Raw genomic sequence first — 72,089 nt, forward strand, 5'->3', positions numbered from 1 at the left:
AAAATGTGTAATTCGTCAGTGCGCTTATAATAGAATCTCGCCCGGGAACTGATCACTCTTGGGTTCTTGTTTTTAAAATAGAGATTTTGCTAGAATCGCACTCGATCGAATTTGACTGTTATTTAGACCCCAAACTTGGCAGTCGATTTTCGGGAGTTTCGGGACGAAATAAATTGGACGGTGTCGATATTATTGTGGCCAGCGTCGAGATTATCAGGAATAGTGAAAAAAGTGAAATTTTGACCGGGTGCGAATTTGGACTAGTAGACCTCCCTCGTAGTGTGTTTCGAGTTATTTTATTTTGGCCCTTTGTCCTATATTATTATTTGGGATTTTTCGTGCATTGTTAGATCTTTTTCCGAATTTGAATCGTGACCGTTAAATCGATTTTTAGTTTAAATCGTGTCCGTTGGATCGCGCTCGAAGATAAAATTAGCTTTTTCTTTCTCTCTCTCTCTCTCCTCTCTCCTCTGCGCCGCGCCACCCACTCCCGTGCAACGTCCCCTCGCGAACGTCTCTCTCTCTCTCTCTCTCTTTCTTTTCCTTTCTCTTTCCCCTATGGCCGCGCACGTCTTCCCCCCCTGCAGACGTCCCCTCAGCCACGCCCATGCAGACCTACCCTGACACACTCTCTCTCTTCCTTTCTCCTTTTCTTCTCTTTCTTCTTCTTCCTTTCTCTTCTTCTTCTTCTTTACCGCGTCTGTTCCAGCCTCTGCGTCCGCTTTTGTTCCTTTTCCCTGCTGCCTGACGCCGATTGCCTGAGCTAGCCCGACCTTCCCGCCAGCCGCCCAGCTCCGCCTAGCCACCTGGGTCACCGCCGTGCCGCCCCTTCGCGCCGCCGTGCCGTTCAGCCACCGCCCCGTCACCTAGTCACTCTCCCCTTCCCCGACTCCCGTCCATCGCAGTTCCTCCCCGCCTCCGCAGTCGCCGCTCGACCGCCTCCGCCCGACGCCGCTCCATCAACCGCCGACGCCGCCGTCTTCCTCGCACCTTCGCCGCGCCGCCACGTCGCTCGGCAGCTCCACCCGGCGCTGCTTTTCCCCCTCCCCAGCACGCGAGCTCGGCTCGCCGCCGCGTACGGCAAGTCCCAGATGTCATCCAGTCGTCCGGCCAGCTCCCCAGCGCCGCCCCGACGCCTGAATGTCGCTATCGTCACCGCTGAGCGCCCCCCAGCCGCACCAAACGCCTCAGCCAACCTCTTCTTCTCCCCGTTGGCTTTCCGACGTTCATCGCCGCCACTCACCGTCACTCCAGCCGGCCAGCCTGACGCCACCCGACCCCGCCAACAGCCGCGCCGTGCCGCTCCGTCGCCGCCGGTTCGCTCCTCCGCCTCAGCCCGATCTCTCTCTCTCTCTCTCTCCCTCACCCTCATCCCGGCTGACCTCTCCCTCTTCAGCTTGCCGCCGCCGCGCCACAGTCGCTGCCGCGTCGCCGCCGCTACGGGTCGCCGCGCGGCTAGCCGGCTCCGGCCCAGCCAACCCGAGGCCGTGGCCGGCTCGTCGCCCACGCGACCAAGCCGCACGCCGCGCTCGTGCCCGTGCTCGTGCCCGTTGCCCGCGCTCGCGCCCCTCTCCCGTTGCCCGTGCCCGCGCCCGTGCCTGCGCCCGTCGCCGCGCCTACGCGTGTGCCTAGTCTGCACTGTTCACCCGGGCCAAACTTTGGTAAGTGACTTCCTAAACCCTACCTAGTATTTTGGGTACTTTATTGACTTGTCTCGGGTTTAGAACGGCTAGGGCGTGTTTTAATTTAATTATATTATGTTACAATTACGCTATTTGAATTGGATTAAATGATGTGCTTGATTTGGGTAATTGTGCGTGGCCGACTTGAATGTCGGGTTTGTGGATTGAGGTGGCGAATTGTGAATTGGACTGAGTGGTGATTATGGGTTGTTTGATGCAATTGGCGTGAAATTGATTTAATTGAATGGCGTGTGCTTGCTTGTCGATTCTAAGCCCGGATTGATCGGAGGGCTACGGACTTGGGACGTGTTGATGGCGATCCGTGTGAAGGCATGAATGGCCGATGTGCCAAATGGATGCGGGCTTGAGACGTGTTGACGGTGGCCCGTTGAAGGCGTGTTGGACCGGGACGTGTTTACGTCGGTCATTGGAATTTGAGCCCGGATTGATCGGAGGGCTACGGACTTGGGACATGTTGACGGCGGTCCGTGAAAGGAAAGTGTGGCTTGGGACGTGTTGACGGCGGCCACTGGAATTGATTGAATGGTATGGCTTGGGACGTGTTGACGGCGGCCATTGAAATTGATCGAATTGTGTGGCTTGTGTGCCTATGAGACCGGACTTGAGACGTATTGACAGTGGTCCGTGAGAGGAAAGTTGGTTGGACACGTGTGTGCGATGTGATTGATTGGATTGGTTAAATATACGTGTGGTTGCTTGGTTGGATTGGTTGAATGCGAGTGGGAATGTGTGTGCCGGGTGATTGTGATATGGTGGTGAACTATTCTTGCATTGTCATGTTTGGACTAATATGCAGGGTTGGCTCGTGATTAGAGGACAAGGTAAATATAATGATGTGAACTCTATATGTTATGGGGTAGGTTGCATGTACGACTTGTCTGGGTACACATTGGCCTACGTGGGGTATAGGGGGTTGCTTATTGAGACTCGTTCTCACTGTTATTATATAACCATTTCAGATCCGCGACCATGAGTGACTGGAGACGCTGCAAGGGTATCTCGGAGATCGAGGACGGGTCAAGTACTCGGTATTTTGAGTCCTCCCCTTTGTAGAGGAGATAAACTTGTCAACCACCGCCCCCTTTTGAAAATTGTGGTTCTAAATTGGTAGCCCGAGTTATCGTTTTGTATAGTGACTACTTTATGATGGTATGCAATTATTGTTTCGTGCTATCCCTTTGTCATTATTTATTGTCTGGGTTAATTAATTTCGCTTCCGCTTGCCTTTATTGTTGGGTGTTTCGTTTGGGTCGGCGACGCGTCCTGGGACATCGCGTTCAATGATCGACCATCGAGGGATGACCGCGCTCGTAGGGTGCGGGGCGTGACATCCCCTTTGATTTGGTATCAGAGTAAGGTCAGCTCGAACCAAGATGGTCGAAGCTTGGAGTGATAAGGAGCGATGACTTTGGGGTAGCCAGTTAGGGAGACTTGTTGGTCATGCGTTACCCAGACTGCTTGGTTGTGATTGCTGAGTGATATTATGCACTAATACGTGAAATGTAGGTGTGTCAGGACTTGAGGTTAGTGCACGATCCCTGTTCTTTGTGATTGAGTGCTGTTGTGATTGTTTGCCTGCTTAGTGAATTGTTGTGATTTACTACCTAGGGCCTTAGACTGGTATAGTTGGCCTAGGTCTTTAATTCTCGATGGGAATTATAGCAGGTAAGTAGGTGGTGTGAACCCGGTGAGTATGAGTAGCCGAGGAAGAGGTCGAGGTCGAGGTCGAGGTCGTGTAGGTTCGCAAGTCGGAGTGGTGGGGGATCCCAGATGGGATGAGATTTTGAGGGCACTCAAGGAAGTTGGAATTTTAATGGGAAGGCAAACTGAGGAGCGAAATGCGACTGATGCTACTAATGCTGAGGCCGCTATTGTCGCCACCAATGGAAGTAACGGGAATCATACGTATAATGGAAATGTTGAGAATCAAGGTCAAGGGTAAGTTAATACAGTCAGACAGATGCATCAGTTGGTTGGAAAATTTTTGAAACTTAAACTTGCAAGGTTCGATGGGAAGATGTGACCCGGAGGCTACATTACTTTGGATAGAGAGGACTTAGAAAAATAGGCTTTGAGGTATTCGGGTGCATTGATGAGGAGAAAGTGACCCTGGCTGTATATCAACTCCAAGGAAATGCAAGTGATTGGTAAGAAGACCCCTAAAGTAGGATATTTCGAAGGGCATAATTCCAAGCTAGGGTGTCACTGTCGGGGCCTTCGATGAGAAGTACGTTTAGAGAGTGCGCGAGGACAGAAAATGACATAGTTTCTTTGGCTTCACTAAAATCGAATGTCAGTCAATCAATACGAGATCAAGTTGGTAAGGTTGCCTAAATACGCACCAAGGACGGTCAAAGACCATGTGGATGGGACAAGGAGGTTTCGGGATGGATTGGAACAGGAATTCCGCAATCAGTTAGTACTTTTGGGTCTTAAGGAATTACAACGAGTTGTATGAGAGAGCTCGATGGTTGACGCGGATATGAGTGAAAGGACTGCCGCTTTTGGATCGCGGCACGCGCCGGCTAGGGACAATAGGAACTTTGAAAAGAAGCCTATGATAGAGAATCGGAGATTTGTCTCTTTAGTAAGAAAGAACTTTGGAAAGTCGAACTACTACTCCAACGCCGCATGTCGGTCTTATGGAAAGAGGCATAGGAATGACTATTGCCAAGGTAGAAGTGGAGCATGTTGTGGATGTGGACAGTAAGGTCACCAAGTGAGAAATTGTTGAACCGACAGGTTAGGTTACTAATGCAATCGCGTGCCGACCGCAGTAGGACATTAAGCGAGAGCTGCCGCGGATTAATCGAATCGGCTAAGGACGTAAGGAAAAGTGTATGTTGTGGCTGAGAAGGAAGTGAAGGATGTGCCTTGAAAGTCTAGATGCGTTATGAGATGGTATTGGGTACAATAGGAGATGATTTTGAAGTTATTACTTGAATGATCATGTATGACGTATTATCACTTATGGTGAATAGGCGTAATCGATTTATGGATTTCTGATTTACTAATGACATTCTTGGACGAGTTTGGAAGGATGAGTTATGCTTGGAAATTTCGAATTTTGTAAAGAACCAGGGTGATTGGTTTTGAGAGACTGTTGGATTGAAATTGGATGGATTGAGCTTGTCTTTGAGGTGTATAAAGATAATTATTTTGTGGTTGACTAGTTGGTTGAGGAACCAAGGCTAAAGGACATAGCCGAGGTGTGTAATCTTCCCGATGTCTTTCCTCAGGAATTGCCGGAATTGCCACCTGATAGAGAAGTGGAGTTTATGGTTGAATTAACCCTAAGGATAAAACCAATATTGAAAGTGCCCTATAGGATGTCACTGTCGGGATTGAAGGAATTGAAAGTCCAAATGCAAGAGTTATTGGATAAAGGCTTTTTTTCGCCCAAGTGCGTCTCCATGGGAAGCGCCAGTATTATTCGTGAGGAAAAAGAATGGATCATTGAGGTTGTGCATTGACTACAGATAACTGAACCAGGTGACCATTAAGAATAAGTACCCGTTGTCAAGGATTGATGACCTTTTTGATCAGTTACAAGGGGCATCAGTGTTTTCTAAGATCAATTTGAGACTGGCTATCACCAATTGAGGATCAATAAGGAGGACGTGTCGAAGTCAGCAGTTAGGACGAGGTATGAACACTATGAGTTCACGGTGATGCCTTTTGAACTGACGAACGTCCCTGCAGCCTTTATGGATTTAATGAATCGGATGTTCAAGGAGTTTCTGGATCAGTTTGTAATTGTGTTTATAGATGATATCCTGGTATACTCGAAGAGTCCCGCTAAGCATGAGTTACATTGGAAAAGGGTTATACGGGCTTTAAAAAGGAACATGCACTCTACGCCAAGTTCAATAAGTGCGAATTCTGATTTTACCGAGTAGCGTTCTTAGGACATGTGGTATCTGGTGAAGGGATCGCAGTGGATCCGACAAAGATTGAAGTCGTCATAAATTGACCAAGACCGATAACGGTAATCGAGGTTCGGAGGTTCTTGGATCTGGCAGGTTATTATAGACGTTTCGTGGAAAGGGTTTTAGCGTTAGCGACACCGTGGACGCGTTTGCTAAGAAGGAAACGAAGTTTGAATGGACGGATAAGTACAAAAGGAGTTTTCAGGATTAAAACAGAGTTTGATGACTAAGGCAACATGGAAGGGTGGTAGTATACGCATCGCGACAGTTGAGATCGCATGAGATGAATTACCCGACGCATGACTTAGAATTGGTCGCGATTATTTTCGCTCTTAAGATTTGGAGACACTACCTGTGTGGGGAGAAATTTCAAATTTATACGGACCATCAAAGTCTAAGGTACTTGTTTTCTCAAAAGGAATTAAACATGAGACAGCGCCGTTGGATGGAACTCCTTAAGGACTACGACTGCGATATTTTATATCACCCCGGAAAGGCTAATAAGGTAGCGGATGCATTGAGTTGGAAATCGAGCATCGCGCATATGATGGTCAAAGAATGGACCTTGTTGGAGGGAGTCCGGGATTTAGAGTTTAAGTTTGAAGTGAGCCATGTTTTCAAGTCTACTTGCCGCATTGAGGATTGAACCAGAAATTCAGACTAAAATTAAGGCTTTACAATCTACGGACCCAGAGATTCAGAAGATTTTGATGTATGGATGCCACAAAAAGGAAATCGGATTTTCAGGTATCCGAGGATGGGATTCTAAAGTTCCGTGGATGGTTATGTGTGCCAAGTGATACAGAATTGAAGGAAGAGATTTTGTTTGAAGCACACCGTAGTACGTATAGTATTCACCCGGGGAGTACAAAAATGTATTAGAATTTACAGTATTATTATTGGTGGAACGGCGTGAAAGTGAACGTGGCCAAGCATGTGGCTAAGTGTTTCACATGCCAATAAGTGAAGGCGCAACATCGCAAGCCAGGTGGAATGTTGCAGCCATTGGAAATCCTCGAGTGGAAATGGGAACATATCACGATGAACTTCGTCATAGGATTACCGAGGAGCCAGAGGGGCCATGATTCGATTTGGGTGATAGTGGATTGGTTGACAAAGTCAGCACATTTCCTACTAGTGCGAAAGGATTTTGCCTCGGAAAGGTATGCCAATTTGTATGTGCGATACATAATCCGTCTCCATGGAGTACTAGTAACGATCACCTCGGACCGTGATCCTAAGTTTACCGCCGCTTTTTGGAAAAGTCTTCATATGGCATTAGGAACGAGATTACAGTTTAGCACAGCCTATCATTCGCAGACGGATGGCGAGTCTGAGAGGACGATTCAGACTTTGGAAGATATGGTGCGAGCATGTGTATTGGATTTTAGGGAAAGTTAGAAAGAATAATTGCCCTTGGTTGAGCTTGCCTATAACAATAGCTATCAGCAGAGTATTAGAATGGTACCGTTTGGGGCATTGTATGGTAGGTTTTGCAGAACACCGGTTTGTTGGGATGAAGTGGGTGAGAGGAGCATCACGGGTCCCTAGTTGGTTCAGCGGTCAATCGAAACAGTTCAGGTGATTCGGGACAGGCTTAAGACCGCTCAGAGCCGTCAAAAGAATTATGCGGACCGGAGACGTAGGCCTTTGGAGTTTTGAGTAGGGGACCACGTATTCCTCAAGGTGTCGCCGATGAGAGGAATGTCACGGTTTGGTAAGAAAGGAAAATTGAGCCCGAGGTACGTGGGCCCATTCGAGGTCTTAGAGACAATCGGCACCTTGGCTTATCGTCTCGCGCTATCGCCAAATTTATCTCATGTTCATAATGTGTTCCACGTGTATATGTTGAGGAAGTACGAACCGGACCCGACCCACGTGCTGAACTATGAAGAAATAGGCGTGGACGACAGGGTGTCGTACGTGGAAAAGCCAGTTCGGATCGAGGACATAATAGAAAGAGTGTTGCGGAACAAGAAAATTCCGATGGTCAAAGTAATTTGGGAACACCATGGAACAGAAGGTGCAACGTGGGAAAGTGAAGAGTTGATGTGATACCAGTACCCCCATTTGTTTGAATAGTTGGGTTGGATTGTAAATTTCGAGGACGAAATTTTTGTAAGGGGGAAGAGTTGTGACATTCCGAATTTTGGCCCGATTTGGGATTTATAAAACGTGTAATTCATCAGTGTGCTTATAATAGAATCTCGCCCGGGAACTGATCACTCTCGGGTTCTTGTTTTTAAAATAGAGATTTTGCTAGAATCGCACTCGATCAAATTTGGCCGTTATTTAGATCCCAAACTTGGCAGTCGATTTTCGGGAGTTTCGGGACGAAATAAATTGGACTGTGTCGATATTATTGTGGCCAGCATCGAGATTATCAGGAATAGTGAAAAAAGTGAAATTTTGACCGGGTGCGAATTTGGACTAGTAGACCTCCCTCGTAGTGTGTTTCGAGTTATTTTATTTTGGCCATTTGTCCTATATTATTATTTGGGATTTTTCGTGGACTGTTAGATCTTTTTCCGAATTTGAATCGTGACCGTTAAATCGATTTTTAGTTTAAATCGTGTCCGTTGGATCGCGCTCAAAGATAAAATTAGCTTTTTCTTTCTCTCTCTCTCCTCTCTCCTCTGCGCCGCGCCGCCCACTCCCATGCAACGTCCCCTCGCGCACGTCTCTCTCTCTCTCTCTCCCTCTCTCTTTCTTTTCCTTTCTCTTTCCCCTCTGGCCGCGCACGTCTTCCCCCCTGCAGACGTCCCCTCAGCCACGCCCATGCAGACCTACCCTGACACACTCTCTCTCTTCCTTTCTCCTTTTCTTCTCTTTCTTCTTCTTCCTTTCTCTTCTTCTTCTTCTTTGCCGCGTCTGTTCCAGCCTCTGCGTTCGCTTTTGTTCCTTTTCCCTGCTGCCCGACGCCGATTGCCTGAGCTCGCCCGACCTTCCCGCCAGCCGCCCAGCTCCGCCTGGCCACCTGGGTCACCGCCGTGCCGCCCCTTCGCGCCGCCGTGCCGTTCAGCCACCGCCCCGTCACCTAGTCACTCTCCCCACCCCCGACTCCCGTCCACCGTAGCTCCTCCCCGCCTCCGCAGTCGCCGCTCGACCGCCTCCGCCCGACGCCGCTCCACCAGCCGCCGACGCCGCCGTCTTTCTCGCGCCTTCGCCGCGCCACCGCGTCGCTCGGCAGCTCCGCCCGGCTCTGCCTTTCCCCCTCCCGAGCGCGCGAGCTCGGCTCGCCGCCGCTCGCTGCCCCGTACGGCGAGTCCCAGCCGTCGTCCAGTCGTCCGGCCAGCTCCCCAGCGCAGCCCCGACGCCTGAGTGTCGCTGTCGTCACCGCCAAGCGCCCCCCAGCCGCACCAAATGCCTCAGCCAACCTCTTCTTCTCCCCGTTGGCTTTCCGACGTTCGTCGCCGCCGCTCGCCGTCGCTCCAGCCGGCCAGCCTGACGCCACCCGACCCCGCCAGCAGCCGCGCCGTGCCGCTCCGTCGCCACCGGTTCGCCCCTCCGCCTCAGCCCGATCTCTCTCTCTCTCTCTCTCCCCCTCACCCTCATCCCGGCTGACCTCTCCCTCTTCAGCTCGCCGCCGCCACGCCACCGTGCGTCGCCGCGTCGCCGCCAGCAGTCGCGGGCGCCAGCCACCACCACTGGCCGGCCCAACCCAGCCGTGGCCGGCTCGTCGCCCATGCGACCAAACCGCGCGCCCGCGCCCATGCCCGTTGCCCGTTGCCGCGCCTCGCGTGCTGCGTTGCCCGCGCCGTGTCCGCGCCCGTGCCCCTTGCCCGTGCCTGCGCCCGTCGCCGGGCCCGCGCGTGTGCCTAGTCTGCACTGTTCACCCGAGCCATTTTAGGCCCGAGCCGACTTTTTCCGGGCCAAACTTAGATAAGTGACTTCCTAAACCCTACCTAGTATTTTGGGTACTTTATTGACTTGTCTCGAGTTTAGAACGGCTAGGGCGTGTTTTAATTCAATGATATTATGTTACAATTATGCTATTTGAATTGGATTAAATGATGTGCTTGATTTGAGTAATTGTACGTGGCCGACTTGAATGTCGGGTTTGTGGATTGAGGTGGTGAATTGTGAATTGGACTGAGTGGTGATTATGGGTTGTTTGATGCAATTGGCGTGAAATTGATTTAATTGAATGGCGTGTGCTTGCTTGTCGATTCTAAGCCCGGATTGATCGGAGGGCTACGGACTTGGGACGTGTTGACGGCGGTCCGTGTGAAGGCATGAATGGCCGATGTGCCAAATGGATGCGGGCTTGAGACGTGTTGATGGTGGCCCGTTGAAGGCGTGTTGGACCGGGACGTGTTTACGTCGGTCATTGGAATTTGAGCCCGGATTGATCGGAGGGCTACGGACTTGGGACGTGTTGACGGCGGTCCGTGAAAGGAAAGTGTGGCTTGGGACGTGTTGACGGCGGCCACTGGAATTGATTGAATGGTATGGCTTGGGACGTGTTGACGGCGGCCATTGAAATTGATCGAATTGTGTGGCTTATGTGCCTATGAGACCGGACTTGAGACGTGTTGACAGTGGTCCGTGAGAGGAAAGTTGGTTGAACACGTGTGTGCGATGTGATTGATTGGATTGGTTAAATGTACGTGTGGTTGCTTGGTTGGATTGGTTGAATGCGAGTGGGAATGTGTGTGCCGGGTGATTGTGATATGGTGGTGAACTATTCTTGCATTGTCATGTTTGGACTAATATGCAGGGTTGGCTCGTGATTCGAGGGCAAGGTAAGTATAATGATGTGAACTCTATATGTTATGGGGTAGGTTGCATGTACGACTTGTCTGGGTACGCATTGGCCTACGTGGGGTATAGGGGGTTGCTATTGAGACTCGTTCTCACAGTTATTATATAACCATTTTAGATCCGCGACCATGAGTGACTGGAGACGCTGCAAGGGTATCTCGGAGATCGAGGACGGGTCAAGTACTCGGTATTTTGAGTCCCCCCCTTTTTAGAGGAGATAAGCTTGTCAATCACCACCCCCTTTTGAAAATTGTGGTTCTAAATTGGTAGCCCGAGTTATCGTTTTGTATAGTGACTACTTTATGATGGTATGCAATTATTGTTTCGTGCTATCCCTTTGTCATTATTTATTGTCTGGGTTAATTAATTTCGCTTCCGCTTGCCTTTATTGTTGGGTGTTTCGTTTGGGTTGGCGACGCGTCCTGGGACGTCGCGTTCAATGATCGACCATCGAGGGATGACCGCGCGCTCATAGGGTGCGGGGCGTGACAAGTTGTAAACTTTGTCAAGAGTCTGTAAAATCGTGGAAACATTCTTCCTCCTATCCATGACGAAGAAAATCTCCCCATTGGAGCTCACGTTGGCGTGGCTATTTAGGAGTGTCTCGAACCACCCACTTCCCGATCTCTGTGTCGACACAATAACGAAATATCGCACTGGATTATCTGCACATTCAGCCCTGGTAATAATTAAAACCGAAATCAGGCGAAACCCAGTGAATCATCATCCCATCAAAAACAAAATTCTAGTTTTGTTTTGTCATCTATTACCTGCTAAAAGTTTTGGGTTTTGGATAATGGATTGAAGGTTTATCAGATTGTTTTATGCCATGAAGCTCGCAAGGTTCCTCGGTGATTTGGATGTTCAAAAGATTTGGCTTGGCGCGGCGGCTTATTTGCTTCAGACAGATTGAGCATATATACACCCCACAGAACATTGAAAATGCCAAAACTATCATCCTATATACTAGAGGTGATTTCTTCCGAGGTTTAACCATTAAAGTGTCCTGTCAAGCATAAAAAAACAGAGTAAATGCCATCAGACAAAGAAAAAAATTGATCATTCATCGGACAGAAACGTGATAATCTCCTCACAATCTGGTGTTAGCAATAACAATCACAAAACTATGCAGGGACAATAACTAGAGGAAATCAATGCAAGTTGAGGTAAATACAATTAATTAGGCAGTGAAGGGCAAGAATTAAAGGAGGGTTTTAAGTTCTGACCCAGAAGTAATTCAGTGAACTACCCAAAAATCGTAAGAGTGCAGCAAATTGATTAGCACAACAAGATCGCTATAATTCGAGAATAGACATGTCCGATCTCAAGTTGAGTTCTCGTTCTCGTCCCCGCTCACGAAGACACGAAAGTAAGAACAATGGATCAGCTTCTTCCACAAACCAATACCACTTCATACGCCCAAAAAAAGCAACAATTTTTGCACAAAGTACAGTGAAAAACTGACTTTTCAAGAACACCCATCTCCCTCCGGCCAAGAAAGATAACACCCGTCTCTCCTTCGGGCCAAAAAACACAGAATCCAATCACATTCAACAGAGCTAATCAATTTACAAGAAAAAAGAAACAGAGAGAGAGGAAAAGATCGCACCTTGTTTAAGAAATATATGACCTCCGCCATTGCTAGGAACCTGGAACACACGACGAGAAGACAGAAGGGTTATGCATCGCAAAGATGGAAAATTTTCCCTAGTAAAGCACAGATTTTTCTTCTGCTTCTTCTCCGTATACAGCGAGTTCTGAGGACACAGAGTCAAGAGACTCGGAGAGAGAGAGAGACAGGGGGGGCGGCTCAGTCAGCAGCAGCAAGCCAGCAGCAGCAGTGCGTTTTTCATATGTTGGTGCCTCGTGGAAATCAAAGCCATCGGTACCATCACCTTTCTTTTTTGTCCTGTTCCTGAATATTTTTAATTATCTGGAGAATACTGGCCGAAAAGATTAATAGCAATGATGATTTTTTTTCAAATTGTTGCGTGATTTGACTGTAACAGCCCGAATTTCGATGTAATTCCGGGATCAATAAAATTGACAATATTTCGCATTTCATTTTGGTAAGTCTCGCCCGGAGCTGATCACTCTTGGGATACTAACCAATGGGGTATGGCTAACTAGGAAACGGTACGTGGACCAGGGACTCGATAGTGAACGGGACACCGATCTCGAGATATGATGAGGGAATATTTTGGGCCAACGTGGGCCGATCTTAGGAAAGGTGATGGATTTGGTTTGGCCATGGCCAACGATGTACAATCGGATCGCAGGTGATTCTGCAAGACCGAAAGTGCACGTGACCAACCAGCCCTGAACCTGAACCGAAAGATCGCGACCTCTGGAACTAGTGATGATTTCTCATTCTCTCAATGATCGGAACCGTTGTAAGTCGAATAACCCTAGGTCGATACGCGTAGATCCTAAACAGCCGCCCGTTAGTGAGAGACCCTGAAATTGAAAGTTTAGCGAGTTTTGTTCATGGAAATGGGCCCGGATTTCGATGCCGATTTTCGAAAGCTTAAGAGACTATTTTTGGGAATCTGACGTCGTATTACGCTGGCGACACACGTTTGGAGTTAGTACGAGTAAAAAGTGGAATTTCGGTCCGGGGGTGAAAAATTACGGTTTTGCCCCTGTGGGCACCGAGGTTGGATTCTGAGGCCGTTTGAGGTTATTTTTCGCGGCCAAGATCATTTTGGGGTGGCCACACACATTTAGAGTGGTTTTGGCCAAAAATTGGAATTTCGACAAAAATTGGAAAAATAATATTATTTTATTCCCGAAACTTCGCAGTTGATTTTCGGGGGCTTAGAAAGTGAATTTCGTGAATCCGACGCCATATTATGTTGGCCACGCACATATGGAACACGTATGTGCGAAAATTGGAATTTCGCCCCGGGACCGGAAAAATGACAGTTTTGCCCCTGGGCTATTTTCGGGTCCGAATTTTTGGGAAATTTTCGGGATAAGCAACTGTGGTTATCAGCTGCATTATTGGCACCAAAGACCCAATTGCCCCTCAATTATTTAAGCCTATCTCTTTAGAACCGTTAGATTAGGGGCGTTTTGGTCATTTTTCACGGATTGGCGACACGTGGCGCCCCTTGGCTGCCATGTTTGACCAGATAAGACTCTCTCTCTCTCCTCTCACCCTCACTCATGGCAGAACCACCCCCAGCAGCCCCCACCAGCTCTTTCTCTCCCATTTTCTCTCTTTTCCCTCATGGTTTTGTCTTACCGGAGCTCGCCACCGGCCACCGGAGCGCCGCCGCCGGCTGCCGTGCCTCGCCGTCGACCACCTCAGCCCCCAGCCTGAGCCTCGCCTCCGTCTGACCCCTTTCCCTCTCTCTTTCCCTCTCTTTTCCTCTCTTTTCCTCTCCCGGTTTAGCACCGCCACCGCGTCGGAGCCTCGCTGGAGCTTCACCGGAGCTCGGATCGCCGTTCCGTCGCCACCCAGCCGTCCAGCCTCACCGTACGACGCCGACCGTCACCGTCCCCGTACGGTGTCCGTACGGTCGGTACTGTAGCGTCCGTACGCCGCCGTCCGTACGGCCCGCCGTGCCGTCGCCGCCACTTTGCCGGCCACCGTTTCCGCCGTCCGTACAAGTCCGTACCGCGTGAACAGTACTCCGTGAACAGTGCGCGTGAACAGTACGCGCCGCCGGGAATTCCGCCGCCGGTTTCACTGTTCATCAGTGATCGGCCGCCGTTCCTCGTCGTCGTGATCTTGGATTAAGTGAGTAAAATTTCTAAACTCGGATTAGGACTGTTAGTGCGTTTTTCTGGACTGGGTTAGGTATTATCGGTACAATTTAGACTGGCTTAGATGGTATCAGTGTGTATTTCAGACTGGGTTGAGGACGGATTGGTAGAAATTATCATTTGGAAATTTAGTGGACTAATGAGAATTATTTGGGGAGATTAATTGGATTAAATGACCAATTTAGGAGCCCGTTGGAAAATTACCGGGTATGTCCGGGTTGACTGATTGTACGTCAATTGTGCTTAATTGTGATTGATTTCGTACTGCTATGTCGTATGTGGTGTGGCTGATTTTATGGAGTGCGATTGGCCATTGTTTGGTTTACAATGATTTACTGATTTGTGAATCGCACGTTAGGCCACGGGGTATTAATTGGGCCAATTAAGCACGTGTTGTGACATTGGGTGTCTGAATTATATTGGTGCTCGTGGTGCATTGCATTACATAACATGGACACGCATTGCGTATGCCAAGAGTGAGGCATGTGATGAACTTGCGCGAGAATGCGTGTCTGCCATGAGCATGTGATCACCTAAAATACCCTGAAGCGTTATACGCTGGGTTCAGATAATAATAAGTTGTGTGATCACCTAAGGACCTTTGGGTCATGACCTTCGGGCCGATACCGTCCTCATGCACTTTGAAGCAGGACGATGCCCGGTACGTCCGGAAGGCGACCATCCTCATGCACTTTGAAGCAGGCTCTGGTTCGCAAGGAGAACAGTGTTGCGCCTCATGCACTTTGAAGCAGGCTAGAGACACTGGGCCAGATCGGTTGCTGCGCCTCATGCACTTTGAAGCAGGCTAGACGCACCGGGCTATGAAAAATTGATGACTCAAGTCGTAATAAATAATAAATTGGGCGATTGCCAGTGTGCCAGTGTGGGCCAGTGGGCCGGGGAAATACCCGTGACATGTCGACGACATTTGCATGCATCAACATGCATGGACTGGCATGCGAGTGTGTGAGCCTCGATGCATGAGCATGTGATTGGCGTACGTGTGATAATATGTGCCACGTACGTTCCGTGATTATTATATATTGAACTGCCTAACCTGCAGGGTCGGAGGATTAATTGATTATTGTTGCACTATGGTTTCACTTATTTATTTTCCGGTCAGGAGATTGCATGCTAGCCTAGCCTAGGTTTAGGGGTTGAACTCATTGAGATTCGTCTCACGGTTGTGTAAACCGAAACATTTCAGACCCCCCAGCCGTAGAATGTCGAGGGCATCACCTCTTTTTGGGATACCGCACAATATTCAGTGGTCGTCAAGCGTGCACCCCTGTGGTGATGGAGCAGCCTATGTGAGATATTATGCTGTTTTGTTTGTAAATGTGGGAGAGGCGCACTACCACACCCAAGAATATGTGGCTTGGTGCTATCGAGGAGCCGACGGAGCAATCGGACCCCCGCTCAGGACCTTTGATGTCCCGGTAGACGTGAATAATGTCATGATCCCACAGATGGTAAGTGGTGAGATTTCCGATCCTCCAACTACGCCTGATTGGAGCAGCCAAGGCAAAACCGTGGACGGACCTGCTGCTATGGTCGAGGAGGCTGAGGAACCTAAAGTGTTGTATGCTGATCCGGAACCCTTGGACCACCAGAATGAAGAAGAGCCGGTAGCCATGGAAGTAGATCACGAACAGGATGGAGAGGTTGAGGAACTGGGATCCGATCAAGAAATAGGAGCCGAGGACGAGCTGGGATTATACTTAGACCCTGAGTTAGAACCGGATTCGGTGGACGAGAGTGATGCAACAGAGGACATGGATTCCGAGGAGTCCGAGTCCCAAGAGAGCTCGATAGAGGAGTCCTCAGGGTCCGACCCGGACTGGGGCCCCTAGGTTAGCAATACTCCTAAGTAAAGCAAGTACACCTTTTTGACTGAAGCCTGTCTTAGTCCCATCCAGTACCCCTAGCCACCGACCCTTTTGACCTAGAGGCTGCTATTATGAGTGTTGATTGCTTGTTGTTGTATAAACGAATATTGTAAAAAGGTTTTTATAGCAATGTAAGTATGTACCTATTTTCTACTGCGATCGTGTTTATTGCTTGGCTATCCTTGGCTCGTATTTTATAATTGTCAGGGTTGTTTATTTAATCGCTTCCGCTTGTGCTTGTTCTCTGTTGGGCGTTGGGTCGGCGACGCTTCCTGGGATGTCGCACTGCAATCGACCAAGGTAGGGATGTTAGCGCTTCGTAGGGTACGGGGCGTGACATTGACTCTTTAATCTCAGCTGTTAGAACTGCGATATGAGCTATTTGGTTTGGTTTGATTTGGTTTGGATTGTCACTGTACTGTCGTATACGCCGTAATTGAAGCTTTATTTCATTTGCCAAATTGTGTTAATATTATAAAAAATCTAAAACTGATACATTTGTGATGAATTTACCCTAAACTAATTTTTTACTGCTAAAATCCCTAAACTGGTACACATGTGATAAATTTACCCTCTGTTAATTTCCGTTAAATTTTACTGTTAAATTGCTGAGTTAGATAATACATAGTAATTGACACATGTTTAGGGTTTTACACAAGTTTACCAATTTTTTATTTTTCGTGGTATTAATCTAATTTAACGGAGGGTAAATTTGTCACAAGTGTACCAATTTGGAGTTTTTTGTGGTCAAATAATTAGTTTTTTGTAAATTTATCATATGTGCACAAGTTTGTGATTTTTGGTAGTCAAAACATTAGTTCGGGGTAAATTTATCACGAATGTACCAGTTTAGGGTTTTTCATGGTATTAATTTCACCAAATTCAAATATGAATATGAATAGTAAAAGAAAAGGAACTAATTGGATATTTTAATTTAGGTTCCGTTCATTTCACGGAAAATAACTTCCGGGAAAACGTTTTTCGGGTTTTCCGGTGTTCGTTTCACGGAAAAAAAACTAACCACGGAAAATGTTTTCCGTGGATGGACAAAACACCTTCACTTTTAAGGAAAATGTTTTCCTCTTTTTAAAAAGAGTAAAACATTTTCCCCCTCCTTCTTTCACCATTCATTTTAATTATTTTAATTTTCTTTTTTTAAAATTCTAATTTTAATTATCTATTTTTTTTCTTTTTATTATTTTTTTTGCCGGCCTGTAGCGAGGCTGACAAGCTCGAGTCTTGCCAGATCCAGTGAGCTGCGCTAGGCTCGAGCCTCATCGAAGGTCGCCAGAGCCTCGCCGACGTTTGGCGACCTCGGGCGAGGCTCGAGCCTCGCTACATGCCGGCAAGGCCTGACTTTGACTTTGTTTGTGGTTGTGGTTGGGACCAGCCGTGTGTTTAACTTTGCACCAGGACTTTGACTTTGGTTGGGGTCCCCATGAGAAGGAATATGGAAAACATTATATATACATATATATTTAAAGGGTGATTCTTTTGTCCTGAAGGTATGTGCTCATAGCTTGAAATGCGATAGATCTCGTCCATTAGATTTCAGCTGTTCATCGTGTCTTAATCATAACGATTATATTTTTTTTTTTCAATCAAACTATGTGTTCGCTCGTTTCACGACGAGGAATACCTTTCACCGAAACTTTGATTTTCGATTTTTATTAAGATAGGTTCTGTGGCTTGATTTCTAGGAGAGTTGTGGTGAAAAACAGAGTATAGCACATGATTATATGGAACGGATAGAAATCGAATGGATTGAAAATGGATCTAAGATCAACAAAATTCCAAACTACGTTACAATACTCCTATGAAAGCTGTAAAGGACTTGAAAGTTAACTAAAGTTGCACGAAGTTGTAAATGTAGGAAGTAAAGGTATAGAGGAAACTAAAGTGCAGATAAGCTTGAGTGTTTTTGCATTGTTGTTGATCCTCTTTCCTCCTTCTTTCTTCTGAGTATTTGTATCTCCTCATATCCTGTAACTGCTTGTCGGTTACTTCTTTGTTTTCAAACTTTGAATCTTGGCGCTTCCAATAACTGCCTTATCTAACCACGTTTTCCAATTTCATTGTCCGTCAAAACTTGATCTCAGCCGTTGGGACGACTTCAAATTTGGACAAGTAACTCCCCACGATCTGCTCGTGCTCACTATCTCCGCTTTTTGCTCATAACTTCCTACTATTATGATTCACGTGGCTGGGCCGTGATTCATCTTTACCAATTTTCTGTAATTTCGATATATTCCCGAAGTATAGACTTCCCGAATTTCGGGAAAGAGTCAACGTCCCGAGGCATAATGGCTCCAACGCTCCTTTTTTTACAAACTCCCGAACTATGACTTTCCATGTTTCGGTAAATATCTCGATCTTCACCAATTACCGAATTCGGGATATGATGCCATTCACGCTTGCTTCCCAGCATGTTTTCGAATTTTATCCAAACGTATTTCGGAAGATGGCTGATTTCCATTATACACCAAATACGACATTAAAGCCGACTCAGAATTTATGCCGATTCTTATTTTGGTGTCAACACTATGAAAAAACCCAAAAATCATGGGATCTCTTTTGGAGACGATAGGCTCGCTAAATAAAACATGAAAAATAATCGCTATTGGATATATAAAACAGGAAAAACCCACAATGTTTGCTAATATTTAAAATTGAATAGAATAGAACGTAATTGGATATAATATTGTTTGTTTTTACTATTCCTTACATGGAAACAATGAATATAATATGGGTGTAGATAACAGGCATATTGTTCTCTAATATGAACAGCCGAAATTTGACGAACGATTGAGATCTATCGCGTTTCAATCTAACATTTAAAATCTTGTACGAGCACAGTCATTGGAGTCGTTAGATGCGGTTGCACTACACTTATCCAGGCTTATTCCTATATACATTCCAAGTGAGAGAGATTTGGACCGCGACACCATCCGTAGGCTCATCCTATGCGTTCAAAGTGTGCGCCTAAACGGCTAAACAACAAACATAATACATGTGATCCTATCTAATTTTGTATATGAATTTCAAACGCAACCTAAATAAGGTTATCAAGAAAATAAACTCTTCGTATATTTTTGGGAAATAAAAGAACTAACCCTAGTCTTTCAGATGAAAATAGGCCAAGCTGCCGACTAGGGTTTTATGAAGGGATAGTGACACAAATGGTTTCAGAACTTTGATTCAACGTGCAATATGGTCCCTAAACTTTTAATTTATTCAATATAGTCCCCGAGATATATGAAAATATTCAATATAGTCCCTGAACTTGAATGAATAGAAGAACTTCATCGAACATTTTCATATAGTTTAGGGATGACATTGAAAAATTAAAAATTTAGAGATCACATTGCATATTGGGTTATAGTTCAGGGACTATATTGAATAAATTAAAAGTTCAAGGACCATATTGCATATTGAGCCAAAGTTCAAAGACTGTTTGTGTTATTTTTCATTTTATGAATTAATTAATTTTATATATTTCCATGTGAGGTCTTAATTATAAGCGACAAGGATCTAGGGACTCTAGCTCACTGATTGAGTGGGTTATGGCTTGTCAAATTACATTAATAATTTCACCATTGTGACGTTTACTCAACGAATGGATACCTAGTGCTTTGTGAAGGAGGGCTAAAAAAAATTAATTGCATGCCAAGCAGCCACTCGCGACACGTGAGTTGCAATTGCTTTATCCCTTCGCTACATCAATTGCCTAGTGCGTCGAGATTAAGAAACAAGATGTGCCATCTCTTTGTTAAGAACACTTGCATGAATCCTAACTAATTTGGAGAAGATTGTTTAATTAATCATAAATCTATTGTATGGATCTCAATTCAATCATAAACTTTTCAATATTCCCAATTTAATCCTAAACCTTTGCACAAAATTCCAACGTAGTCTTTGTGGCCAATTATCGTCGAAAATTGCCGACGTGGCGGTATGCCACATGAGACGGCCAGTGATGACTAGACTACCATACCGGCGATTTCTGGCAAAAATTTGCCTTAAGGACTACATTATAATTGCGCATAAAGATTTATAATTAAATTGGCAAAATGAAAAAAGTTATAACTGAATTGACATCCGCACAATAAGTGTAAGGCTAATTAGGTAATTTTCTCAACTAATTTGAGCCCCACAAACATTTGGGAAATTAAATTAAAGCGACCCTTACATGAAATATGCATGATCTAATGATTCGTATATTTCAATTTCACCGAAAATTCCAAAAATTTGATCCACATGTAGGGTTAGTTTCAGTTTTGAGACCTGCGTAGAAGAATGATTTGCTTTTCGCAGCCTTTCAAATGGGTGCTTGTATGATTTTTCTAGAGACCAATGTTTTAATAATAATCAAGGCGTAATTACATGCATTTTATCGTATATCTCATACAAAGTGATTCACAATAAACCAGCGATCGAGATACCGGTACTATATTGAATAAATTAAAAGTTCAAGGACTATATTGCGCGATCCGCAGTAATCAACCCCCCATCGAGTGACCGTTCCTCGACACTTTGAACTTGCACCCTTCTCGATTCAACTGGTGGTTGAACTTGTTGCAAAGAGGAAAGGAGAATCTTACCGGTTCTTAACGAATGCTTGTGAATGTCGCATCAGCATCGTCCAATTTTGGCTCCCGCTGCCTTGGCTAGGCTTTTAGAAATGGTCGAAAAGGCCATGAATGTGCAGGTGACAACAACAAAAGAACTGTCTCGAATTAGCACCGCAACGATGCAAATTTGACAACGAAAGCCGTCCGAAAACTATTAGTTTCATGGTCTTTTAAACGGACTAAAAAAGGCCCACTTTTAGAGAGAGAGAGAGATTGCGTACAAGGCCATAGTCTTCGGATTGAAGCAATGATGACCTTGATTGAACGATGAGCGACTTTATTTTGAATTATAAAGTCGATTTTCAGCGTAAATAAGCTCAACGTGGAACAATCCTCCACAGGCAAACTCCAATATACCTTATCTTTTAGAACACTGCAAGTAGCACGAAACTAAAATATACCTTATCATTGGAAACTGGACACATAGAGCTTTTCAACCATGTGTTGTGAGACCACATTGTGGCACGAAATCCTCGTCAGAATGCCCAAGAAAATGACTCCTCAAATTCTGCCAATTAGGGAAAACGTTCAAAACCCCTTCATCTCCAAATTTTTTTTTCATCTTTTGAAGCTCTCCTGTTAAAGCTGAGAGCCTATTTTGCCATTGATTTTCTTTTTTTGGCTTTGATTGTGTTTTTTTTTTCTCTCCCACTCTGTTTTGGGAGATTGTGTGTGTAAATAAATTTCTGCGGCTGATCTTGGGTGAACGTAGAATCCAATTCTGCCATTTGTCTAATTGACAGCCATTGAGGAAGATGTCCGTGACGTGGCTCCACAACCTCTCTGAAACTAAGCCGTTCTTCTCTCCCGATTTAGATTTAAGTCTAGATCTAGAGGTTTTATTCTCTTGATTTAGATTTAGGTTTAGCTTTGAGAGTTCCTTACAAGCATTTGATCTGTGTTCTTTCAACATATTGATGTTGGTGTCTCTACACGGCAATAGTGATGAGGACGTTGAACCTAGAAGCGTATCACAAGCCATTGCAAAAATAGTGGGAGATTTCGGTGTATGCTCATTACTGAATCTGGTGATCGGCTGTTGAACGTTTACCATGGCAGATCTGTTCTTGAGGCATGAGAGTATGCTTTTAGCTGCAGACTGTACTTTGTACTTTGTTATCTGCGTTCTAGCATTTGCTAGGCTTATATGCTGTCACGCCCCGAATCCCCATCGAGCTCGCTACATCCCTCCTTGGTCGAATTAATGCGACGTCCCAGGAACATCGCCGACCCAACCGAAACATCAGAGACACATGCGGAAACGTAAATAGAAACCCCTGACTATAAAGATGACGACGGGGTAGATCATCAGAACAGTCAAAGAACAACAACATTAACTTTTATACAATGCCATCGTACCGAGCACACAACCCATATCACATACAGACCTAGCAAACGAGCATCCAAAACCACCGACATAACAAAAGGATCGGGTGGTTCGGTTAACATAGCTTCACTATAGGTCGACCTATCTATCAAAATGTGACTGGTCAGACCTACTCTACGCAACCCCTAAAATACCCTAGGGAAACCTAAGGGTCACCCTCCTCCATTTCTTCTGCTAAATCCTCTGGCTCGTACTCCGGAAGATCACGTGGACCATGCTACGGGGAAACGCCTGCAATGGTTGTGCAGTCTTTGGCTCCACTGGGGCACCATGGGCAGCTCCTCATATCCCAAAACGAGGAGGCGGGCCTCCTGGGTTCATGGCTGAGGTTCTGAAATTTTGGTTATACAACTATGATCTGAAATTTTGGTTATACAACTATGATCTGAAATTTTGGTTATACAACTATGAGACGAATTTCAATAAGTGCACAACCCCAAACCCCACATAGGCTCTCACGTACTGCCAGACGAAATATGCATGACACAACCACCAATCACACTAACAATCACATGCGATCCTACCTGGGATCCATCATGCACATCCCTGCATATCAGATAATAATACAGCCAATCCATTCGTGTCCACACTCATACAACACCATATCATGCGAAGCAAACCACACTCGCACACTAACTCACGCCATGCATCAACTTTCACAAGTTTCATACGTCAAGTCAAGTCCAGCTCATTCCCAACTTTCCATCATTACCGCGCCCGCGTAAAACGCATCAGGCTAACGGTCTTCTGACCTCGTCAAGCATCGTCACCCCATCAGGGACGGGCATCGTCACCTCGTCAGGGACGGCATCGTCCCGCGTAAACGAACACGCCTTAGGACGGAACCTACCCCGCGTAAACGAACACGCCTCAGGGTATCACTTTTCCAGCCAATCCAACCATCTCATACCATCGTACCACACGTACCACACGGCCACACATAACATACGGCCATACCCAATTTCACGCCACACATACACTTCACAAATGCACATCCTCGTCGCACGAGCACACCACACGACCACACACACTTGGCACGCGATCACATTGCGCGATCACACCATCACACCTCACGGCCACACACACACGGCACGCAATCACGCCACATTCAGTCCAACATTCGCTCAGAAATCAGCCAATAACCACAAGCCACACAAACATTCTCATAAGCTCATACAAGCCGTAAAATCACCAATCAACGTACAATTCAGTCCAAGCCATGCCGTATCACCACAGCCTTATCCGAGCCTTTTAAACCGCACACATTCAGTCATCAAATCAGTCCATAACAGCCTAATATCCAGCCTCTCTTCACATGCCTCAAACAGCCCCTAAACTACCCGAACCGAGTCCTAAACATGTTCAGCAATACCCGAAGTCCTAGGTAACATTTGGGGGAGTCACTTACCTTGAAAGGGGTGACAAACGAGCTGGACAGGTGGCTGGAACGACCAGCCCAGAAGCAGCAACCAAGCAGCGTCACCGGCGGTCAGGCGGGCAAGCAGCTGAGGCGCCGTGGACGGGCAGCTGGCGAGCGGCAAACGGCCTGCTGGGGGTGGCGAAGGGGACGTATGGGCTAGGGGAGGATAGCTAGGGGTGGCTCGGCGGCAGCTGGGCTGAACAGAACAGGCGAGACAGAGAGAGAGACAGGCGGACGGTGGGTGAGGCGCGGCCGGGAAGGAAGAAGCGGCAGCGCGGACGGCGGGAGGGCGGCGACCAGGCGGCTGGCGGGCTGGTGGCCGGCCAAGCTGGCTCACGCACGGGGAAGGAGGGAAAGAGAGATTCCGATCGGTGGGGGTGAGGAGAGAGAGAGAGAGAGAGAGAGAGAGAGAGAGAGAGAGAGAGAGAGAGAAATAGATATTTATATGGTACCCCCAATAATTGGTCTCTAATACCTCACCTAAAATTACCAAATTACCCTTCTAACTACCCCACAAATCCAAGGGTCAAGATTTGATCTTATTCAAATCCAACGGCCCACATTCAACCTTATCCAATAATTCAAGGGGCAAAAGAGTAATTACTCATGGGAGGAGAGGGGCATCCTTGTCTCTCTAATTTCGGCCAAACAGGATTAATATCAGTCCCCCAACTCAATCCAGTCCTCAAAATTCGTTCGCGGTCCTAGGGGTAAAACGGTCATTTTTCCGGTCCGAACCGAAATCCATTTTTTACAAAAACGGGTGGCCCCAAGGTTGGCCACACCAAAAACGCCATCGGCCGCTAAAAATTGTCACTTTCAAAATTCTCGATTCCCGAGCCCGGATTCCAAAAAATGATTGAAATCGACAATCACGACTTTAGCTTATCTCTTACTAACGGGTGGCTTATTTGGATTATGCGCTCTCGACCCGTGACCGACACTAAGTCAAGTCACGTTTAAGTTTGCTCAAACCAAGGCGACCTCGATTGTCATGTAATTGTGAGGGCCTGTCACTAGTTCCCTTCGGACACGATCGATCGAATAGATCGGTCTCTGTTGGCCCAAAACATTCTCTCGTCAATCCTTATGGTCGAAGGTCGAACCAAGGTCGAGTTCTTTGGTTGGGCGAACTAAATCCCGTGATGGCCTTACCCCTAAGGTTAGCATCCCGAGAATGCGCGGTTCCGGCGAGATCTCACTATAAGTGCATTGGCCAAAATATTTATTTCATAAATCCTGGGAAAAAGATCGAAAATTCAGAATGTTACAACTCTTCCCCCCTAATAAAAATTTCGTCCTCGAAATTTACAACTATACCTAGCTATCCAAATAAATGCGGGTGATGACGTTTCATTACTTCTTCGTTTTTCCCAAGTGGCACCTTCTGTCCCGTGATGCTCCCAAACAACTTTGACCAACGGGACCGTCTTATTCCTCAAAACTTGCTCCTTCCTGTCCTCAATTCGCACCGATCTCTCCACATACGACACTCTGTCGTCCATGTCTATCACTTCATGATTTAGCACGTGGGTCGGATCCGGTTCGTACTTTCTTAACATTGACACGTGGAAGACATTATGAACTTGCGACAAATTTGGCAGCAAGGCGAGGCGATAGGCCAACGTTCCAATCCTCTCTAAAATCTCGAACGGGCCTATATACCTTGGACTCAGTTTTCCTTTCTTACCAAACCGAGACAGTCCTCTCATTGGTGAAATCTTAAGGAAAACATGGTCACCAACTTGAAATTCCAACGGTCTACGCCTTCGATCCGCATAACTCTTCTGACGGCTCTGTGCTGTTTTTAGCCTTTCCCGGATAATCCTTACTGTTTCCACCGACTGTTGAACTAACTCTGGACCCGTTACACTTCTTTCTCCCACTTCATCCCCATACAACGGCATTCTACACGTTCTGCCATAAAGCGCTTCAAACGGTGCCATACCAATGCTTTGCTGAAAGCTGTTATTATAGGCAAATTCAACCAAATGCAATTGTTCTTCCCACTTGCCCTGAAAATCTATTACACATGCTCTCAGCATATCTTCTAAAGTCTGAATGGTCTTCTCAGACTGACCATCCGTTTGTGGATGATAGGCCGTACTGAATTGCAACTTTGTTCCCATGGCCGCTTGCAGACTCTTCCAAAAATTAGCAGTGAACCGGGGATCACTATCCGAAGTGATCGATACTGGCACTCCATGAAGACGCACTATCTGTCTTACATACAACTCCGCATACCTTTCCAGCTCAAAGTCATTTTGCACTGCCAGGAAGTGTGCCGACTTAGTCAGCCTGTCCACTATCACCCAAATAGAGTCGTGCCCCTTCTGGCTTCTGGGCAATCCCGTTACAAAATCCATCGTAATGTGTTCCCATTTTCATTCTGGGATTTCTGACGGCTGTAGCATCCCACCAGGTTTACAATGTTGCGCCTTCACCTGCTGGCACGTCAAACACTTGGCCACATGCTTGGCCACATCCACCTTCATTCCATTTCACCAATAATGTTGTTGAAGGTTTTGGTACATTTTTGTGCTGCCCGGGTGAATGCTATAATTGCTCCTGTGAGCCTCCGATAAAATCTCTTCCTTAAGTTCCAAATCGTCGGGCACGCACAAACGTCCTCGAAATTTCAGAATTCCATCCTCGGACATTTGGAAGTCCGGTTTCCTCTTAGTACTATCCATTTCTAGAATCTTCTGAATCTCGGGGTCCGTAGACTGTAATGCCTTAATTTTGATTTGCATCTCCGGTTCAATCCTTAATGTCGCCACCAAACTAGAGAGATGTCCTACCTCAAACTTAAAGTCTGAGTCTCGCGCTCCTTCCAATAGGATCCATTCTTTGACTATTAACTGTGCGATACTCGACTTTCGACTTAAGGCATCCGCTACCCGGTTGGTCTTTCCGGAATGATACAAAATGTCATAGTCATAGTCCTTCAACAACTCCATTCAACGACGTTGTCTCATATTTAGTTCTTTCGGAGAAAACAAATACCTGAGACTCTGGTGGTCCGTATAGATCTGGAACCTTTCTCCACATAAATAGTGCCTCCAAATCTTAAGTGCGAAAATGATTGCTGCCAGTTCCAAGTCATGAGTTGGATAATTCATCTCATGAGGCCTTAACTGACGCGATGCATAAGCAACCACCCTTCCATGTTGCATTAGCACGCATCCCAATCCCTTAAGCGAAGCATCGCTATAAATTTCATATCCTCCCGGTCCTGAAGGGATTGTTAGTACTGGCGCGGTTGTCAATCTCTGTTTCAATTCCTGAAAACTCTCTTCGAACTTTTCCGTCTACTCAAACTTCATCTCCTTCTTAAGTAATCTGGTCAGCGGAGTGGCTATCGCTGAGAATCCTTCCACGAATCGGCGATAGTAACCTGCCAGACCTAAAAAGCTCCGAACCTCAGTAATTGTCGTCGGTCTTAGCCAATCCATTACTGCCTCAATTTTCGCCGGATCTACGGAGATTCCTTCTCCGGAGATCACGTGTCCAAGGAACGCCACTCGATTAAGCTAAAACTCGCACTTGCTAAACTTAGCATACAGTGCATGCTCTCTTAACGTTCGTAGAACCTTTTCCAAATGTACTTCATGTTCCTCGGGACTCTTTGAATACACCAGAATATCATCTATAAAGACAATGACGAACTGATCCAAAAATTCTTTGACTACTCTATTCATTAAGTCCATGAAAGCGGCAGGGGCATTAGTCAGCCCAAACGGCATTACCGTGAACTCGTAGTGTCCATACCTCGTCCTGAATGTCGTCTTCAAGATATCCTCCTTTTGGATTCTTAATTGATGATACCCCGTCCTCAGGTCGATCTTAGAAAATACCGAGGCTCCTTGTAACTGATCAAACAGATCGTCAATCCTTGGAAGAGGGTACTTATTCTTAATTGTCACTTGATTCAGCTGGCGGTAATCAATACACAGCCTCAGAGACCCATCTTTCTTCCTTAAGAACAAAACTGGCACTCTCCATGGAGACACACTCAGTCGAATAAAACCCTTATCCAACAGTTCCTGCATCTGAACCTTTAATTCTTTCAATTCCGACAACGACATCCTATAAGGCGGCTTCGAGATTGGCTCAGTCCCAAGGGCCAACTCGATAACAAACTCTACTTCTCTTTCTGGTGGCAATCCCGGTAATTCCTTAAGGAAAACATCGAGAAAGTTGCACACAACTGCTATTTCCTCTAGCCGTACTTCTTCTGCCGTTAAATCCACTACACTTGCTAGGTAACCTTGACACCCCTTATCTAACAATTTGGTTACTTCTACTGACGAAACCCAAGGGATCGAGGTTCCTCCTCGACTCCCTACAAACTCAAATCTAGGGTGTCCAACCGGACTAAACTGAATCACCCTGCTGCTGCAATCCATTACAGCATTCTATTTGACTAACTAATCCATGCCCACAATCACATCAAAATCATACATAGTCAAAACAGCCAAATCTATCCTGCTTTCTACACCATCAATTACTATTTTACAGTCTGGGCATCCTAACGATATGCATATCTTATCCATCAACGGTGTAGTCACACACAATTGCACTTCTAATAAAACGGGTTTCAATCCAGCCAATTCAACAAACTGAGCAGACACAAACGAGTGCGACGCCCCCGGATCAAATAAAGCATATGCAATATAATTACACAGGGAAACCATACCTGTGATTACGCCTGGCGCATTCTCAGCTTCCTTTCGTGCCATGGCGTACACACGTCCTTGTGCCGGCGGCCTGTTCTGATTAGCCGGCGGGGCTACATTAGTCGGATTTCCAATCCGAGGTGTCTGCGATGATGGGGGTGGTCGAACCTGCTGATTCGGGCAATTCCTTATGTGATGTCCCATTCCACCACACCCAAAGCATGCCCCAGTTACACTTGGGCAGGGACCACTCTCATGATGTCTCCCACAACGTTTACAGGCCGAATTAGCTTGATGTGACGATTTCCCAATATTCCTCCTTGCCGGAGGAACGAAACGTCGGTTTCCCATCATTGGCCTTTTTCCTTGCTGACGATTGTCCCTGGCTAAGGTATACCGTGATCTAGACACGACAGCTCTATCCGTCATATCCTGCTCGATAGCTTGAGCCCTCTTATATAATTCCTCGTAAGTTCTCAAATTCACCGGTATCAATTGGCTGCGGATATCGGCCCTCAATCCATCCCGAAACCTTCGCGCCTTGTCCTCAGGATGGTCTACCATTCTCGGTGCAAATTTAGACAGCCTGGCAAATTCTGCCTCATATTGATCTATAGTCATTTGGTTCTGTTGCAGTCTAAGGAAAATCGTCATCTTCCTTTCTCGAGCACTTACCGAGAAATACTTCTCATTAAAAGCCTGAACGAAGGCCGTCCAATTCTGATCCACGCCCGTAGGAAACACTCGGCCCTGCGTGGCCTTCCACCAATCATTCGCAGCACCCTGAAGCTGGTACACTGCCAGCGTCACTTTCTCTGCTTCAGTACACCCCAATAAAGCAAAAGCTTTTTCTAACTCCTCAACCCATTTAGAAGCAGCCTCTGGATCCCCTACTCCTTCAAACTTTGATGATTTCAGCTTCAGAAATTATTCTACTAACTGATGCATCTGTCGATTCCCATTTCCGTTACCCGCATTTTCATTAACTAAAGCAGCTGCGGCCTCAACAGCTTGGGTAGTCGCGTTAGCTCGCTCTTGAGCTTGCCTATCCATCATATTCCCAATTCCTTCTAACACCCTGAGAACTCCTTCCATACGCTGATCTTCTGCGATCGGATTCTGAGAGCTCGACGAGCCTCCCGCTCCTGCACCTCTCCTACTCATTCTCACGGGCTCATGCTACCCTCCTACCTGCTATAATTCCATATAGGAATTAGAGACCTAGGCCTACTATACTAGTCCAAGCCCTAGGCACAAAACTCGACAAACAACACTCAACAGCCAACAACCAACCAATCCTCAAATCAATCAAACAACATCAAACCAACATCACTAAGCAACCATCAGGGTTCTTGTACTCACCTCAAGTCCTGACGCACATTCGTCTCAATCAATATTACAACCATAATAAACCACTCAGCAACCATAGGCGCGTACTCGCAGGACATGCACCATCCACATACACATGCATTCTACGAAGGGCTCCCTAACTGATGAAGTCGTCGCTCCTTATCACTCCAGGTCTCGACCCTACCGGTATCGAGCTAGCCTTGCTCTGATACCAATTCGCACGGGGATGTCACGGCCCGAATCCCCATCGAGCTCGCGACATCCCTCCTTGGTCGAATTAATGCGACGTCCTAGGAACATCGCCGACCCAACCGAAACATCAGAGACACATGCGGAAACGAAAATAGAAACCCCTGACTATAAAGATGGCGACGGGGTAGATCATCAGAACAGTCAAAGAACAACAACATTAACTTTTATACAATGCCATCGTACCGAGCACACAACCCATATCACATACAGACCTAGCAAACGAGCATCCAAAACCACCGACATAACAAAAGGATCGGGTGGTTGGGTTAACTTAGCTTCACCATAGGTTGATCTATCTATCACAAGGTGACTAGTCAGACCTACTCTACGCAACCCCTAAAAAACCCTAGGGAAACCGAAGGGTCACCCTCCTCAATTTCTTCCGCTAAATCCTCTGGCTCGTACTTCGGAAGATCACGTGGACCATGATACGGGGAAACGCCTGCAATGGTTGCGCAATCTGCGGCTCCACTGGGGCATCATGGGCGGCTCCTCATATCCCAAAACGAGGAGGCGGGCCTCCTGGGTTCATGGCTGGGGTTCTGAAATTTTGGTTATACAACTATGAGACGAATTTCAATAAGTGCACAACCCCAAACCCCACATAGGCTCTCACGTATCGCCAGACGAAACATGCATGACACAACCACCAATCACACTAACAATCACATGCGATCCTACCTGGGATCCATCATGCACATCCCTGCATGTCAGATAATAATACAGCCAATCCATTCGTGTCCACACTCATTCAGCACCATATCACGCGAGGCAAACCACACTCGCACACTAACTCACGCCATGCGCCAACTTTCACAAGTTTCACACGTCAAGTCAAGTCGAGCTCATTCCCAACTTTCCATCACTACCGCGCCCGCGTAAAACACATCAGGCTAATGGTCTTCTGACCTCGTCAGGCATTGTCACCCCGTCGGGCCGGGCATCGTCACCTCGTCAGGGACGGCATCGTCCCACGTAAACGAACACGCCTCAGGATGGAACCTACCCCGCGTAAACGAACACGCCTTAGGATATCACTTTTCTAGCCAATCCAACCATCTCATACCATCGTATCACACGTACCACACGTACCACACGGCCACACATAACACACGGCTACACCCAATCTCACGCCACACATACACTTCGCAAATGCACATCCTCGTCGCACGAGCACACCACACGACTACACACACTTGGCACGCGACCTCATTGCGCGATCACACCATCACACCTCACGGCCACACACACACGGCACGCAACCACGCCACATTCAGTCCAACATTCGCTTAGAAATCAGCCAACAACCACAAGCCACACAAACATTCTCATAAGCTCATACAAGCCGTAAAATCACCAATCAACGTACAATTCAGTCCAAGCCATGCCGTATCACCACAGCCCTATCCGAGCCTTTTAAATCGCACACATTCAGTCATCAAATCAGTCCATAATAGCTTAATATCTAGCCCCTCTTCACATACCTCAAACAGCCCCTAAACTACCCAAACCGAGTCCTAAACATGTTCAGCAATACCTGAGATCCTAGGTAACATTTGGGGGAGTCACTTACCTTGAAAAGGGTGACAAACGGGCTGGACAGTGGCTGGAACGACCGGCCCAAAGCCAGACCAAGCGGCGTCGCCGGCGGTCCGGGCGGGCGGCGGGCCGAGGCGCCGTGGACGGGCGGCTGGCGGGCAGCGAACGGCCTGCTGGGGGTGGCGGGGGACGTATGGGCCAAGGGAGGACGGCCAAGGGTGGCTCGGCGGCAGCTGGACCGAACAGAACAGGTGAGACAGAGAGAGAGACAGGCGGACGGTGGGTGAGGCGCAGCCAGGAAGGAAGAAGCGGCGACGCGGACGGCGGGAGGGCGGCGACCAGGCGGCTGACGGGCTGGTGGCCGGCCAAGCTGGCTCACGCACGGGGAAGGAGGGAGAGAGAGATTCCGATCGGTGGGGGTGAGGAGAGAGAGAGAGGGTGGATTATGAGAGAGAGAGAGAGAGAGAGAGAGAGAGAGAGAGAGAGAGAGAGAGAGAAATAGATATTTATATGGTGCCCCCAATAATTGGTCTCTAATACCCCACCTAAAATTACCAAATTACCCTTCTAACTACCCCACAAATCCAAGGGTCAAGATTTGATCTTATCCAAATCCAACGGCCCACATTCAACCTTATCCAATAATTCAAGGGGCAAAAGAGTAATTACTCATGGGAGGAGAGGGGCATCCTTGTCTCTCTAATTTTGGCCAAACAGGATTAATATCAGTCCCCCAACTCAATCCAGTCCTCAAAATTCGTTCGCGGTCCCACGGGCAAAACGGTCATTTTTCCGGTCCCGAACCAAAATCCATTTTTTTACAAAAACGGGTGGCCCCAAGGTTGGCCACACCAAAAACGCCATCAGTCGCTAAAAATTGTCACTTTCAAAATTCTCGATTTCCGGGCCCGGATTCCAAGAAATAACTGAAATCGACAATCACGACTTTAGCTTATCTCTTACTAACGGGTGGCTCATTTGGATTACGCGCCCTCGACCCGTGACCGACACTAAGTCAAGTCACGTTTAAGTTTGCTCGAACCAAGGCGACCTCGATTGTCATGTAATTGTGAGGGTCTGTCACTAGTTCCCTTCGGACACGATCGATCGAATAGATCGGTCTCTGTTGGCCCAAAACATTCTCTCGTCAATCCTTATGGTTGAAGGTTGAACCAAGGTCGAGTTCTTTAGTCGGGCGAACTAAATCCCGCGATGGCCTTACCCCTAAGGTTAGCATCTCGAGAATGCGCGGTTCCGGGCGAGATCTCACTATAAGTGCATTGGCCAAATTATTCATTTCATAAATCCCGGGAAAAGGATCGAAAATTTAGAATGTTACATATGCCTTCTATCTACCTCTCGGATATTATTCTGATGAATGAAATCTTTCTTTTAACAAAAGAAAAAAATCTGCCAATTAGACTTGAACTTATTCTCCAATCAATTTTACATTAATTGTTGGGTATGACTTAGTTCTCCTAAGATAATTCCTCATCGCAAACCCAAAACTTGAAAATGTCCTCACAAAATTAAAAAAAAAAAAAAAACAGTAGTCGTGATAAACTCACTTCACGCGGATCCATAGACTTTCCAATAAGAGATGTAAGGAAATTTCTTTTTTTCATAAACTCAAATTATCAGAAAATTGACCTAACAGTATATATGTAGCCCCATGTCTTAAATGTCTCGCTCATTCATAATCCGGTGTTACACCTAAAACCTAGGATGCCTACGCAACAATACTAAGCATAATGACATAGAGTTGGCTAGAGGAAGAAAATGCCCCACATATACTATCTTCATGCCCCACATAGGCAAGAATTATATAGTGAAGCCCCACAGGATTTGACTTTCCACATAATTCGATATATAACTATAAGATCGACTATGTTTGTTCTGTTGGGGCCAGTCAGTCTCGTCCAAGAAACTTTCACTTCCTACGGAAAGACCTCAATGAGATAAAACTTCATCTTGAGCAAAGATTTTTTTTCTCTCTCTGTGTTTAGAGATATCCATTTTCATAGAGAAACAAAAATCCCGATACAGCGGCATCTTGATGCTCCAGGAACATGAAACACAAATTCTAATGAATCAAAAAAAGTTCAAACAAAATAAATATAAGAGGAAGTGTCAAAATTTTAGATCAATGACTTGTATGTTGGTACCATATAAGATAACTGTTTTTTTCCGTGTCGCCACATTGGATCTTCAGACAAGGAAAGTTGACAATATAACTCAAGTGGTCGGTTTTTAAAAGTCATGATGCTTAAATGATTGCTAGGGAAATTATGGCCTCAGAGCGAGTGTCCTGCGGATATTATGATACTATTAGTATCAATATTTTAAATTAAAGGGATAATGATACAAATAGTCCCTAAACTTTGGCCCGATGTGCAATGTGGTCTTTGAACTTTTAATTTGTTCGATGTGGTCCCCGAACTTTAACCGAATATGCAATGTAGTCTCTGAACTTTTAATTTATTCAATGTCATTCCTGAACTTTTGGTACATGTTCAATTTAGTCTCTGAACTATATGAAAATGTTCAATGTAGTCATTCTATTAATTCAAATTCACGGCCAGGGACTACATTGAATATGTACTAAAAGTTCAGGGATCAAATTGAACAAATTAAAAATTCAATGACCACATTTCACATTGGGCTAAAGTTTAGGGATCACATTAAAAAACTAAAAAATTTAGGGACCACATTGCATATTGAGTCAAAGTTCAAAAACTGTTTGTGTCATTATCCCTAAATTAAACTATCTGTCTTGATCAGCGCATGGATGAGGAAAGTCCTTTGAAGGAAGTTTTATGATGGTTGGGCTTGAAAAGGTTGAGAATCTTTGTCGAGGCCAAATTTTTTCAGAACCATCATTGACTTTGGGTCTGGTCAAACTACAACACCAATTGAGCCAATTAGCCCAAACTTATGACACAAATGAAACATAATTTCTAGGACATACGGTTATATACAATTTGGGTCCTTCCTAACTCTCAAAAGATTATATTTTCAATTCATGATTAGAGAACTTGATTGGTGACTAATCACAAAAATGATCAGAGGATCCAAAAAAAGTGAAGAAAAACAGGGCTTACATCTTAACATGATACCAAAGATTAGTGCTTCAGTTGTTTTGGACTATCATGTCACCATTTGCCTCGAGCTGTCTATTTAATATATATATTTTCATATTTTATGTTTTATTTCATGTATATGTCCGTTGACACACTAAGATGATTGTAAAAAAAAAAAAACAAAAACATGCACAATATAAAATGTGAACTTGTTTGATAATAACTGTCAGGAGTAAATTTAACTTATACTTTTAATATTAGGTTTTTGAGATTTGATATTAATTCATTGTTAATGTATTATAGATATATTCAAATTCATCTTAACTCGTGCAGAATTTTTTTTATTATCTTTCTAGAAACAAATTTATTAGCTTTAATGAGGAAGCTCATAAGTACTTTTTTATTTTTTATTTTTGAAAGATGAAACTTACAAGTTATCATTCTTTGGGTAAATATTTAATAGAATTCATTTTGGGATTAAAAAAAATTGGAAAATCGAATTCTGCAAACAGAAAAGAGACAAAAGCTCACGGTATGAACAGCCCAAAATTGGCATCTGTTTTTTTTTTTTTTTTGGTGTCCAAAAACCTCAAGATCTTAAATGTGTTTCTGTCAAAGTATTTAAATGCATTTATCTGACAGCTTCAAATTTTAAAATAATTGATTTTGATCTCACGAAACATTCACAGGTTGCAAGTGTGTTTACACTTTCAATCATGATGACATGGGCGGTCCCTGAGCTTCTTTTCAATTTTTCAGTGTGATTCCCAAACATTTTTGTTTTGTTTTGTGCTAATCTTTAAACTTTCAAAAATACAATAAATACAGTCATTTCATAAAAAAATTCTTACACAGTTAGCTAACTTTAGTATAATTACTATGAACTTCATGTTAGATCTCTCTCTCTCTCTCTTTCTCTCTCTCTCTCTCACTGGGCGCAAAAAGGAAGGGGAAAAAAAAGGAAAAGAATATTTGCTATTAGGGTGACGTCTAACGTGGCAGTCCACATTATTATTTTCGATCGAAATAACACTAATGTGATACTCCACAAAAAAAAAATGCACTTGACGTGGAGATATACTTGACGAAAGGACTATATTGAGCGGATTTTTGAAAATTAAAGTATTAGAGGAACAAAAAAAGTTCAAGAACCGTAATGAACATTGAAGAAAAGTTCAAAGACCATCCATGTCACTATTTCACGGTTTTATGATAAGCACTGCTTTGCAAAAGAATTTGAAAGACTAAAAAAGAAAAGCATGAAACGTTGCAAAGAATGACAATAGAAACGGCAATAGGAGAAGTAGCCTAAAAATGTACATATGATATGGTTAATGTGTCTTCAAAGCATCAGATAAGAATCTCGTGATCATAAATCTTCCAGGTCCTTGCACGTGTAAGCAAACTTGAGCATTCAAATGCGCATTCATCTTCTTCAAGATTACAAGTTCAGAATTTTAAACAAACTCAAGTAGTTCCATTATCATAAGATAAGCTGACCAAGAGATCATGCATTCAAATAAGGTGGATAAAGGCACTGATTGAGGGAAGAAAAATCTGGAGATGTAAATCAAAATCACAAGATGATTCTTGGAGATGCTAGAATCAAGTGATTGGCGACTCTTGTGATATAATGATCTCTTCATTTATTATTTTTCATTGTTGTATTGTTTCCTTACGATGTGTAACATTTGTAATATCTTTATATAATGAAAATCATCTTAACAATTGTACAATGAGATCAAGAATCAAAACACCTTTGTTCTTTTAGTGGACTGTCATAATGAATACATCCACCATGTGTCTGCATCTACAAGGTCAAGCATTTGAGATGAGTTCACAATATTTCAACCGAATTCTTCAATACCCAAGAGAGAGAGAGAGAGAGAGAGAGAGAGAGAGAGAGAGAGAGCCCCGAATCCTAGATTACAATACACAGAAATGTGACGCAAGGAAGCAACAACAGGTTTACGTGACCATGTACACAAACATATGGGATAGTAGGTCACCCTTTTGTATGGATCGATGATGTTATTTTTTTGAGAAGTCGTGCTCGAGCCTGAAGTTCTAACATCATATGTTACAGGGGTTTCGTGCACATTTGTGATAAGCAACCATTCAATTCATGTTGGAACATTCAATTAATTTGATTTCTCTTTCCGAGAAAATGGTGACATGAAACCTTTCTGAAGTTAAAAGGAGGATACATAATGGCTTTCCTAACCCAATTGGCCAGACCAATGTTTTTTTAGGGCGACTATGGTCTTATTAAAAGTGTAAGCGTAGAATAAGACTGAAGCCAATGTTTCTGTAGTGGGAACTTGTTAAAGCTGAAGTGCACCCAAAGTTGGTGCATCGATCAAGTCTTGCACACGAAAGCGAGTTATTTAAGGTGTAGCCAATTGTCATTCGATGCCCAATCATTTGGTCATCAAAAAGGTTATCCACTTGTAGTTGACACCCTAATGTTTGGTCATTCATGATGAGATCAAAGCTACGTTTCAATTGTTTGTGAGATTGGGCCAAGTGCTTTTGCTTGTATTACTAGACCAATAAATTGACCGTTCAATAGCACTCGGTCATGAGAAAATTGCCGTACACTGTTGATGTGGTGAAACGATAACTTATTGACCTCAATTCGACGGTGAAGAGTACATATTTGGTAGATAGTCGCACCTACTAATTAAGTGAAGCCCTCTTTATATATAATTAGCAAAAAACTCTTGCTTCACTTGTCACCTTACCCCTGTTTGTCCACCAGCCTTGGAAGCCGAACAGCCATAGTAGAAGATTATCAAACAGCAAACGGAATGGACCAGAACAGCCTCCAGTTGCTAGATAGTCGATGGGAACCTTGCTGGCTATAACAAACTCTTAAATCGATATCTTGGTAGTCAATCGACATCCATGAAATCTACAACTAGTCCGTTGAATCGACGACTTCCCTATATAATTGACTCTTCATTCTTGATCCCATCGAACCAAATTGTAGCCGAAATTAGTCTTTACTAGCAAAAGTAAGGATTGTGCTAGATCAATCGACGAGGTCTAAGTTGAATTGGATAGTTGATCGATAAAATCCAATGCCTCCACATCACCTTTGGCCTATATAATTGGCACTGCCAAGAATAGTGTGCATGTAGCTTGCAGGATTCAAATGGATGATCTCCAGTTGCTAAATCGGAAATTTCCTCGACGCTAAAACCAACTGCGCCAACACTTTTTTTTGGTGTAAAATGTAAGTAGTATATAACAGATGATGTACAGCAGCTTAGGGGCATTCCCCGGCATTACAACTAGTACTAATAATTCGAGAATATGGAGGTAGGAAGTCTCCATAAAGTAGCTACAACAAAGTTAGCTTGCGAAGGTTTGATTTTTTTGTATAGTGAAGCTCTACCTCTTACATTTTTCCGCACCTTCGCCAAAATAATCTGAATGTCAGTTGGATTGTTTTGAAACCGCCTATGGTTGCGCTCCATCCAAGTGCAATATACAGTCGCTAGGAAAGATACTTTGAGGAGTTTCGCTGCCAAATCTTTGCCTCTTGTTGCTCTAACCATCCATTGAAGCTCCTCATTCCATCCCCATACATTACGCCTAATCCCATGTTGCGCAAGAATATTACGCCAGATGCTACCTGTCCATTCGCATTGGAAGAAAAGGTGAGTCGTGTTCTCTATACTTGCCCTACAGAAGGTACATTGAACATCGACTGAAGTCATCCACCGTGATATGATCTCTGCTGTCGGAAGCCTATCCCTACATACTAGCCAACCAATAAAATTGTGTTTGCTAACGCCGCTACTCCATATTAAGTTATACTACTCCACAGCCGGACTCTCGTGTCTAAGTTCATCCAAGACATCATGACAACAATATCTTGGATTAGACATGACTGGGGTTAGGACATGACGTAGTTTGAGAAGACATCGCCAACTCCAGGCCATACTACCCTTCATGTCCATCTGCAAAAATGGGGTTCCTCATACCATTGATTAAGAAAAAGAAAGTTTATCTTGGTCGGAACTCATACCCATGTTCATGCCTCAAGAGTTATAACTTGGTGTTAAGAATTCTACCGTTGACTAAAACCTTAAAAACCGAAAAGAAAGTATATCAAGTCATATAAAACTGTAACCCTAAATGCTTTGCGCTCCAACTTCAATCAAGACAACATCTTTTGCAATATTGATAATGCCGTGCGCACTTTTACTAGTTATAGAGAAAGTAGACTCAAAAGGATTTCTATCTCAAATTTTTGTCCAAGAATTCTATGAAATGCCCAATTAATTTTCTGAAATTTATATATATCACAGAAATAAGGTATAACAAAAGGAAAGAATTGTAATCCAAACTAGTCAAGATAATTGTTAAATAATCTCATAAATATCTCACTTTCCAAAATTGAATTTAATTTTCTCACCTCTTACAATCGTTTACAACTACTTCTTTGAGAAACTACATCTCTGAACATTCATGTCACTCCGCACACATTTAGCCTTTTCGACACGGATCCACTTGCGCAATTTTGCTAATATTCAATTGCTTCATTTTATTTGATCATTCCGCAAAGCTTGAGCATGAGCCTTTCAATATCCAAAAATTTTTGAACAATTGAGCAAATTAATAGAAAGAGATATATCAGAACTACCACAGTGGGACACTAGACATCGACACAACCAAGAAGTCGCTTTAACACAGTAGCGTGCAAACATAGTACTAGGCTATTAGCTAGGAATTGTCTGAGAGTGGTCGCCCCATCTTTATAATAGGCTAGAGATAAGACTTTGTATGAATGGTATTTTAAGAAATAATGCAGACTTTGTACGAGACTCTTGACAAAAGCTTGCCGGTAGGATTCAACAAGCATAGGAAGAGATAAGATCAACAACCAGATGAATCTCTTGCCAATCAATGGCCATGCTATAACAAGAACTTATTACCCACCCTCTTCTCTACCCTTGGCCTCACTTATGACCCAAAATGCAAGCTAATACGTAAATCGAGAGGCCTCACAAAACATCTTTTCACCTTTGTGCAAGCCTCTAAATAGAGCTCCCAAATGTTATTTCTTTAGCCAATAAATTGCAAATTTTTTTGTTTTGCTTCAATATTTGAGGATAATAATTAGAACGGCTCAAATATATTCAATCAGTTTGCAAAACATGAAGCATTATTTTCGTATGGAAATGAATTAGATTTCGCTTTAGACAGCTATTGAAAGATATGTTATGCTAGATTGGTCGCTTTTGATAAGTGCGGGGAGATCACATAAATATAAGACTCGTTAAAGCCTCATAGGCAAGCGATGTTGGATATGTTAAAGGGTTATTTGTAGTTTCACAAAACACTTGATTTAGTTATTTAAATTAAACACCAATAGTTTCGGAAATTTTTTTCGTATTGCAATAATCCAAAACTACATTTTTCAATTCAATTACCGATGAATTATCTTTCCTAAATTTATATTGTATATAAAGTCAACTTTAGAATTTTGAGATCTACGCGCTGAATTACTTTGATAGTCTCAAATCCAACATTTAAGTCTAATTTAGTGAAGTAATTGACAGTAATGGTGACTTTTGCAATATTACGAATACAACTCCATAATTTTTGGACAATTGAGGTTGAGAAAAGAATAGGAGATAGATCAAATACATCATTCAAAGGGTTAAAAAGGAGTATGCAATTATTACCGAAGCATACAGTCGATCCTAGTTTCTTAAACATCTTGAATGGCCATAGTATTTATGAAACGAAGCGAAATGAATTGAATTAAAACACTGAACCAATAGAAGAAACATATTTGTTAACTAAATTAGAGTTTCAGATATGGGTTTTGACTCTAACGCTCTGCAAAGAGGCAGAGTAAAAGTCTGAAAGTGAGTTGAGAGTTAGAGTAGGACAAAAAAAAAAAAACTAAAGTAGAGTTTATAAGCCAATTATGACAAAAGAGAACTTGTTCATTTCATGTGCTTTATCCTTAAAAACAAGTTTATTACTGCCTATGATGCCGTCCAACTTGGTGGAGGCAAGAAGTTGGTGGTCTAGAGATCAATCTATTTCCATGTGTCAATCAAATTTGTGATTGAATCAGACCTGAAGAAACCCTCGCATGCCAGCTCCTTTCTAGCTCTGCTACTGCACAAGCCTCGACCTCAACCCCGCCTCCAACTCCATGTCTTTGGTTACCACCACTGTCGAGTGTCGAGTGGGCGGGGATACTGTTCCCGCATGCTGTTCCCCTGTATCCTCATCGCGCCTAAGTTTTCGAGAACGTGTGGACGCAGCTGTCCTCTCCTGAATTCTCTCGTTGCTTAGCGTACGAGGCTCGTTCTGATAAAGTGAGAGAAATAACACGAAAGAAAGAAAGAACACAAGCCCTTTCACTTCTTTCTTTGGTTAGCCGTTGAATTCAATATCATTAGGAAGATTCACATGTCAGACTCCTAGAGTGCATTGTATACGCTCATTTCTTGTTTCTCGTTACTTTCGTACTGTTAAGGATTATTTAAAAAATGATTCCCACGATTCATAGAACATTATATGTCATGACATATTTGTCACACAACTTTTGTTCATTTTAATATATCCAGTTGGACCCATATTCACTCAAAAGGTTCAGCCAATGAGTTATGGGCTAATTAGGATATATTAACTGCTCCACATCACATCAATTATCCGATGTAGGATTTTTCGAATATAACTCACACGTGTATCTCAACAGAATCATTATAACCCAATTTCACTCTTAATGCGGCTAAAGTATTACTTACATTGCTAGGAATTGAAGAGAAATGCTAGACGAGTGTACAAAAAGTCACTTCGCTAAATAAAGCGCTAGGCTCTGTTGGATCTTTGAATGTGTACATATACTCAACTAACCTTGTCTATTGGGTCTTTTTGTTGTCGAGAAATTAAAAGCCCTCAATCAACCAGAAGTCATGCGGGTGTTGTCGAGGTCTCTAATAACCACTCAAAAGTTGAATTGGCACCTCTCGCACATGCATCATTTTTCCTCTCATGAATGATCCAAACCAACCTTCCTTCCACCTCCCCCTATCTCTATTTGCCTCACGAACACTCCAAAATGTGTAACAAGTAATGAACTTTGCCTTCATGGACCAACCCCTTTTTGCCTATGATAAGACCTTGTCAATTTAGACAATCGACTCAGTCGTACTCCCTTTTTCGTGCTGACTTCCGAGGAACGCTCAAATTGACTAAGCAAGAGCTGAACAAAAGCCACACGGCCAGATGTATCTATGTTCATATTCAGCATTTTTTATTTTTTATTTTGATGATTGCCCAGATTGAACCACCACGTACACATGTTTAGTCAAGCAAGTAATTAGTTGCATCCCTCAATATATGCTTATGAGCTTCACAACCATGGAGATACCACACATTCATTCATCTCTCTCCCTCTCTCTCTCTCTCACACGCGCACACACAATTCTTGCATTAACGAGTAAAAAGAAATGGAGAGAAAACCTTTGCCATTGAAAATTCAGCCTCCGGCTTACGGAAATCTCGTCACGATCCTTAGTCTTGATGGCGGAGGAGTCCGAGGGATCATTCCAGGGGTCATTCTCGGTTACCTTGAAGCCCAACTTCAGGTAATAACATGAACAAACCACACAAACAAAGTGGACACAAGAGTTACATTCTTGTGCTACGATGAGGGTTCCAGTCTTAGAAACTTTTGAGAAGGCTTTCTTTTTCTGTTTCTTTTCTTCGTCGTTTTTTCCTGTGATGGAGGAAGGAAGCTATGCCAAACATTGTGCTCTTTCGCTCTCAACTTTCTTCCATAATTTGATTATGGTGGTCGATGAGTCATGCAAGTCTCTTGACTTATCTGTTTCCTTTTATAGTCTTACAACAAGGGGCATCGCCGGTGTCCAAACCATCTCTTGCTTAAATACTAATCCGGAATTTAATGAGTATTTTGGGTGAAGGAGCTGGATGGTGAAGATGCGAGGCTTGCAGATTATTTCGATGTAATAGCAGGAACAAGCACAGGAGGTCTCATCACGGCCATGTTGTCAGCACCTGATGCTAACAAACGCCCTCTCTTCGCTACGAAAGACATAGTCCCATTTTACTTAGAGAATTGTCCTAAAATCTTCCCTCAAGGATGGTAATCGATTATCGACATACCTCTCATGTTGCAAAACTTAAATTGTCGAACTTCTTTTTATCATTCTTATGCTCACTGATAAATTTGAAAACAACTGACTTGAGTCTTTTCATTTCTTTTCTGCTTGGTCCCGCTGCTCCTTCGATACAAAAAAGTGGGTGTCTGGGTTCGGTCGTGAGCACGCTGAGATCTCTGACGGGACCCAAGTACAATGGAGTGTATCTTCACAAATTGATAAGGAAGTTACTTGGAACAATGAGGCTGCACGATAGCCTTACCGGCTTGGTTATCCCGACCTTCGATATCAAAAAGCTTCAGCCAGTTTTATTTTCTTCATATGAGGTGGGTTCCAGTATGTATTTTGGACAGAGCGCGCTTGTAGTTTGTGTATAAGTCACATGAGTTATGTTTTTCTCCATTTCAAGGTGAAGAAGGTTGGAACAAACTTCCTTTAACTAATCTTTTGACTGACGAGAGTTGCAAACATAGACGTCGACCATATTTATGTTTAGTTAAATTTGCATGTGAATGGACGAATAAGAGAAAACTTCTTTTAATTAAGGATGGAGGAAAATATATAGCCCAACTCCTGTTTATGTAAAAATCTATACGCAATTTCATAAATTTTTTTGTTGGAGTGACACATTAGCATAAATGTGTCATGACCAATTGAGGGAGACATGATCCAATCATATCAGATTACTTGGACCATTGCAAATTGTTGAATTTGATCTATATTAATCCCCTATTCGTATTGGAACTACCCCGGGTGAGAGCACGCATGTCGTGAAAATATTCAATTAATTATAGCCTTGTGTAGAAGTTTTGGAGGGTGAAAGGTTGGGGTGAATTACCAAAAAAGTCATAAATTTATTCCAATTATGTCAATTCAGTCATAAACTTTTTCACGTTTTGCCAATTGTGTCCATTTAATCAATTTTGGCCGGACATCGTTAACATGGATGCCAAGCGTCCTACGTGACATGGCAAACACTAAGTGGACACTTTTAAATAATATTTTAATATTTTTGAATTTTTCTATTTTTTCTTTCTTTCTTTCCTTTCTTTTTTCTTCCCAACTCCCAACTGTAGCTCGGCGAGGGTTGCTGGTCACCGCGATGACCTTGCCTGATCTGAGCAAGTGAGGCCGCCCTCGCCTAGTGTTGGCGAGGACGTCTCGGCCCTTGTCTTTGGTTGGTGAGGGTGGGTCGGCCGACCTTTCCTCGTCAGCCCACAGTTAGGAGTTGGTAAAAATAAAAGAAAAAAGAAAAAAAAGAAAAAAAGAAAATAAAATATTAAAAAATATTATTAAAAAACGTTCGCGTTGGCGCTGGTTGTGCCAAGTAGGACGGTTGGAGCCTACGCCAGCGATTTCGGCCAAAATTGACCGAATGGACTGAATTGACATATATACAAAGGTTTAGGACTCAATTAACAGAAAAAAAAATTTATGATTAAATTGTAATATGTTTAAGACTTTTTTGGTATTTTTTTCCATTGCGATGGAATCATACTTTTCTTGCAGCTTCTGATTTCCAATTGAAAAAGGGATTACTGATAGTGTCAGTTTGACAAAGACAATTCTCATTAATTATCTAGTTCTATTGAAAAGAAACTATCACACGTACAGAAATCAACCGATCCAAGATAATGTATCATATTTGACGTTTTTTCAATGGATTTTTACCTCGGGTAGGTGGCAAAACATTCATTCTTGGACGCTCAACTATCGGACATATGCATTGGCACGTCGGCTGCTCCGACTTACTTCCCCGCCCATTATTTCAAGACGGGAGATAAAGATGGACAAGCCCATGAATTCAACCTCATCGATGGTGGTATGGTCGCCAACAACCCGGTATGTATGTCTAACATAGATATAAGATTATAAAGTTAATATATCGGTTTTGATATCGAAGATAGCCCATTGTTTAAGTTAGAATAGTTGGAATCTTGCGGAGTGACTTTATCCTTTTTCTATTACGATGAGGAAGTTCATTCTAAGTAAGGAAACCTTGGCCTACGAAATACCCGTTAATGTCATGGGCTAGGTTGAAAAACATGAACCAAGACACAAGTGAACCGCCCAAGCGTGAATCTTTTATTCTTGATCGTATGAAGAACAAAAAAATTGTGCCGAACCTACACAAGTATGCCCAATCCTTAACCATTAAACCGATCTCATGTTGCAATATTCGAGGGCTTTATAGATCGGAAATTCGGCGTCGATGTGAAATAAGCTGGATACTGTCCTATCCAGTGTGATTTTTTTTTTCCGAAGAGCGACCCGTAGTGATTTCTATGAGGTTGTTCCAGATGACAATAGATATATGCGATCTAGAGTATTCGGCTGCAATAACCCTTTCCGGTCCAACGATGTGATGGTTTGTTAAGATGAAAGCTAACACCTCGAAGATGCGTATCAACAAATTCAAAGACCGAAAGTCATCTTGAGATAATAGGCTAGCTAACGGCAAGTCATGATCAACATGATAAGCTTAGGAGAGAAGTCTTAGATAGCTCCCTTTTTCCTCTTTTTGCTTTTTGTATTTTCAAAGAAGTCTAGTATCGGCTGGAAATATGAGTTACAGATGCACATTATTCAAGACGCTAGCCCCCAACGATATAACTCTGTAGTACATTTTGCCGAATTGATGTGTGGTGTTAGGAACCCGAAATGTAAGAGAGAAAAAATCAGAAAAAAAAACGAATTTTTACGTAGAAACCCTTTGAAATTAGAAAGGAAAAAATTACGGTGCCACCCTAAGGAGTCTTTTCTTTATTAGAGTCGGTTTATAAATACAAGAGGTATCGCCTCAATATATAATAAGAATTTAGGGCATACAAAGCTACAGTAGATATATCCTTGATAGTACTTTCTGTTCTTAGCTTAAAAAGTACTTTCTTCTGTCAAACTACACATCTCCATCAATCTTTCATTTTGAGGCTGATCTTCAAAACGAAATAATCTCTCATAATACTCACTCATCTTTGTAACCCAAACTATCCTAGTGCAGTGGCACCTACTCGTCATTGATCATGGAGGCCAACTGAGGCAATACACATCCCGAATTTCTTAGTAGTGATGCCCTTGGTAAACATATCTACTAAATTTTTAGCGCCAAAGATCTTCTTTAATAACAATGTCTCATAATCTATAAGTGCACGATTATGATGTTACTTCAACTACATATGCTTTGTCCTTGAGTGAAATACTAGATTCTTTACAAAACAAATTTTTGACTATCACTGAAAAAAATGCTGTTATCTTGCCCCCTGCCTTTCTTTACAAAACTCTTCAACTAAATCATCTCTTTGCCAACTTCAATTATAGCAACAGAATGGTTGAGAGGAACACACAATTTTGAAGTCTTTCATCCAACTGATTACAGTGTTATCTAAGGTAAAAACATAAACCGAGGTGCTCTTTTCCCTTGTCCATGTCAATGCCAAGATCCGCATAGATATAGCCTTGTAAAGTCACACTTTCTTTCATGCAACAAAGTGTCATACCCGAAATACCTCTCATGTATCTTAATAGTCACTTCACAACTTCTCAATACTTCTTTCTTAGATTAGCCATATATCTACTCATTACTTCCGCTACATGAGCTCTATTTGGTCTAGTATACACCATAAGATACATGAAACTACCGACAGCTGAAGCGTATGGAACTTCAGTCACGTGCTCCCGCTCCTCATCCATCTTCGGTGAGTGCTTCTTCCAAAGCTTGGAGTGACTTCCTAAAGGAGTGCTTCTGCATTTTGCATTATGAATTGCCGAATCTATCCAACACCTTCTCAATGTATTTCTCTTGAAACGACTTTAGAATTCCATATAATCTATCTCGCGTGATCCTCGTCCCTAGAATCTGATTTGCTGCTCCCAAATCCTTCATTTCAAACTCTTTTGAAAATTGATACTTTAGTCCGTGAATCTCCTTCATGTTAGATACTGCAACAAGCATTTCATTCGCATACAATAGCAAAATGATATAGCAGTCATCAAATTCATTCAAGTAATAGTTTTGATCCATTTCACATGTAGTGAAGCCATTATTGCACTAAATGTGTCAAATTTCTTGTATCATTGTCTATGAGCCTATTTTAAACTGTACGAGGTTTTTTTTCTTTTTTCTTTTTTTTTTATGTTTGTAGACATAGTTTTCTTTACAAGAAATGTAAAAACTTTCTTGTTGCACTATATAGATATCCTCCTCGATGTCACCATGGAGGAATGTAATCTTCATATCTAACATCTCCAAATGTAAATTTTCAGTAATAACAATACTCAACACAGAGCTTATAGCAGTCAACTTAATAATTGAAGAGAAATTCTCTCATAGTCAATTCATTTCTTTTATAGAAAACCTTTGACTATGAACATTGCCTTGTCTCTCTTGCTGCCATTCAATTTTTCTTTGACTCATACACCCATTTGTCCTGCAATGCCTTCTTCCCATTTGATAACTGAGTTAATACCGAAGTTCTATTCTTCTAGAGTGAGTCCAACTCATCCTACATTGCTCACTCCCACTAAAGAAATTTAACCTACATTGCTTAATGAAAAGTTCTTTTGATTCGCTAGCATGAGTCAAAAGTAAATAATGAAATGATAGAGAATACATCTATACTGGTTTATAATTTTTGATAGATTTTCTTAAAGTGGGTTGAGGTATAGGTGGTTCTTATTTTGGTTCTTGATCAGAATCTTTAATGACAGTTTAGGATTTCCAATCAAAATATTCTCAGAAAACCCCTCCAATTCAATTGCTCTAGTTCCTTTTATTTGTTCCCTCATGCTATATTCTACAACAGATTTGTCATTGTATAACACGTTTTTATTGAATGCAACATCATTCTTTCTTATTATTTTCTTATTTTATTCATTCCAACGTCAATAAAGAAAAACTCCTTGAACTCCTTGCTAAGATACTCCCCTCCATTGTTAGACGTTAAACATTTAATCTTCCGATCGATCTCATTCTCTGCTTCAGCTTTTATCTTTGAAAAGTAACGAACACATTATATTTATTTTTTAGAAAATTAACCTATACCTTCCTAGTGGAGTCGTCAATAGACGTGAAGTAGTAAAGTGAGCCTCCAAGGGAATACATAATGGCTGGCCTCCAAGAAAATTAACCTATACCTTCCTTTCTTGGGTTGTCTTCTAGTCTTTGAAAAACTGATGCGTTTCTACTTGCCTAGAACGCAACCGTCACAAAGACCAATATATATAGACTTCAGATCGGGCAATTTTCTATTTGATGGTAATACATTCATCCACTTTTCCACTCATGTGTCCAAGCCTATAGTGCAAAAATTTTGAATCAACTACTAAGTCAATAGCTGCTACTATTTCTCTGCTGTTTTCAGTCAAATATAGTGTTTTCAATTTTGTTCCCGTTGCTACAACCATAGCACCTTTAACAACTAGGAACATATCTGACATAACGCAGTTTTTATGTGAACATCATCATTCCTCATAATATCCTAAGGTTCATCATCAAGAAGATAAATCTTTTCTAGCTTTCCAACAACAAAATTGTGCATTAATCTTCTACAGAAGTTGAAACTATGCACTTGAATCTAGAATTTAAGACTCAATTGGATTGTCAACGCTCAAAATTAGGGTTCAAAGGTTGCATTAAGAGATTTCTCCTCCTCTTGATTCCAATCCGAATACTGATTTTTGTTCTGTGGGTCTTTGCAATCTCGTTTCAGATGGCCATTCTTTTCACAATTCCAACAAATTATTCATCACAAGGTCTTGATTTGCTTCTTTACACGGACTTCGATCTACCACGATTCCAGTTCTAACCTCGTTGATTGCTTCCCCATTTGTCTTCAATGCTCAAGGCAACGTCCGAAAATTCACCTTATTCTCTTTTGCGAATATTCTCGCTATAAATCAAATCTCAGTCTCCTAAAGTTTCAACTTCTTACGACCAGACAAATTGTTCACTGCAATCACAATTGCACTCCAACTTGCATGTGGAGAAGATAAGTAAATCAAAGCTTTTACTCGTCTTCCAATTTTATTGTCATCGTACTCAACTGAGTCGTGATTATGTTGAAGTCATTAGATGATCTATCACAGAAGCACCTTCGTTCATCTTTAGATTCAGATATACCTTGTTTGCTATCTTGTACAGGTTAGATATAACCCTCATGAAATCGGATGTTGTCTTCTTATTGGCGATGCTAAAGGCAACGTTCTGCACCAACATAAGATGAATCACACCTAGGGATTGCTTATCAACAATCCCCAATCTTCTTGCTCGATCGATTTTGGTTTCGCTTCCAGAGCCTAATGCAAGTCATTTTGATACAGTAGATACTCGATCTGCATCTTCCAGAAACCAAATATACATCGTCGAACCGATCGATCTTCACCCTCCCTTTGTCCATCTTAATGGCTCTTACAATACCGCCAAACCAAACTTCAATACTAGTTGCTAGGAACATGAAATGTAAAAGAGAAAAAAATCAAAGAAGAAGACACAAATTTTTTTACATGGAAACTCTTCTAAATTTGAAAGGGAAATACCATGGTGCCGTGCCAGACAATCTTTTCACTATTAGGATTGAGTTACAATTACAAGAAATAACGCCTCAAAATATAACAAGAGTTTATGGCATACAAAGTTATGATAGAAATTTCATGTACACCCTTTGGAGTACTTTCCTTTCTCAACTTTAACAATAGTTTCCTCTATCGGGCTCCACAACTCCAATTGTCACGCCCCGAGCTCCCGTCGAGCCCGCGACATCCCGCCTCCGCTCAATCAGTTGCGACGTCCCAGGTTGTCACCGACCTCATCTAAACATCAGATATTTAATTGCGCACACGGAAACCATAAAACACCCGAACAAAAATTTAACTGGGGAAACATTGGGAGAATATATACATTTCCATTACTCGGTCAAACTTGTACCACCATATTTACAAAATACAAGCCTTAGTTTACCAGTGCACACATTTGAACCCTTCAAGAGTAAGAACAAAAACCGATGACCTGCCATCCAACCCGTAACGACCTTTAACACCCCTTGCTTGGCGTCCACTCAGAATCTAACTCCACATCATCCCGTCTCCCATTTGAAACTCAGCTGTCTCATACTCTGTATGCACTGGAACTCCAAAACGTACTGGAGGTGGTGGCGGATTAGTCACGGCTCAGGTTTGGGTTCTGAAATATTTGGTTGAAAACAACCGTGAGACACTTCTCAGTAAGTACACCCCTAAACCCAACCTAGGCTATCACGTACCTCTAGACAATAGCACAAACACACACATTCACGCACATCAAATCATCACAACACAGGTACATCAATTAATATGGTCAGGCTTAATCATGCGCACACCCGCACTCGATCATAATTACATCAGATGCAAACACACGCATGTACGATTCTCATTTCGCACACATTCTTTCCGTTCTCAATTCCTCTTTCCCACATCACTCGCCAGTGACCCGCGCAAACGTACACGCCTCAGGTACACTGCGACCACTCATCACTTCCCACATCACTCGCCAGTGACCCGCGTAAACGTACACGCCTCAGGTACACTGCGATCATTCACCACATCCGGCTCAAGTACCCGTTCACGCCTCAGGCCCCAATCGCAACCTGAGCATCACACGCCCCAGGCCCGATCCCAACTCAGCCCGCGCCAAATGCGACAGGCCTACGTGATTGGAACCCGAGCTTAGGATGCCTCGGTCCAATCCCGGTCTCACCCGAGCTGATCGTGCCTCGGACCGATTCTCATTCTTGCTTTTTCAAGCCTCAGCCTGTGCCAAATGCAACAGATCTACGTGATCGCTGCCCGAGCTTATGATACTCGGCCCGATCCCATTCTCGCACTTACACACCTTCACATAACTTCCACAATCACAAGCCACACCACTTTTCTTTCTTACCCATGCACATGCTCATCAAGCATTTACCACAATCAACTGGCCCATCACACGCGGCCCGTGCACGCATCAATTAACACGTAAAACATGCTCACTCAGCATTCGACATGGCCAATTTCAACAATTAATTCAATCTGGCCCACGCGTGCACATAATCAAGCACATTTCAATCCATCAAACCACGGTTCAATAAACACACAAGGCCGCTCATGGGCCCACAATCACAGCCACGTTCATAGGCATAATTTCGACATTTCCATGCCTATTAAACATCACAATCTAACCATACTACCACACACCAAACCGACACTACCTGGCCTTAAATCGAGCCCTAAGTTTGCCAATTCCATCCCACAACATCTGACATTTTATTCAGTCTCACTCCAGCCTCGAAACATCCTCATTTCATCCTCGAGTTACCTCATATAACACACAAACAAATACTCAATTAAATCAACCCCATCCAGAATAATTCAAACATGCCCAGAGCACGTAAATTGCCAATTTTCTCCAACCAAATGGCGTCGGATTAATTCTGATCATTCACGGGACTTTCTCGCCATAATTTCTAGGTTCCAAAAATTCAACTTGCATCCCAATCGGACCATCACAACCCCGTGAACAGTAATCCACAGCCAGTGAACAATGTTTCGCAGCATATGAACAGTATTTCGCAGCCCCCATTTTCTGAATTTCCAATAAATATTACCCGAATTAATTCCTAAGGCCTGCCATAAAATTTCCACTCCCTATCCATGTAATTCCGCACCTAATTTCATACTAATTTTGTCCGGAATTACCCGTCGATACCCAAAGTCCTAAATTAGGTTTAGGCGCGACTTACCCGCATTGGCTAACTCAGCATATCACATGGTCAATTGAACAATCATTTCAATTGAACCCAAACGTGCACGAATCAAACATATTTACACCAGCCCATTGCACAGATGCGCACACAATTCTACCACCACAACTCAATTATAATTAAAACACACGTAAAACACATAAATTTCTATTTTTCTCCCACCAAACGACGCAAAATTGATTCCGGTCCTTCATGGGACTTCCTCGCCATTAAATACCGGTTCTAAAAATCTAACTTGCGTCCCGGACCGAGCATCACAGCCTCGTGAACAGTGAATCACAGCCTCGTGAACAGTGATTCTTAGCTTAAAATTCCCTCAAATCGTCCTCCAAAAATTCCAAATTAATTCCTTAAGGCCCGCCATACATTCCCGGTCTAAAGCCCCAACATTTCGCACCCGCACAAGTCCAATTTCACCCAAAATCAAATTGTTCGGCGATACCCAAAATCCTAAATCGGGATTAGAGTATGACTTACCGCGTTCTAGGCTAAAACGGCTAGAACGGAAAGCGGTGGCGCTCTACGGCGAAGGCAAACAACTCACGGTGGTTTCCGGCTTGCACGGCAGCGGTCCGGCGGCGGCGTGGTCTTGCACGGCCGGAAATGGGTCACGGGAAGAGAGAGAAAGAGAGGGGAAAGAGAGAGAGACGGTGAGGTTGGAGGGCGGCACGGCGACGGCAAGGTGGCGGTCCGGCGGTGTGGCAAGCGGCGGTGAGCGGCGGTGGCGCCGGCGTGAAGAAGAATGGCCAAGGAAATTCACGGGAGAGAGAGGGAGAGCTCACGGCAATTTTGGGGGAGGTGTTTCACGGCAAAGGAATAGAAAAAATGAGGTGAGAAAGATGACATTCTTGACCTAAATAGTAAATTTTGGCTAAATGCGGAAATGACCAAAATGCCCTTTACCCTTAAAACATACCCTTTAATAAATCCTAGGGGTATTTTGGTCACTTTCTCCGTTTCTTGTCCAAATCGAATTTTTCCGAAGGAATTGAGCGCACCAAAAATTCACACGTGTCACGTGCAACGTCGTCCTAACCTTCCGGCGTGACTTCCTAATTTTCCGGTGTCCAATTTGGGCAAAAATTCCATAATTAAATTCTATTAAACGCAACTCGAGCGTTTCTCGAGCCAACGGGCGGCTTGCTGGGGAAATTCGCATAATCGACTCATGACTGATACTGAATCGAGTCACGTGCAAGTCCGTTCGGTGCGTGACGATCTCGGTTGTCATAAAAATCGCAAAGATCAATCACTTGATCCGAGGGGTACGAACGTTCGGTATAATTTCGGAATCATTCGTCAAGTCGTTTCGTGGTCCAACGGAATCACCCGCGATCCACTACTAGGACAGTGGCGAACTGACCCCTAACTATCCTTGGATCGGCCAACAGTGGCTCAAAATATCACTTACGCGATTTAATGGTCGAAATCCATTCACGATCGAATTTCCTTTAGCCGCGCGAATTTAATTCCCCCTAATAGCCTTTCCCTAATGGTTAGCATTCCCAGGAATGATCAGTTCCGGGCGAGAATCTACCGCGAGCACATCTCATAAAACTCAATTATTCAATAAATTCCAATTGGTGGAAATTTCAGAATGTCACACCAATAGTGTGATTCATGGCCAAAATTGATCGGAAAAACTCTCTCGAATCTATACACCCAATCATAGAAATGTTCAGAAAATGGTTGTTTCAATTTGTAAGGATTGGTTAAGTCGTCAAGTGCGTCAAATCGTCTCTTTCTCACGGTAATATCAGGGGTCATTGCCATGTTTGCATGGATGGAGCCTTACTCATCTTTTGGATTTCATGCTGTGTTATGATTGCAAAGGGATAAATTAGATTAATTTATACCTTACCTAAATCAAAACGATTCATATCTGGTTCAATCCAAGCGGAAAGTATCTTATACACGACTTTTACAATGCTGAAGTAGAAAATCAAATAAATTTAAGCAATTTGTAACACAATGATTGAGCGGTAGAGATGAGAATCAATAATTTGAGTCATAAAGCCTACAAACCCTAGTTGATTATATCACTATTAATTCTATTCAATATACTGGAATATTTCAACATTTTTTATTTTTCCAGACATTGGTCGCCATCAGTGAAGTGACCAGGCAGATCTTGAATGAAGACCCACACTTCTCCGAGATCAAATCGCCCGTCGACTACACTCGATTCTTGGTGATTTCGCTCGGGACAGGCTCGGACACGTCTGAGATCAAGTTCAACGCCAAGAAGGCCTCAAAGTGGGGGTTGTTCTGCTGGTTGTACCAGGACGGCACGAGCCCTTTGATAGACGTCTACTCTCAAGGGAGTTCCGATATCGTCGATTACCACAATTCCGTGGTCTTCAAGGCCTACCAGTCCGAGAACAATTACCTCCGTATCAACGTAAGATTTTCACTAATTACTCCGTCTTTGCTTTAGTCGCGCGCGTGTTCCCGAAATGTCTTCTTTTTGTGCCCGCCATAGGCGGAGAAAATCGTTTCCATGTAGGCAGGCTGTTAGGAAATTGACATGAATGCAGTTAATATGTAGAAATCATCAAGATCTTTATGGATAGTTAAAAAATTCAATCAAAAAACTTAAATTAATAAGTCGAGGGAGACCACATGTACATAACGAGCATATAAATAGGGAGGGAAGTATAAATTTCATATAGATGGCAATGTGACATATTTTAACACTCTCTCTCACGTGCAGGCTTATTTATGAACGACACGTGATTCTGATACAATGTTAGAAATTCTAACACAAAAACCTAAACTAATATGTGGAGAAAGACCGCATATATATAAAGAGCATATAAGCTCTGTTCACAAATGACGTGGGACATCTCATATATGTTGAGAAAGCATATAATACAAACTATCACAAATAACCTCCGAATTCTTTCGTTGTGATTTCTATTAATCTATACTTGGTACTAACTCAAGCTACTAGAATTGAATGAATTGCTATAGGATGACACCCTAGAGGGGACTTTATCTTCGGTGGACACATCCACGAAGGAGAACTTGGAAGGTCTGGTGAAAGTTGGTGAGCACTTGTTGAAGAAGCCGGTCTCGCGAGTTAATGTTGAGACCGGCCGCTACGAACCCATTCTGAATGCTGGCACCAACGAGGAAGCCCTCAAAAGGTAAATTTTTTTGTGCGTAAATGTTTCTCATACGATAAAGTCCTTCGGAAAATTGTAGCACTTTGAGATTTGTTTTCTTTGATTATCATCGAAAATGCCGATTAATTTTGGTCTAAACTCTTCCAGGTTCGCTACGCTTCTATCCGACGAGAAGAAACTCCGCGAGTCGAGATCTCCGCATGACAAGCGTGGGGAATAGTTCGCTCAACCATACTCATGCCCTATTAACTTGTGAAATGATGATATAAATCATCTGTTGTTGAATTAGAATAACCATTAGCCCTATGTGCTTGCAAAAAAAGGGGCTACAGTCTACATTGTTTGTGTGTGGATAGCTAGAGTTCAAACTCCTTATGATGCACCTAGTTAGGCATTTACATGATGGGCTAGGCCGGAGGAAATTCCCCCCAATCACCCTCTTGATCGATCACGTTCGAATTTAACCCACCAATCAAATGGATGAATTCGAGGAAATTTCCTTCAACCGGGTTACTGGGGTTTGAAAACATTACCCTTACAGGATATATATATATATATCTCTAGAAAATAGCAAGTTACGAACCTCTATTAACTTAAATTGTTAGCTTGTAATGAGAAAATACTCATCGTTTTTTAGTGATCGCCTGTCTCTCTCTTTTTTATAAGTGATTATTTATAAAGAAGGAAGCACCACAGTCGACTGCATGGGTAAATTGGTTAAAAATCCTCTCGCCACTTACATATCAAATTCAAGCCAATTATAAGTGCAGAAGGCATTATGTAAAGCTATTACTTGTAATGGCCTGAACACTTGGCCGTCGAATTCAATTTCAATCGAAAAATCTGCCTGATCTGTGAGGGTTTCTGGGTCGTTTCCTAAGGTCAGACTCGCTAGAGTGTGTACGCCAGTTTCTTGTTTTCTCTTGTTACTTTTTGAATCTTTTTGTTCTGTTTAGGATTATTTTCAGATTTTGTCGGGTCTCCTACGATTAATAGTATACTGTATGTTACGACATATTGGTCAAACGACTTTTGTTCACGTTCCGTTTCAGAGAATCAATCGCACAGTTTTCTCTTTGTTTAGTATTATCTATATTCGAGGCAAAAGGACACTATAAGTGCCATAACTTGTGTACGGCGCTCACTTTGGTGCCATAACTTTTTTTCGGATCACTTTGGTGCCAAGTCGGAAGAAAAACGATCACTTAAGTGTCATAACTTTTTTTTGGATCACTTTAGTGCTAAAATTTTTGAAAAACGATCACTTAAGTGCTAAAAGTTTTGAAAAACGAACATTTAAGTGCTAAAATTTTTGAAAAACGATCACTTAAGTGCCAATCTCCGGCGAGACTCCGGCGAGCCACGTCAGCTTCAGAAATTAATAGAAAAAATGCCACGTCAGATTTCCGGCGAAAAATTGTGTACGGCACCGGAGTTGGCACTTAAGTGATCGTTTTTCAAAAATTTTAGCACTAAAGTGATCCAAAAAAAAGTTATGGCACTAAAGTGAGCGCCGTACACAAGTTATGGCACTTGTAGTGTTCTTTTGCCCTATATTCGAGCTTAAGAAGCAATTTGAGTACGAATATAAGACTTTTTGACATATACATAGAAAATTATCTATACTCTTATGGCCGTCAGTTGTGTTAAATTATATTTCTAGTTCGAGTATGTGTACGGAACCAGACCCGAACTGGGGATGTAGATTAGTCCGTAATATATTAACAATTTCGAAAGTGTGGCGATTACGGGAAGAAGTCGTGTAAGTTGCTCAGAATTCTTTTGACCGAACCTATTTGGAAAGAAATCGCAACACCTCCCTTTCCCATTTGGCTAAAAATTCTTCTTGAAGGCCACTTCTACGTGATATATATATAGGGAGATGTGGTTGTGACATCCCAAATTTCGGCCCATTTTTGGGTTTTATAAAACGTGTAATTCGTCAGTGCGCTTATAATAGAATCTCGCCCGGGAACTGATCACTCTCGGGTTCTTGTTTTTTTAAAATAGAGATTGTGCTAGAATCGCACTCGATCGAATTTGGCCGTTATTTAGACTCCAAAACTTGGCACTCGATTTTCGGGAGTTTCGGGACAAAATAAATTGGACGGTGTCGATATTGTTGTGGCCAGTGTCGAGATTGTCAGGAATAGTGGAAAAGTGAATTTTCGACCGGGTACGAATTTGGGCTAGTAGACCTCCCTCGTTATAGTTTGGTTTAATTAATTTGGTCTTTGTCCCTTATTATATTCGAGGGTTATTTTGGACTGGTAGATCGTTTTCGATTTTGAATTTGGGCCATCGGATCGCAATTAATATTTGAATGAAGTTTATTTTCTTTTATCTCTCTCTCTCTCCTCTGCGCGCCCCCACTTCCGCGCACGTTTCCCCCCTGCTTGCGTCCCATCTGCCCATACCCATGTAGACCAACCTCCTGACATTCTCTCTCCTCCTTTCTCTTTTTCTTTTCTTTCTTCTCTTCTCTTTCTTCTTCTCTTCCTTCTCCTTCGCCGCGTCTGGTTCTGCTTCGCCTCCGCTTCTGCTCGCCCAGCCGATGCCGCCCGAGCCCGCCTGACCGCCGAACGCCGCAGCCGTCGCCAGCAAGCTCGGACGCCGTCGCGCCGGCCACCAGCCGCCGCCCCGGCTGTCCTCTTCTCTTTCCTTGCTGCTGCTGCCCGTGCGTCTTCTGCTCTTGGCTTCTGCTTCGGTTCTGCTCGCCGGCGACCAGCACCGCCATGCTTTGCCACCACCGTCCTCCTCGCGCCGCCGCGCCGCGCGGCAGCTCCGCCGACGCTGCCTTCCTCCCTTCCCGAGCACCCGAGCTCGGCTCGTCGCCGCATCCGGCGAGTCCCGACCGCCGTCCAGCCAGCTCCCCAGCACCGCCCCGACACCTGGACGTCGCCGTCGCCGTCGTTGATGTTGCTGCTCCGGCGAGACCCCCGGTTCCCCCTTTCCCCGGTTTTTCTCTCCCCCGAAGCCTTCCCCTGTTCTGGACTTCTTCCCGCCGCTGCTGCCTTGTCGTCCTCCCATCTGCCGGCCGCTTGCCGTCGCTGGCTTGCCGTTCACGCCCCACCAAGCTGCTTCTCTCTCCCTATCCTCCCTAGTTCAGCCGAGCTCCTTCTTCCAGCCCCTGTTCCACCTCCGATTCGTCGCCGCCGTGAGTCGCCGCGCGTTTGCCGGCGCTGCTGCCGTTCCGGCGAGACCCCTGGTCACCCCTGCTGCCGCCGAGCTACTGTCGCCTCAACCGGAGCCCCTTGCCACCCCTGCTGCCCGGCTGTGGCCGAGAGTCTCGCCGATCACCGCTGTCGCTGCTGTTCCGGCGAATCCCTGCTGCCCTTGCCCGTTTTCTTGCTCAAGTCGAGGTAAGCGACTTCCTAATCCCGACTTAGGATGATGGGTAATGCTAGACTTGTTTAGGGGTTCGTGTGTGGGCTGAATATAATGGATATAGTAGTTGTCATGGGCTGTTCGGCGTGGTTTTGGTGGCCGTTTAGCGCGATTGGGTGGCTGAGTTATGGGCTGGTTCGGGGCGAGTGAATGGGCCGGAGTATGGGCTGAATAGCGATGGTTTATGGCTGATTTTTGTGGTTGGATTGGAGGTCGTTAGTGCTGGAATTTATGCCGAGATCGTCGGTCGTTCATGCGTGATTTAATGGTCGTTCGATGGTAGTTCGTGTTGATGATTCGTGATGGGGATAACGCGCCTATTGTGGGTTGTGGCTTAGTGTGATTGTATGAGGGACCTTTGAGGCTAGAATATCAATTTAGTGTGCGATTGTCCCGTGTGGTCCAATGCTTGAATTGTGTTCATATGTGGGGAATTAATGGTTGGTTGTGATCGCTCTATGGTGATCGTAAGTGTTTGTTGAAATGCAACGTGAATTGGTGGAACCGTGGCCTTTTTGGCGTAAGTATGGCAAATTGTGTTGTGGCCATTTGGAAATGGTTGTGTGATATTTGATTCGGTAAAAGACGTGAAATTGATTGAATTAAGTGGCGTGTGTGTTTGCTTGAAAAGCCCGGATTGATCGGAGGGCTGCCAACCTGAGGCGTGGTTACGCGGGTGTGGCAAGAAAGGCAAGAAAAGACCTGAGGCGTGTTTACGCGGGTCATTGGAGGATGCTGAGCCTGAGGCGTGTTTACGCGGGTTGTGGAAGGAAAGTTGGACCTGAGGCGTATTTACGCGGGTCATTGGAAAGAAAGTTGGACCTGAGGCGTGTTTACGCGGGTCATCGGAAAGTGAGAATGGGCCTGAGGCGTGTTTACGCGGGCTGTGAGAATGAGCCTGAGGCGTGTTTACGCGGGCTGTGAGAATGGGCCTGAGGCGTGTTTACGCGGGCTATGAAAATGAGCCTGAGGCATTTTTACGAGGCTGTGAGAATGGGCCTGAGGCGTGTTTATGCGGGCCGTGGGAAAGGAGCTGAGGCGTGTTTACGCGGGTCGTGGATAGTTGGATGGACATGCATGTAGAATGTGTTTGATTGAATTGGATGAACGCACGTGTGTATGGCGCTCGAGTGATTGTGATGTGTTCTTGGAATATTATTGCTTATAGTGATTTGACTAATATGCAGAGTTGACGCATGATTAGAAGCGAGGTAAGTATGTCTATGTGATTTCTAGTACGTCGTTGGTTAGATTGCTCGTTGAGACTTGTCTGGGTACGCATTGGCCTAGGTTGGGTTTAGGTTGTCTCCTTATTGAGATTTATCTCATTCCCGTTGTTAAACATTTTCAGGTTTGAAGTGACGGATAGTTGTCACGTGCGGTTCAGAGACCGGGAGTGACCTTAGGCATCTGATGCTTCGTTTCATCTTTGGATGCCCCTCTTTTGTATAGCGAAGTAGGATACCTAACCACTGTTCCCTTTTGATGTTGTGTATTTGAAATTATTGTTTTGTGCTATCCCTTTGTTATTATTTATTGTCTGGGTTATTTAATTTCCGCTTCCGCTTATGTTTGTCTTCACATGTTTCGTTTGGGTCGGCGACGCGTCCTGGGACGTCGCATTCAATACGACCATCGAAGGGGTGTCGCGAGCCCGTTGGGGTTCGAGGCGTGACATCCCGGTTGATTTGGTATCAGAGCAAGGTCAGCTCGAACCAAGATGGTCGAAGCCTGGAGTGATAAGGAGCGATGACTTTGGGGTAGCCAGTTAGGGAGACTTGTGTGCCATGCGTGCTCCAGACTACGTGATTGTGATTGCTAAGTGCTTTTATGCAATAATATGTGAGGTGCAGGTGCGTCAGGACTTGAGGTAAGTGCACGAACTTTGTTGGTTGTGATTGGTTGTTGGTGGTGAATTGCTGTCTGCTGAGTGAATTATTGTTGTGATTCACTGCCTAGGGTCTAGACTGGTATAGTTGGCCTAGGTCTTTAATTCCCGAGGGGAATTATAGCAGGTAAGTGGGTGGTGCGAACCCTGTGAGTATGAGTAGTCGAGGTCGAGGTCGAGGTCGAGGTCGAGGCCGAGGTCGAGGTCGAAGTCGAGGTCATATCGGTCCGCAAGATGGAGTTGCAGACGATCCCAGATGGGATGAGATTTTGAGGGCACTCGAGGAAGTTGGAATTTTAATGGGAAGGCAAACTGAAGAGCGAAATGCTACTGTTGCTACTAATGTGGAGGCCGCTGTTATCGCCGCCAATGGAAATAACGGGAATCATGGACATAATGGAAATGTTGGGAATTAAGGTCCAGGGCAAGTTAATGCAGTCAGATAGATGCGTTGGTTGGTTGGAAAAATTTTGAAATTTAAACCTGCAAGGTTCGATGGGAAAAGTGACCCTGAGGCTACATCACTTTGGTTATAAGAGTTAAAAAAAAGGCTTTGAAGTATTGGAGTGCTTTGGTCGAGGCTTTCAATGGGAAGTACTTTTCGGAGAGTGCGCGAGAACAGAAAAAGATAGAGTTTCTTCAGTTTCGTTAAAATCGGATGTCAGTCGATCAGTACGAGGTCAAGTTTGTAAGGTTGTCTAAGTATGCACCAAAGATGGTCAAGGACCATGTAGATAGGACAAGGAGGTTTCGGGATGGATTGAAACCGGAACTCCGCAGTCAGTTAGTACTCTTGAGTCTTAAGGGATTACAATGAGCCGTATGAGAGGGCTCGATGGGTGAAATGGATATGAATGAAAGGGGCTGCCATTTTTGGATCGTGGTACGCGCCGGTTAGGGACAATTGGAACTTGGGAAGAAGTCTATGACAGAGAATTAGAGATTTGTCCCTCTAGTAAGAAAGAACTTTGGGAAGTCGAACTACTACTCCAACGCCGCATGTCGGTCTTGTGGAAAGGGGCATAGGAATGACTATTGCCGAGGTAGAAGTGGAACATGTTATGGATGTGGACAGCAATGTCACCAAGTGAGAAATTGTTGAACCGATAGGTTAGACCACTGATGCAATCGCAGCGATCGCATGTAGGACATTAAGCGAGAGCTGCCCCGAAGATTAATCAGAATCGGCTAAGGACGTAAGGAAAAGTGTATGTTGTGGCTGGAAAAGAAGCGTGGAATGTGCCTTGAAAGTCTAGATGCATTATGTGATGATATTTGGTGCAATAGGAGATGATTTTGAAGTTATCGCTTGAGTGATCATGAAAGACTTATAATCAATTTTATGGTGAATAGGCGCAATCGGTTTAAGGATTTATGGATTACTGATGATATTCTTGGACGGGTTTGGAAGGATGAGTATTGCTTGGAAATTTCAGATTTTGTAAAGGACCGATGTGATTTGTTTTTGGGAGACTGTTGGATTGAAATTGGATAGATTGAGCTTTGTCTTTGAGGTATAGAAAGATAATTATTTGTGGCTGATTAGTTGGTTGAGGAACCAAGGCTAAAGGACATAGCCGAGGTGTGTAATCTTCCCGATGTTTTTCCTCAGGAATTGCCAGGATTGCCACCTGATAGTGAAGTGGAGTTTGTGATTGAGTTGGCCCTAGGGATGGAACCAATTTCGAAAGCGCCCTATAGGATGTCTCTGCCAGAATTGAAGGAATTGAAGGTTCAAATGCAGGAGTTATTGGATAAAGGTTTCATTCGCCCGAGTGCGTCTCCATGGGGAACGCCAGTGTTATTCGTGAGGAAAAAGGATGGATCATTGAGATTGTGTATTAACTACATACAATTGAATCAGGTGACCATTAAGAATAAGTACCGTTGCCAAGGATAGATGACATGTTCGACTAGTTACAAGGGGCGTCAGTATTTTCTAAGATCGATTTGAGGACTGGCTATCACCAATTGAGGATCAAGAAGGAGGACGTGCCGAAGTCGGCATTTAGGACGAGGTATGGACACTACGAGTTTACGGTGATGCCATTTGGGATTGACTAACGCCCTGCTGTGTTTATGAATTTAATGAATCGAGTATTTAAGGAATTTCTGGATCAGTTTGTAATCGTATTCATAGACGATATCTTGGTATACTCAAAGAGTTCCGCCGAGTGTGAGTTACATTTGGAAAAAGGTTCTACGGACCTTAAGGGAACACGCACTCTACGCTAAGTTTAATAAGTGCGAATTCTGGTTTCATCGGGTGGCGTTCTTAGGACATAGGATACCCGGGGAAGGAATTGCAGTGGACCCGACAAAGATCGAAGCTGTCATGAATTGGCCAAGACCGACAATGGTAATCGAGGTTCGGAGTTTCTTGGGTTTGGTAGGTTATTACAGACGTTTCGTAAAAAGGTTTTTAGCGTTAGCTACACCGTGGATGCATTTGCTAAAGAAGGAAATGGAATGTGAATGGACGATATGTGCGAAAGGAGTTTTCAGGGGTTAAAGTAGAGGTTGATAGCCGCGCCAGTATTGACAATCCCGTCAGGACCGAGAGGTTATGAGATCTACAGTGATGCGTCACTAAGAGGATTAGAATGCATGCTAATGCAATACGGAAGAGTAGTGGCATACGCAACGCGACAATTGAGACCGCACGAGCTGAATTATCCGACGCACAACTTAGAATTAGCAGCGATTATCTTCGCCCTTAAGATTTGGAGGCATTATTTGTGTAGGGAGAAGTTTGGATTTGTACGGACAATCAAAGTTTAAAGTACTTATTCTCCCAAAAAGGAATTGAACATGAGATAGTGTCGTTGGATGGAACTCCTTAAGGACTATGACTGCGATATTACGTATCACCCTGAAAAAGCTAATAAGGTAGCGGATGCACTGAGCCGGAAATTGAGCATTGCGCATATGATGGTCAAGGAGTGGACTCTATTGGAGGGAGTTCGGGATTCGGAATTTAAGTTTGAAGTAAGTCATGTCTCGAGTCTGCTCGCAGCATTGAGGATTGAACCAGAAATACAGACTAAGATTAAGGCTTTACAATCGACGGACCCGGAGATTCAGAAGATTTTGAATATGGATGCCACAAAAAGGAAATCGGATTTTCAGGTATCCGAGGATGGGCTTTTGAAGTTCCGTGGACGGTTGAGTGTACCCTGTGTGTCGAGCTTAAGGAGGGGATCTTGTCAAAAGCTCACCGTAGTAATTACAGTATTTACCCGGGTAGCGCGAAAATGTATCAGAATTTACAGCAGCATTATTGGTGGAACGGCATGAAAGTGGACGTGACCAAGCATGTAGCTAAGTGTTTAACATGCCAACAAGTGAAGGCGCAACATTGCAAGCCGGATGGAATGTTGCAACCATTGGAAATCCCTGAGTGGAAATGGGAATACATCACAATGGACTTTGTAATGGGATTGCCGAGAAGTTAGAGGGGTCATGATTCGATCTGGGTGATAGTTGTTCGGTTGACAAAATCAGCATATTTTCTACCGGTGCGAAAAGATTTCACCTTGGAAAGGTATGCCGATTTGTATGTGCGACATATAGTCCGTCTCCATGGGGTACCAGTGACGATCACTTCGGACCGTGGTCCTAAATTTACTGCCGCTTTTTGGAAAAGTCTTCACACGGCATTAGGAACAAAGTTACATTTTAGCAAGGCCTATCATTCGTAAACAGATGGCCAGTCCGAGAGGACAATTCAGACTTTGGAAGATATGCTGCGAGCATATGTATTGGATTTTAAGGGCAGTTGGGAAGAACAGTTGCCTTTGGTTGAGTTTGCCTATAACAATAGCTATCAGCAGAGTATCCGAATGGCACTGTTTGAAGCGTTGTATGGCAGAGCTTGTAGAATGCTGGTTTGTTGGAATGAAGTGGGTGAAAGGAGCATCACAAGTCCCGAGTTAGTTCAGCAGTTAGTCGAAATGGTCAACGTGATTTGAGAGCACCATGGAACCGAAGGTGCAGCATGGGAAAGCAAAGAGTTGATGCGACACCAATACCCCCATTTGTTTGAATAGTTGGGTTGGATTTTAAATTTCGAGGACGAAATTTTTGTAAGGGGGGAAGAGTTGTGACATCCCGAATTTCGGCCCATTTTTGGGTTTTATAAAACGTGTAATTCGTCAGTGCGCTTATAATAGAATCTCGCCCGAGAACTGATCACTCTCGGGTTCTTGTTTTTTAAAAATAGAGATTGTGCTAGAATCGCACTCGATCGAATTTGACCGTTATTTAGACTCCAAAACTTGGCAGTCGATTTTCGGGAGTTTCGGGACAAAATAAATTGGACGGTGTCGATATTGTTGTGACCAGCGTCGAGATTGTCAGGAATAGTGGAAAAGTGAATTTTCGACCGGGTACGAATTTGGGCTAGTAGACCTCCATCGTTATAGTTTGGTTTAATTAATTTGGTCTTTGTCCCTTATTATATTCGAGGGTTATTTTGGACTGGTAGATCGTTTTCGATTTTGAATTTGGGCCATCGGATCGCAATTAATATTTGAATGAAGTTTATTTTCTTTTATCTCTCTCTCTCTCCTCTGCGCGCCCCCACTTCCGCGCACGTTTCCCCCCTGCTTGCGTCCCATCTGCCCATACCCATGCAGACCAACCTCCTGACATTCTCTCTCCTCCTTTCTCTTTTTCTTTTCTTTCTTCTCTTCTCTTTCTTCTTCTCTTCCTTCTCCTTCGCCGCGTGCGGTTCCCGCTCGCCTCCGCTCGCTCGCCTGCCGATGCCGCCCGAGCCCGCCTGGATCGCGAGCGCCGTAGCCAGCCGCTGAAGCAAGCTCGGACGCCGTCGCGCGGCCACCACCGGCCTCCCCGGCTGTCTCTTCTCCTTCCTTGCTGCTGCTGCCGTGCGTCTTCTCGCTCTTGGCCCGCTTCGGTTACGCTCGGCTGGCGACCAGCACCGCCGTGCTTTGCCACAGCCGTCCTCCTCGCGCTGTCGTCGCGCCGCCACGCCGCGCGGCAGCTCCGCCGACGCTGCCTTCCTCCCTTCCCCAGCACCCGAGCTCGGCTCGTCGCCGCTCGCCGCCGCATCCGGCGAGTCCCGACCGCCGTCCAGCCAGCTCCCCAGCACCGCCCCGACACCTGGACGTCGCCGCCGTTGCTTTGTTGCTTTGCTCCGGCAGACCCCCGGTTCCCCATTTCCCCGTTGTTTTCTCCCCCGAAGCCTTCCTCCCTATTCGGACTTCTTCCCGCCTTGCTCGTTGCCTTGTCGTCCTCCCAGCTGCCGGCCGCTCGTCGTCGCTGGCTTGCCGTTCACGCCCCACCAAGCTGCTTCTCTCTCCCTGTCCTCCCTAGTTCAGCCGAGCTCCTTCTTCCAGCCCCTGTTCCACCTCCGATTCGTCGCCGCCGTGAGTCGCCGCGCGCTTGCCGGGCCGGCCGCTGCTCCGGCGAGACCCCCGGGTCACCTCGCTGCCGCCGAGCCTACTGTCGCCTCAACCGGAGCCCCTTGCCGCCCCTGCTGCCCGGCTGTGGCCGAGAGTCTCGCCGATCACCGCTGTCGCTGCTGTTCCGGCGAATCCCTGCTGCCCTTGCCCGTTTTCTTGCTCAAGTCGAGGTAAGCGACTTCCTAATCTCGACTTAGGATGATGGGTAATGCTAAACTTGTTTAGGGGTTCGTGTGTGGGCTGAATATAGTGGATATAGTGGCTGTCATGGGCTGTTCGGCGTGGTTTTGGTGGCCGTTTAGCGCGATTGGGTGGCTGAGTTATGGGCTGGTTCAGGGCGAGTGAATGGGCCGGAGTATGGGCTGAATAGCGATGGTTTATGGCTGATTTTTGTGGTTGGATTGGAGGTCGTTAGTGCTGGAATTTATGCCGAGATCGTCGGTCGTTCATGCGTGATTTAATGGTCGTTCGACGGTAGTTCGTGTTGATGATTCGTGATGGGGATAACGCGCCTATTGTGGGTTGTGGCTTAGTGTGACTGTATGAGGGACCTTTGAGGCTAGAATATCAATTTAGTGTGCGATTGTCCCGTGTGGTCCAATGCTTGAATTGTGTTCATATGTGGGGAATTAATGGTTGGTTGTGATCGCTCTATGGTGATCGTAAGTGTTTGTTGAAATGCAACGTGAATTGGTGGAACCGTGGCCTTTTTGGCGTAAGTATGGCAAATTGTGTTGTGGCCGTTTGGAAATGGTTGTGTGATATTTGATTCGGTAAAAGACGTGAAATTGATTGAATTAAGTGGCGTGTGTGTTTGCTTGAAAAGCCCGGATTGATCGGAGGGCTGCCAACCTGAGGCGTGGTTACGCGGGTGTGGCGAGAAAGGCAAGAAAAGACCTGAGGCGTGTTTACGCGGGTCATTGGAGGATGCTGAGCCTGAGGCGTGTTTACGCGGGCTGTGGAAGGAAAGTTGGACCTGAGGCGTATTTAAGCGGGTCATTGGAAAGAAAGTTGGACCTGAGGCGTGTTTACGCGGGTCATCGGAAAGTGAGAATGGGCCTGAGGCGTGTTTACGCGGGCTATGAGAATGAGCCTGAGGCGTGTTTACGCGTGCTGTGAGAATGGGCCTGAGGCGTGTTTACGTGGGCCGTGGGAAAGGAGCTAAGGCGTGTTTACGCGGGTCGTGGATAGTTGGATGGACATGCATGTGGAATGTGCTTGATTGAATTGGATGAACGCACGTGTATATGGCGCTCGAGTGATTGTGATGTGTTCTTGGAATATTATTGCTTATAGTGATTTGACTAATATGCAGAGTTGACGCATGATTAGAAGCGAGGTAAGTATGTCTATGTGATTTCTAGTACGTCGTTGTTTAGATTGCTCGTTGAGACTTGTCTGGGTACGCATTGGCCTAGGTTGGGTTTAGGTTGTCTGCTTATTGAGATTTATCTCATTGCCGTTGTTAAACATTTTCAGGTTTGAAGTGACGGATAGTTGTCACGTGCGGTTCAGAGACCGGGAGTGACCTTAGGCATCTGATGCTTCATTTCATCTTTGGATGCCCCTCTTTTGTATAGCGAAGTAGGATACCCAACCACTGTTCCCTTTTGATGTTGTGTATTTGAAATTATTGTTTTGTGCTATCCCTTTGTTATTATTTATTGTCTGGGTTATTTAATTTCCGCTTCCGCTTATGTTTGTCTTCGCATGTTTCGTTTGGGTCGGCGACGCGTCCTGGGACGTCGCATTCAATACGACCATCGAAGGGGTGTTGCGACCCCGTTGGGGTTCGGGGCATGACAGTGGTCATTGGTTCTTTTATGGCTCCTTTTAGCCGCACATCAGTAGCTTGAACATGGTGATTTTGTGCGGATAGTTTTAAATCTAAATTAGGCGTTTTCTTCATGTAGACATGAGTGTTTCAAGTTGCGAGGTAATTCTCCGTGTTTTAATTTATAGAGCAATTATGTGAGACTAAACATTTTGAGTATGAGTGTAATATAAGATTAAGAAACACGTGAGCGCTCAAGCGATAATTCTGTGATTCTCTAATTTTTTTTTATCGCTGTGATTTTCTAATTCATTAGTGAATTATTTGTGGCTGGCTCTTGTTGAGTAAGTATCGATACTCAAACCCAACCAAGTAAATCTCTTGTATCCTTTATTGTTCCTTGTGAACTTCTCTAGTAATTTTGTTCTTTGGTGCTTGACTTGAATTGCATGATTGGTAGCTTCTATATTATTTTATAATAATTGGTGCCAAAGCCAAGGCTGGTATTTTTTGGATTTTATTTAGGGATTTTTCTTTTCTGATCACCGTTTGGAAATTCTGTTGTTAAAATTATGTTTGCCGCTAATGAAGAAATGGATAAGTTTAAAGGAAGGAACAACTTTGGTTGTGAAGTGTTAAGATGACATATGTGATTAACAACCTAAGATTTGGCTAAGCCATTGGATGGCAAAGATAATTTGCTGGCTAGGATGAAAGACACTGATAAGGATGAGCTAATGGAGAGAGCAAATAGTATACTCGTATTGAACCAATTGGATGAAGTATTAATAGAAGTGGCTGAGGAGAAGGTTGCTGCAAAGTTGTCTTGCTATGTAATGAAGGGTTTAAACAATCGCCTATAAATGTTGAAGAGCATGTTTCAATTTCGATTTACTGAAGGTACTTCCATAAGAGCCAACTTAGATGAGTTCAACAAAGACATAATGGATTTGAAAAACATTGATGAGGTCCTTACTCATGAGAAATAGGGCATGATGTTATTGGCCTCTCTACTAGAGTCATGTGAGTACTTTACTTGCTCACTGTTATGGGGGCATACTATGGTTATCTTAAAAGAGGTAAAATTTGTCTTGCTCTCTAAGGAAAGGCAAAGGAAGTTGCAAGTTAACGGTCTAGCACAAAATATAACGCAAGGAATAGTGATTGGAGGTAAAGATGAACATCTAGAATCCAGCAACAAAGACAAATAGGTTGGAATCGTGCAATAGAAAGTCCAAAGGATCTCATAAAGTGCTTTGAGTGCCATGAAGAGGGGTACACAAGGAAGATTGTCCAAAGCTGAGAAATAGGGGTGGTGGTACGTAGAATGCCTTAAATGGGGTGGCAAACGTCGCCAATGAAAGCACTAGTGATGTGAAGACCATCTTGTGTGTGATCATCACCTTGTCAAAAGATGAATAAGCGCTAGAGTCGGGATTTTATTTATCATATGACCCCTTATAGGAACTGGTTTACTATTTAACTGGCTAAAAATGGTGGTAGAGTTCTGATAGGGAATAAGGCAGCCTCCAAGGTTGTAGAAATATGGATGATTTAGATTTGAAAGCACAATTATATAGAGCGCACATTGACAAACGGGAGGTATGTATCGGAGCTCCACACGAACCTTATTTCTTTTGGGGATATTGATGACATTAGATGTAAGTACATACTGAAGATGGAGTGTTTAAGTTTTCTGACAATGCCATGACACTAATAAAGGGGAAGAAGGTGAATTCTCTATATCATCTACTAAGAGAGACCGAGACAAGAGTTGATGCAGTTTCATCAGGTAAATCAAACTCAAACTTGACTTAGTTTTGACATATGAGGTTGGGGCACAAGAGTGAGGTAGGTATAACGACATTGAGTAAAAAGGGATTGTTGAAAGGTCAGAAGACAGGAAGCTAGACTTGTGTAAGCACCACATCTTTAGGAAGCATCATTAGATTAAATTAAGTATTGCTATGCAATCGACCATGCAACTGGTTGATTACATTCATTCAAATATTTGAGGCCCATCTCCAATTCCTTAAAAAGGAGGCGCCCAATTGTTTCTAATATTCATCGACAATTAGAGGATGAAAGTATAGGTATACTTTTTGAAGAACAAATCCGAGGTGTTTAATCGGTTCATAAAGTCTAAGGCGGTGATTGAGAAGCAGTCAGATAAATAAATCAAGTACATTCGACAATGGCATAGAGTTATGTAATAATGATTTTACAGAGTTTTGCTAGATTGAAGGGATTGTGAGACGCGACACTGTGCCCAGAACACTACGGCAGATGGTGTTGGTAAAGCTAAGATTAGAACTCTTCTTGAGCTAGCTTGATGCATACTTTCACATGCAGGAATTGGCAAGCAATTTTGGGCCGAAGCCATGAAAGATGGTTTGTTGCATGGTTAATCCACCTCCATTATCTATCCTCAAGTGGAAGACTCCAGAAAAGTGGAAGACTCCAGAAGAAGTATGATCAGGTAAACTTGTTGACTACTTAGATTACGAGTATTCATCTACGTATGCTCATTGGAGTGATGGTAAGTGTGACATTCTGAAATTCGACCCATTTTCAGGATTTATAAAATGAATACTTCTTCGATGCACTTTCAGTAAAATCTCACTTGGAAATTGATCACTCTCGAGATACTAACCGTTAGGGAAAGGCTAGCTAGGAATTAAGTACGTGGACCTAAGAACTTGATCATGGATTGGCACTTCGACCACAAGGATTAACGAGGGAATATTTTGTGCCATTATAGACCGATCGAAGGATGGCTATGGAACGATTCGCAAATCTTATACCATCGGAATGCGGGTGACTCCGCTTAACCATTGTATGAGTTTCGAACGATCCTAAACCTAATCCGAAAGATTGTGTCCTTCAGAACTAGTAATTGACCATCGCAATTACATGATAACCGAGGTCGCCATGGCTCATGTAAACTTGGATGTGGCTCGATGTCATCGGCCACGTGTCGATACGCGTAACTCCTAAAAGCCGCCCATTAGTTTAAGATACACTAAAGTCGCGATTGTTGGATTTTGGCCATTAATTAGAATCCGAATTGGGATGTCGAATTTTCAAGATTTCCACGACTAATTTATCGGACGTCGTCTCATTTAGCGTGGCCAACTATCGGATCGATTAGAATTTCGGAAAATCGAAATTTGGACCGGGAGTGGAAAAAGACCATTTTGCCCTTGGGTTAATTGAGCACTTTTGAAATATTGAAGGGCAATTTGGACAATTGCATTTCCCTCCATAAGCGAAAATTTGGACAAGAATGCCCTCTCTCCTTTTTGCTTATTCCTTAATTGCCCTAAGATATTTTCCCCATCTTGCATTAGAAGACTCAATTGTGGCCCTTGGATGTCTTGATTTGATTGTAGTTCAATCTTGGCCATTGATAGGCTTTTAGAAGTCATCTCACATCACCCTTGTCTATCACTCTCACCCTCACTCTTCTCACTCTCTCTTTCTTCTTATTCCCGGAATTCTTTCTCTCTCTCTCCCTCTCTCTCTCTTCTCCTCCCCGGAACTCTCTCTCTCCCCCTCCTTGGAATCGGCCGAAGCTCCAAGCACCATCACCTCCGCCTTGCTTCTCCGGTTCAAACGCCACCGGATTCGCCGCCTGAATCGCCGGCCAACCATCCGTCCGGCCGCCGGAGTGCCGACTGTTCACAAAAGCCTGAACTAGCCCATAAACCAACTGGAAAACACCAATTTTCCCCTCTTTCTCTCTCTCTTTAGGCCTCACTCCTGGTACCCCGACCACCACCATCTTGTGTTCGTTCCAACCATCACAGCCTGGTTGCCGGAAAGTCGCCAGAGCTTCCCGTCTAGCCCTGTTCACCGCCGGAGCTCAGTTTGCCTGTTCACCGGTTTTCTTGCTTAAACCCTTAGTAAGTGACTTCCTAATCCTTGGTTAGTCTAGTGGGTTACTAATGGCATGTGGATAGTTGGTTTAGTGGTTGTATAAGCTTGATTTGCTTAATGGTGCAAGTTTAATGATTCTCGGATTTCTGATTGTTACTGTACCTCTGCGCATTGTTATTTTTTTAGTGATCATTGTGGGCTGAATATGAGGAAGTGTTTTTCATGGAATTTATTCCCAGAATCTTTAAGTATAACATACTTTAAATTCAGAATTTTTGGAAGTCTTTTGGGGTCATTCGGAAGTCGGTTTTCGGACCTTCTTGTCGGAGTTACTGTTCACCCGACCTTCTTGTCTTTCCGAATTTTTATAAAATTTTACAGAACTTATTTCGACAAAATTCTCGCACAAAAATTGTTAAAAACACTTGTATATATGACATATAAAAATTTCAGAGCTTTCCAAAGTGATTTGGGTACTGAATGAGTTGTATTTTGATGGTCTGAGGGGCTGTCCGAGCGAACCGGATTCTGTCCGGATTTGAGTGTCAAAACGAGGTGTTTACAGTTAGAACTGGATTTTTTGTCCCGCATGAAAAATGTTTATCAAGATATTTTATACAACATATCCAAATTTCATAATTTTTGAAGTTGATTTACTATTTATTTCAAACGGATTTCGGTCACTGCACAACTGCCCAATTTGGCCCCGATTCTGTGCATACTCGGTTTTTCTCTCTCTCGGGGACTTTTCGGAGATTTTGTTACAAAAGAAAGGCGAGGCTTTTTAATTGATGAGTACAGACTTAGTTGGCATTTGGTTAATTCATAAAGATAAGAATCGGTAATGGTTGTTAAGTGTGTGCATGGTCACGACACGTTCCGTCTAGGCGGGGGTTCTAGACGATGCTGGACGGGGATTCGGATGCCGTCTAGGCGGGGGTTCTAGATGTTGCTGATCGCGGTGGAGGCCAGATCGATGCTCCTTTATGGAATGCCATCTGGGCGGGGGTTCCGGACGTTGCCGTCGCTGTCGCCGAAGTAGCGGGAAGATGCCTGGTTATGCCAGAAGACCGGCGGGGGTTCGGTGGCCCGAGGGGCCGTTAATAATCTGGACATTTATAATCGTGTGTTATGCATTGGGGAATGCAATGTGCTTGTGTTGCTGTTGAGCATGTCTGGATTAATAACCGTTTTATGTACGTTTACGTCATGTGGTTGTATTATGTGCTCGAGGAGCGAATTGCCATGTTATGGCGGTATTCTAACGTGCAGGGTGTGTGTAT

General features: G+C 44.1%; 2 protein-coding genes across 2 annotated transcripts; one reads left to right on the forward strand and one right to left on the reverse strand.

Annotated features, from left to right (window-relative positions):
* Positions 1-8,669: 8,669 nt before the first annotated feature.
* Positions 8,670-12,155, reverse strand: LOC130138718 (uncharacterized). The gene is made up of 4 exons (XM_056313608.1): positions 12,006-12,155; positions 11,167-11,402; positions 10,887-11,075; positions 8,670-8,949 (listed from the first exon to the last, which is right to left on the reverse strand). Exons 1-4 carry the CDS (start codon positions 12,033-12,035, stop codon positions 8,670-8,672), a joined length of 735 nt encoding a protein of 244 aa, XP_056169583.1. The 5' UTR covers positions 12,036-12,155.
* A 29,450-nt stretch (positions 12,156-41,605) lies between these two features.
* Positions 41,606-54,791, forward strand: LOC115662705 (patatin-like protein 3). Its single transcript, XM_030584812.2, has 7 exons — positions 41,606-42,016; positions 42,356-42,537; positions 42,693-42,879; positions 44,234-44,395; positions 53,423-53,728; positions 54,301-54,476; positions 54,603-54,791. The coding sequence occupies exons 1-7, from the start codon at positions 41,879-41,881 to the stop codon at positions 54,673-54,675; spliced, it is 1,224 nt and encodes a 407-aa protein (XP_030440672.1). The 5' UTR covers positions 41,606-41,878; the 3' UTR covers positions 54,676-54,791.
* Positions 54,792-72,089: the final 17,298 nt, after the last annotated feature.

Source organism: Syzygium oleosum, unplaced genomic scaffold, assembly GCF_021117445.2.
Source record: "Syzygium oleosum isolate NSW1041296 unplaced genomic scaffold, Sole_v2.1 Sole_v2.08, whole genome shotgun sequence".
Lineage (NCBI taxonomy): Eukaryota > Viridiplantae > Streptophyta > Magnoliopsida > Myrtales > Myrtaceae > Syzygium > Syzygium oleosum.

Coding starts and splice junctions, on each gene's coding strand:
- LOC115662705 (XM_030584812.2), top strand. CDS start 41,879: ATGGAGAGAAAACCTTTGCCATTGAAAATTCAGCCTCCGGCTTACGGA. Junction 42,880..44,233: donor TTTTATTTTCTTCATATGAG/GTGGGTTCCAGT, acceptor TACCTCGGGTAG/GTGGCAAAACATTCATTCTT. Junction 44,396..53,422: donor GTATGGTCGCCAACAACCCG/GTATGTATGTCT, acceptor TTATTTTTCCAG/ACATTGGTCGCCATCAGTGA.
- LOC130138718 (XM_056313608.1), bottom strand. CDS start 12,035: ATGGCGGAGGTCATATATTTCTTAAACAAG. Junction 11,403..12,005: donor TCATATATTTCTTAAACAAG/GTGCGATCTTTT, acceptor TATGCTTGACAG/GACACTTTAATGGTTAAACC. Junction 11,076..11,166: donor AAACCCAAAACTTTTAGCAG/GTAATAGATGAC, acceptor AATTATTACCAG/GGCTGAATGTGCAGATAATC.